The sequence below is a fragment of the Cnephaeus nilssonii genome, assembly GCF_951640355.1.
Source record: "Cnephaeus nilssonii genome assembly, chromosome: X".
Classification (NCBI taxonomy): Eukaryota; Metazoa; Chordata; class Mammalia; order Chiroptera; family Vespertilionidae; genus Cnephaeus; species Cnephaeus nilssonii.
In genome coordinates, this window is record NC_137071.1 from 33,487,243 (window position 1) to 33,559,331 (window position 72,089).

Genomic DNA, 72,089 nt, shown 5'->3' on the forward strand with positions numbered 1-72,089 from the left:
AGTTAGTCATCTTCATTGGGTTGCATTGGCCTACTTGGAAGAGATGCCTGCACTCCATGTTGTAGAATGTGAGAGGGCTCAAAGCTCTTCATACCTTATGTTCCTTTCCCACCTTCACACTATACAGTGCCTAAGGCATTCCCATAGTCCATGCCTATTAATAAATATTTAATACCAGCTGAAAAAAAATAAAAAAATAAACAATGAGTTGGTTAACAAGACCAAATAAAAAATAAAATATTTACCTGGAAACACATGAAAATGAACACATAACAACCCAAAATCTATGAAACATGGTAAAAACAGTCCCAAGAGGGAAGTTCAAAGCATTACAAATCTACCTAAAGAAGCATAAAAATTTTCAAGTAAATAATGGAATCCTACCCCAAAAAGAACTAGAAAAAGTACAAACAAAGCCTAAAGATAATAGAAGGAAGGAAAAATATAGGCCAGAATAGAAATAAATGACATAGAGACAAAACAAGACCAATAATCAAAAGATAAATGAAACTAAGATCAGGTTCTTTGAAAAGATAAGATTGACAAACATTTTTTTCTTTATTTAATCCTCACCCAAAGATATGTTTTTATTGAATTTAGAGAGAGTTGATGTGAGAGGGAGAGAGAAATATCAATGTGAGAGAGAGAGACATTGATCAGTTGCCTCCCATATGTACCCCTACTGGAGTTCGAATCTGCAACCTGGATATGTGCCCTGACTGGGAATTGAACTCACAACCTTTCCGTGTAGGGGATGACACTGCAACAAACTGAGCCAGATTGACGAACCTTTAACTAGACTCGTTATAAATTATGAATAAAAGAAATAGGGCACAAGTAAATAAAATCAGGAATGAAAGAGGTGAAGTAACAAACAGAAAGATAAAGAATTGTAAGAAAATACCATGAACAACTATATGCTTACAAATTGGACAACATGTGTGAAATAGATAAATTCCTAGAAACATACAATCTTCCAAAACTGAATCAGAAAGAATTAGAAAATCTGAATACAACCATTACAACTAATGAAGTTGAAGCAGTAATAAAATAAAATAAACAACTAACAGTAAATAAAGTCCTGGTCCAGATGGCTATACAGGTGAATTTTACCAAACATTCAAAAAGAACTAACACCTATTCTCCTCAACGTATTCCAAAAATCTCAAGAGGAGTGAAGACTTCCAAGTTCATTTTATGCGGCCAGCATTATCCTAATTCTAAAACCAGATAAAGTCACTAAAAAGAAAGAAAATTATAAGGTAATATCCCCTATGAACATAGATCCTAAGATTCTAAACAAATTATTAGTAAAACAGATCCAGCTATACATTGAAAAGGTCATACACCATGATTAAGTGGGCTTTATTCCATAGATGCAAGGTTGGTAAAATATTCTCAAATAAAAAAAATGTGATACATTACAGAAACAAAATGAAAGATAAAAATAACATATCAATAGATGCAGAATAAGAATTTGATAAAATACAGCACCCATTTATGATAAAATCTCTCATCAAAGTGGGAATAGAGTGATCATACTTTAAAATAAATAAGGCTATATATGACAAACCCACAGTCAACATCATACTCAATGACCAAACACTAAAAGTGTTTCAGGAATTATTCTAAGCAAAATAAGCCAGTCAGAGAAATATAAGTATCACATGATCTCACCCATATGTGGAATATAATGAACAAAATAAACTGATAAATAAAAATAGATCCACAGACATAGAAGTATGGAACAGACTGTTGAAACTCAGAGGAAAGGCAGGGGAGGATGAGTGGGAAAAGATCAACCAATGAACTTGTATGCATATATGCATAACCCATGGACACAGACAATAGGGCAGTAAAGGCCTGGGGTGGAGGGCGGGGGTGGGTTAGAAGAGGTCAATAGGGGGAAAATGGAACTTATATAATACTAGAAGCCCAGGGCATGAAATTCGTGCATGGCGGGGGGTTGTCCCTCAGCCCAGCCTGTACTCTCTCCAATCTGGGACTCCTGGAGGGATGTCCGACTGCCCTCTCACAATCCAGGACTGCTGGCTCCCAACTGCTTGCCTGCCTGCCTTCCTGATTGCCCCTAACCGCTTCTGCCTGCAAGCCTGATCATCCCCTAACCACTCCGCTGCCAGCCTGGTTGATGCTTAACTGCTCCCCTGCCAGCCTGTTTGCCCCCAACTTCCCTCCTCTGCCAACCTGGTCACCCCTAATTGCCCTCTCCTGCAGGGCTGATCACCTCCAACTGCCCTCCCTTGCAAGCCTGGTCCCTCTCAACTGCCCTCCCTTTCAGGCCAGGTGCCCCCCAACTGCCCTTTCCTGCTGGCCATCTTGTGGTGGCCATCTTGTGTCCACATGGGGGCAGGATCTTTGACCACATGGGGGCAGCTATATTGTGTCTTGCAATGATGACCAATCTGCATAGTACTTTTTTATTAGATAGGATAGAGGCCTGGTACACGGGTGGGGGCCAGCTGGTTTGCCCTGAAGGGTGTCCCGGATCAGGGTATGGTTCCCTTGGGGCGTGGAGCGGCCTGAGCGAGGGGCCTGTGGTGGTTTGCAGGCCAGCCACGCCCCCTGGCAACCCAAGGGGAGGCCCTGGTATCTGGAATTTATTTTCCTTCTACAATTGAAACTTTGTAGCCTGGGGCGGCAGCCATTTCTGGGGTGGCAGCCATTTCTGTGGCAGTTAATTCACCTTCTACAATTGAAACTTTGTAGCCTTAAGCGGGTGAGCCCGGCCAGGGTGTGCGGAAAGCTTTGCTTCCCCTGTTGCCGCCGGCAACCCTGGCCTGCTCTCTCAAGCTCCATTCTGCCACCATTTGTTTGAATTTGTTTACCTTCTATAATTGAAACTTTGTAGCTTGAGTGGAGGCTTAGGCCTGCAACGGCTATGGAAAGCTTAGCTTACTCTGTTACCTGGGAAACCTTGCTCACTGTGGCTGTAGCCATCTTGGATTGGGGTTAATTTGCATACTCGCCCTGATTGGCTGGTGGGCGTGGCTTGGCTGGTGGGCGTGGCTTATGTAGCGGAGTGATGGTTAATTTGCATATTACCATTTTATTAGAGAGGATTTTCAACAATAAAGATTAAAAAATTAAAAAATAAAGATCAGGAATGAGATAGGGATATCTGTTTTCATCACTCTTATTAAACACAGTACTGGAAGTCCTAACCACAACAATCAGAAAAGAAAAAGACATAAGGTAATCCAAATTGGAAAGGAGGTAGTAAAATAGTCATTATTCTAGGATGACATGATTTTGTACATAGAAAACACAAAGGCTCCATGACAATGCTACTAGATCTAATAAAGGAATTCTGAATGTTAATTTTGTATTCTACTACTTTGCTGAATTCCTTTATTAAATCAAGTAACATTTTGGTGGAGCCTTTGGAATTATGCACAAAGTAATGTTATCTGCAAATAATGACAGTTTTACTGTCTCTGTTCCAATTTGGATGGATGATCTTATCAATAGATGCAGAGAAAGCATTTGGTAAAATATAACATCCATTTATGATTAAAACACTCAATAAAATAGGAATAGAAGGAAAGTACCTCAACATAATAAAGGCCATCCTATCTAATAAAAGAGTAATATGCAAATTGACCATCACTCCAACACACAAGATGGCTGCTTCCATGTGGTCAAAGATGGCTGTCCCCATGTGGACACAAGATGGCCACGACAAGATGGCCAGTCAGGGGAGTGTTTAGGGGGTGATCAGGCTGGCAGGCAGAAACGGTTAGGGGCAATCAGGAAGGCAAGCAGTTGGGAGCCAGCAGTCCTGGATTGTGAGAGGGATGTCCGACTTCTCACTGGGATCGGGCCTAAACGGGCAGTCGGATATCCCTTGAGGGGTCCCAGATTGGAGAGGGTGCAGGCTGGGCTGAGGAACACACCCCCCGTGCATGAATTTCATGCACTGGGCTTCTAGTATGTAATAAACTCTCAGCTAATATCATATTTAATGTTGAAAAACTGAAAACTTTTCTTCTAAGATCAGGTACAAGATAAGGATGCTCACTCTCACCATTCTTATTCAACATAGAGTTGGAAGTCCTAGCCAGAGCAATAAGGCAAGAAAATGAAATATAAGGCATCCACATAGGGAAGGAAGAAGTAAAACTGTCACTTTTTTTGTGGGCATCATGATTCTTTATACAGAAAACCCTAAAAACTCCACCAAAAAATATTAGAAACAATAAACAAATAGAGTCAAGTTGCAGGATACAAAATAAATATGCAAAAATCCATTGCCTTTCTGTATGCTAACAACAAAACTTCAGAAAAATAAATGAAAAAATAATTCCTTTTGCAATTGAACCAAAAGAATAAAATACCTAGAAATAAACTTAACAAAGAACATCAAAGATCTATATAGTGAAAATTACAAAGTATTATTAAAAGAGAGTAAATTAGACACAAAAAATGAAAAAATATCCCGAGTTCATGGACTGGAAGAATCAACGTAGTTAAAATGGCCATATACCCAATGCAATATATAAATTTAGTATAATCCCCATAAAAATACCAGAATCATTTTTAAAGACATAGTGTGAGAATCATATTTGTATAGAACCACAAAAGATTGCAAATAGCGAAAGCAATCCTGAGAAAAAAGAACCAAGCTGGAGGTATCACACTACCTGACTTCACATTGTGCTACAGAGCTACGATAATCAACACAGTATGGTACTGGTGGAAAAATAGAAATACAGATCAATGGAATAGAATAGAGAGCCCTGCTATAAAACCACATGTATATGGACAGATAATTTTTGACAAAGAGCCAGAAACAAACAATGGAATAAAGATAGTCTCTTCAATAAATGCGGCTGGGAAAACTGGAAAGCCACATGCAAATGAATAAAACAGGATTACAGGTTGTCCCCATGTACAAAAACTAAAACTAATTCAAAATGGATCAAAGACCTAAATAAAAGGCCTGAAACAATAAGTTACATAGAAGAAAATATAAGTACCAAACTTATGGACTTTGGTCGTAGAGAAAATTTTATGAACTTGACCCCAAAGGAAAAAAAAGAAAGAAAGAAGAAAAAGAAAGAAAGAAAGAAAGAAAGAAAGAAAGAAAGAAAGAAAGAAAGGAAGGAAGGAAGGAAGGAAGGAAGGAAGGAAGGAAGGAAGGAAGGAAGGAAGGAAGGAAGGAAGGAAAGAAAGAAAGAAAGAAAGAAAGAAAGAAAGAAAGAAAGAAAGAAAGAAAGGATAGGACTGTATCAAATGAAAAAGCTTTTGCACAGCAAAAGAAACTTTCAACAAGAGAAAGAGACAGCCAACCAGATGGGAGATGATATTTGAAACAGTAGTTCGGACAAAGGTTTAATTTCCAAAATATATAAAGAACTCATAAACTCTCCACCATACAAAGAAACAACCCAATCAAAAAGTGAGCAGAGAACTTGAAATACACCTCTCCCAAGAAGACATATGAATAGCCAATAGATATATGAAAAGACATTCAACCTTACTAGCAATTAGGGAAATGTAAATCAAAACTACAATGAGATACCACCCCACCTGTTAGAGTGGCCATTATCAACAAGATAAGCAATAACAAGTATTGGAGAGGTTGTGGAAAAAAGAGATCCCTCCCTCATTCACTGCTGGTGGCAATGTAGACTGGTACAACCACTATTGAAAGCAGTCTGTCGATTCTTCAAAAAATTAAGAATAGTGCTACCATATATTCTAGCCATCCCTCTCCTGGGTATATATCCAGAAAACTCAAAAACATAAATTCACAAAGATATATGTGCCCCTATGTTCACTGAAGCATTATTGATGGTGGCCAAGACATGGAAATAACAAAATTGTCCTGAGATAGAAGACTGGATAAAGAATATGTTGTACACATACACAGTGGAATACTACTCAGCTTTAAGAAAAAATGAAATAGAGCCATTTGCAACAACATGGATAGACCTTGAGAATATTATGCTAAGTGAAATAAGTCAATCAGAAAAAACTACGAACTATATGATTTCACTGATATGTGGGGTATAAAACTGAAATTGGTGAACACAAACAGCAGTGTGGTGATTGCCAGAGAGAAGGGGGTGAGAGGAAAGGGGATGCTAATGTATTGTGACAGGAGATTTGACTTTGAGTGTGGGCACACAGTGCAATATACAGATCTTATAACATAAAAGCACACACCATGTTGACAATTGTCATGCTCATGTTGACCAATGTCATCCCAATGTCATGGTCATATTGACCAAAGTCATCCCAATAAATTTAATACATATTAAAAATGAATATTCAGGAATTGGTGGTATTTCCACTTATTTGTGTCTTCCCCAATGATGAACTATCAGAAAGACAAACTAAGAAAACTATTCCATTTACTATTGCAACAAAAAATGTCAAGGTACTTAGCAGTAAATTTAACCAAGGAGGTAAAAGACCTGTACTTGGAAAACCATAAGACATTGAAGAAAGAAATTGGGGAAGACACAAATAAGTGGAAGCATATACTGTGTTCACAGATTGGAAGAATTAACATCATTAAAATATCCATACTATCCAAAGCAATCTATAGATTCAACAAAATTCCTATTAAAATACCAATTTCATAGTTCACAGATCTAGAACAAATATTCCCAAAGTTTGCTAGTATATGGAACCAAAAAAAAAGAACCCTGAATAAAATCTTGAGAACAAAATTGGTTGCATCACAATGTCTAATATCAAACTATACTGCAAGGCAATTGAAATCAAAACAGCCTCGTACTGGCATAAGAATAGGCATGTAGATGAATGGAACAGAATAGAGATCCCAGAAATAAACTTATGCCTTTACGGTCAATTAGTATTTGACACAGGAGGTAAGGGCATATAATGGAATAAAGATAATCTACAACAAATGGTATGGGGAGAGTTGGACAGCTAAATTCAAAAAATGAAACTAGACCCCCAACTTACACCATACACAAGAATAAACTCAGAATGGATAAAAAAAACTTAAATGTAAGTCACAAAACCACAAAAGTTCTAGTAGAAAACAGGCAGTAAAATCTCAGACATCTCTTGTAGCACTATTTTTGCTTATATATCACTTAGGGAAAGGATAACACAGGAAAAGTAAACAAAGGGGATTACATCAAACTAAAAAGCTTATGCACAGCAAAAAATGAAAAGGGAAACCACTGTATGGGAGAACATATTTGCCAGTGACCCATCTGATAAAGGATTAATTTTAAAAACATATAAATAACTTATGCAACTCAATACCACAAGGACAACCAATTTAATTACAGAATGTGCAAAGGGCCTGAATAGACACTTCTCCAAAGAGGACATACAGTGGCCAATAGACATATGAAAAAATGCTCAGCGTCACTAAATATCAGAGAGATGGAAATTAAAACCACAATGACATAGCATCTCACACCTGTCAGAATAACTATCATCAATAAATCAGCAAAGCACACATTCTGGTAAGGATGTATATAAAAGGGAGCCCTTGTGTACTATTGGTGGGAATGTAGACTGGTGCAGCCACTGTGGAAAACAGTATGGAATTTCCTAAAAAATTTAAAAATGGAACTGTGTTTTGACCAAGCATTCCCACTTCTGGAAATTTATCTGAAGAAACTCAAAACACTAATTTGAAAGAATATATGCACCCCTATGATCATTGAAATATCCATGATCTTGGGACAGCCCAAGTGTCCATAAGTAGATAAGAGAATATAAAATGTGTGGCACACAATGGGATACTATATAGCTTTAAAAAGGAAATCATACCTTTGCTTCAGCATATATGGATCTTGAGACTATTATGCTAAGTGAAATAAGCCAGTCAGAGAAAAACAAATACCACATGATCTCACTTATCTATGGAATCTAATAAACAAAATAAACTAGAGAACAAAATTGAAACAGAGCATGCATATATGGAACATACTTGCAGTTCACAGAGAACAGTGTGGTGATAGCCAGAGGGAAATGGCATGAAGGTTAGATGGGGGTATGGCAAAGGGTATGAAATGAGGATGGAAAGAGACTTTGCTTGGGGTGATGGTTTCATGATACAGTGTGCATACTGAGTTGTACACTTGAAATCTATACCCCAATAAATAAAAAAAACTCACCTTAAAATGTTCAGAAAAAAATACTCAAAAGTATAGTGTGTCCAGGACTAACCAGCTACTTCACAGTAAGAAGTGCAGTGAGAGAAGTGGAGAGCACCTTGCACTTCTGGAGCAAAGTTGGGTGGTCTGGATGAATAGGGAACCTGTAATATGGAACGCTCACCTTACTCATTCAACAGGTCAGACCACGACCAAAGGCAAAGGTTACTTCTTACTGTGTGCAAATGGCAGACACCTCTGGTTCCTCTAGTATGATCCTATTCTGGCTTGTTGAATGACAGGTAGGGTTGAACAAGAATGGTGGTCCCTAGCCACCAAGTCTCACATACTCAGGGACCTGGGATGAAGACTGCGTCCTGATTACAGTACATGAGACACCAACTTGTCTTGACAACAATAGACAAAGGCCTTGATAGGTGGAAGGTGAGCAGAAACTTCTAAGAATGCAAGGGGAGCAGATAGCAGCCAAAAGCAATTTGGCCATTGGTCTTTGTATGAGACATTGATATTGCAAGAAAGAGAAATGGTAGAAAAATGTACCTCGCTTGACCAACAGGAAGCATACACTACATTCTGAAAAGATTTACTGGTTATTTATAGATTTATGTATACAACATTAACATGTGCTGGTATGATAAAGTTGAGTTAGAAAATCACATGTCTTGCCGAAACCGGTTTGGGTCAGTGGATAGAGCGTTGGCCTGCGGACTCAAGGGTCCCAGGTTCGATTCCAGTCAAGGGCATGTACCTTGGTTGCGGGCACGTCCCCAGTAGGGGGTGTGCAGAAGACAGCTGATCGATGTTTCTCTCTCACCGATGTTTCTAACTCTCTATCCCTCTCTCTTCCTCTCTGTAAAAAATCAATAAAATATATTAAAAAAAAGAAAATCACATGTCTTATAAAAGAACTTTGGTGAAAAATATCACAAATGTGTTCTGGAAATGATTTTTAGAAATTGATTTGTTAGATCACCTACAGAGTGACATACCATACATCCTTGTTTTTCAATCCAAGAGACAAAGAGGAAATCTCAAAGTAAAGAAAAAATAGAGAGAATTGAGTGAAAATAAATTTTCAGTACAGGGCAGGGCAAAAGTAGATTTATAGTTATATGTGAAACAGAGTTTATACTGACATTATTATTTGTTAATCAATGTATTATTTTCCATATGGACAACCTTTATTAAAATACTAGAGGCCCAGTACACGAAATTCATGCACTGAGTGGGGGTGTCCCTCAGCCCACCCTCTCCAATCTGGGACCCCTCAGGGTATGTCCAAACTGGCAGTTGGACATTCCTCTCACAATCTGGGACTGCTGGATCCTAACCACTAGACTGCCTGGCTGCCTGATTTCCTCTAACCACTCTGCCTGCCATCCTGATAGCCCCCTAACTGCTCCCTTGCCGGCCTGTTTGACACCTAACTGCTTCCCTGCCAGCCTAATCACCCCCAACTGCCCTCCCTTGCAGGCCTGGTCGCCCCCAACTGCCCACCCCTGCAGGCCTGGTCCCCCCAACTGCCCTCCCCTGCTGTCCATCTTGTAACAATGTGGGGGCAGCCATCTTGTGATGATGTGGGGGTGGCCATCTTGTGATGTGAGGGCATGAGGGTCAATTTGCATATTACCTCTTTATTATATAGGCTGTGGAATACAACTAAACCAGTGCAGAAAAGTAAATTTATAGCATTATTTACATTAGAAATCAGGTAAGTTCTCAAATTAGTAATGTAAATGCAACATTAAAAAACTAGAAAAGTCCCAGCCAGCATGGCTCAGTGGTTGAATGTCGACCTATGAACCCAGAGGTCATGGTTCAATTCCCAGTCAGAACACATACCTGGGGTTGCAGGCTCGATCCCCAGTGTGGGGTGTGCTGGAGGAAGTTAGTCAATGATTCTCTCTCATCATTGATGTTTCTATCTCTCTCTCCCCATCTCTTCCTCTCTGAAATAAAAAAAAATATACATATATTTTTTAAAAAACTAGAAAAGGAACAAAATAAACCCAAACTATACACAAGGAAGAAAAATAGAGATAAGAGTGAATATTATTAAATAGGGAGTTTTTAATATCAAAGAAAAACAACAAAAACAAATCTTATTGTTCTGTTTTTAAAAACAAAACAAAACAAAAAAGTATAATCTTCTAGAATGAGTGGCAAAAATAAAAACATAAAAGATACAAATCACCAATATTTGAAATAAAAAAGGAAATTTCACTATATATTCTACAACCATTAAAATGATAGCAATGGAATATTACAATCAATGTTATGCTCATAAGTGTAGCAATTTAAAATAAATGGACCAACACCTCAAACCCCCATGAAATATAAAAGCTAAACTAAGTTGAAATAGATAGCAGAAATAATTTTATACCTACCAGGAAATTGATTTTGTAATTTAAAAGTTACCAATGAGAATCACTTATGTAATGGCAGAGTAAGGACCTTCAGAAAACTACTACATAAAAGCAAAATATTGGTCAAAATTATTTTTTTCAGAACTTTTGAAGATAAACAAAATCTTGCAACAATTACAAAATATTATTTCAGAAACACCTCTAACCCTTGTTATGAACAGTGAGATTGCAAACAATAATTATCTTACCCTAGTCCCAACTTTCCCTCCCTCATGACACAGAGATATCCTTGAAAACCAACAGCAGCCTAGAAGATCACTGAGTGATCAGAAGACATTGGGAGTTCCTCAAAAGTGTAATTCCTAGATAATTGCTATTTTTTGAGATATAAAGCATCTCCCTAAAATGCTCTACTCTCAGAGCTGATTTTAATCTGTCCTGACTCAGAGCTCTTTCTGTAGCAAAAGCCTATTTCATAGAGCATTTGCTAAAAATATCTTTAAAAGGTTATATGTGGGCCACCTCAGGGACAAATTCCATTGATTGTTTTCTTACTTGTATATGGACCATAATTTCCTGTTTCTTTTCATGTGCCATATTTTAAATAACTGGACATTTTATATATTATAGTGTGGAAACTCTGATGATAACATTTTCTCCTTCTCCCCAGGGTTTCAGCAGCAATTCTTTAACCTTCCAAATATCTAAGATCACAATACCAGCCCTGACCAGTTTGGCTGAGTAAATGGAGCATTGGCCTGCGGACTCAAGGGTCCCAGGTTTGATTCCAGTCAAGGTCATGTGCCTTGGTTGCGGGCACATCACCAGTAGGGGGTGTGCAGGAGGCAGCTGATTGATGTTTCTCTCTCATCGATGTTTCTAACTCTCTCTCCTTCTCCCTTCCTCTCTGTAAAAAATCAATAAAATATGTTAAAAAAAAAAAAAAACCAATACCAGTGACATTAACAACACAGCAGAAATTTAAAAGGAAAGACTGAAGAATAAAATATCCATAACAGACTTTAAGCTTCAACATATTCCTGGGAATCTAAAACACCACACACATGTCCAGTGTTGTGTTCATGGTATTCATGTTCAGGAAATATCTGAGAAGGCTCTAACTTCCTATATTTGGCTAATGCTGAGCCTCTGTAAGCAGAAAGTGAAGTTGAAGGCAGAAATGTAAACTGCTTGCTTGAATACTGAAGGAATGACCCAAGAAACACAGAGATCCACTCTCAAAGGATGGGAGATTTAATAGTTCAAATATATATAAGGAAATCACCATCAATCATCAACTGACAACTAAATTAATTGGGTAGAAACATTACTGATAGTACACAACAAAGAATACAGACTTTACAAAATCAGTCCAGAAAATTCACTAAACAAACACACAGGAGCATCAATGAAAATTAACATGACCAACAACAAACCCTAGGGAGAAGGAGAAAATATGTTCATCAGAGTTACCACACTATATTATTTAAAATGTCCAGTTATTAAAAATATAACACATGATAAGAAACAGGAAATTATGGTTCATATACAAGTAAAAAACAATCAATGGAATTTGTCCCTTAGATGGCCCACATATAGGATTTACTAGGCAAAGAATTTAAGTCAGTTACTGTAATTACAAAAAAAGAATCCAGGAGGATCCAAGATGGCTGCTGACGGGATGGTAGGCTGCAAGATAGTGTGTGAGTGAGAGAACGAAAGGAGAGTGTGTTGACATGTGGGGAGTGTCTGTATTTGTGAGTGAGGGACAACTATATTTTAAGGGACTGTTGGGGACTGGCAGACCTGGCTCTCCTGTCTGAGCAGCCTCTACTGCTGCTGAAATCTCTCCTGGAGTGGCTGGCTCTGCCGCAGAGACCATGCCATCTTGAAGGGGAGACCGGTTGTGATAGGGAGACCGACAGTGATTGGAAGTCCAGCCTTACCTTCAACAGGGGACACCTCAGAAACCTCCTGGGACATTACAACCACAATGCCCAGGGACCAGCTAGCTCAGCTGTGAACCCACAAACACCAGGACTCCCCTCCCTGACCACAGGTACCTAAAAAGTCTGTCCAGGGAGAGACAAAGCAGTGCCGAATATGTGGATGGACACTGCACCTTCTTACAGAGCAGATAGAAGGAACAGCTGAATCGAACAACACCCACCCGGAACTGGCAAATTAAATTACAGCTGGTGAGGCAATCTGAAGATGGAAAGGTCAGATATCATGTAGAGAAAGTCAATGCAGGAGAGAGACAGCTACATAACCAGACATCCTGAGAGGAGAGATCATGGTGAGGCAAAGGAACAGCCCGCATATACAAAGAAAGAAGGAATCACCAGAAAAGGAAATAAACTAAATGGAGGCAAGCAATATGACATAGAAAGAATTCAGAGCAATGGTCATAAGATCTCTGAAAAGGATAGAAGAAAAACTCAACAATTATGTGGATAATCCATGACACAGACAATAGAGTGGTGAGAGCCTGCCAGGGGCAGGCAAGGGGTAGAGGCAGTCGATGAGAAAAAAACAAGCAAACAAAGGGACATCTGCAATACTTTCAACAATAAAAATAAAAATAAAAAGCATACTGTGAAAAGTAACAAAAAAATAGAAAATAGTTTGAGATAAATGAAAACTGAAACATAACTTGTCAAAATGTATGAAATTAAAGCAGTACTTAGAAGGAAACACACATCTGTAAATGTCCAAATTAAAAATGCACTTTTGATGGCAATACAGTCTGGTACAGCTACTATGGAAATCAGTATGAAGGCTCTTCAAAATTTTTAAATGGAACCACCTTATTATTCAGGAATCCCACTTCTGGGTATATATCTGAAGAAACCCAACATACTAATTCAAAATAAAAATTTCACCACAAGTTCATTGCAGCATTATTTATAATAGCCAAGTTATGAAAGCACCTAAGTGCCCATCAACAAATTAGTTGTTAAAAAACAACAACAGAAAACTGTGGTACCGGAGGGCTGGGCCAAGCAGGAAACTTTAGAGGAAAGGACCCTGACGCGTGGGGGGAGGGGAGAGAGGGGAGTCTAGAGGGCCAAGAGAGTCCCGAGGGCGATCTCAACCTGGATGAGGAACAAAGTGGCATGGCAGGAGCGCAAGCCTCCCCAGGCCCCCATGTGGCCTGGAGTTTGGGCAGCCCCCTCTCAAAAAGCCCTGGGTGTCCCCCTGCATGTCCCATCTCACAACGGGGTGCATGGCTGCTGGCCCTGAGAAGTTGGAAAGCCTGTTGTGGCCTGGGGATGAGTGGCTGTGTTTGCGCAGTGGTTGCAAGCAAGATGCTGTAGCATGTGACCCTGGAAAGCAAAACCTGATGCTGATTCCCAGCCACCCATGTGCTCTTTTCTCTGGTACTTTGCCCCAAGCAGATACATCACAGGATGAATGAAATGAACCCGAGACCAGTGAGGATAGAATGGTTGACGTCATCCTCTGTGAGCAGTGCCTTGCCAGTTTCAGGGAGTCACCTGGGTTTTGCTGCCTCACCCACTCACAATGCCATCCTTGCCCCAGGCCAGCAAGTGGCAGTTACAAACCTGGGTCCCTCCCTGAGCTCTCTGCCATCTGCTTTGTTTCTGATGCTCCCAATGTGTGTGGTGATAGAGGGGTGATGTGTGGGTTACCGAAAAGAAACTACACCTTAACTCCACCACCTATTCCCACCTGGAGAGCAGTTACTTCTGAACCATTCTACCTGGCATTTTATCTTATTTAGCTGACAGACCACCTCCTCAGTACATCTACCTCAACTCTAAATGTTGATGCTAATACAGCATTATCTATCACCAATAACACTTCAGCACTAGATCCCTATCAGTCCAATGTTGGATTAGAACAAGGCATTGTTTCAATATACTCTCGCTCTGTGAACATACACAGTGCCCAAACTCTTTATCCCAGTGATGGCCATGAGGTAGCCTTGGACACAAAAATCACTATGGAGAACATCTCTAGGGTTATCAGCTCCATCTCTATAGATGGAATGGCAGAGGAGCTTACAATGGATGGTGTTGCAGGTGGGCATTCTCAGATCCCAAATGGCTCCAGAAGTGAACCTCTGTCTGTGGATTATATGAGCAACAACCTTGCTACAGACAGTGTAGGGCATGGTGGTATGATACCCATTCATGGGAATGGCCTGGAACTTCTTGTGGTCATGGAGACAGAACACATTGCAAGTCGGGTCAAGTGGATGTCTGTGCGCTCAGTGACTCCATTCACACCATGGCCAGGAGTACCAACTCTGTAAGCATGGCTGTCTCTACCTCACACAACATTACCTTTTTAGAATCTGTTTCCCAACATGCAGTTGACCTATGCCTAGAACCTGTGGCTGTCTTCTCCATCACTCAGGAGGGTTGCTATGGTAACAGGTCATGTAGATGTGTTATAGGCACCTCTCACTGACACCAGAGAGGTGTTGTCCAGCAGCCCCCTGAGTCAGTGGGAGAGGACTATCCCCAACCTCAATTCTTGTCTTCTCAGATAAATGAAGTAAACGAGGGACCTTGACTGCATTGTAAAAATCCAATTTATTTTTATTATCTTTTTAATCCTCACCCGAGGATATTTTTCCATTGATTTTTAGAGAGTGGAAGAGAGAGTGAAAGACAGAGAGAAACATCGATGTGAAAGAAACACATTGATTGGTAGCCTCCTGCACGCGCCCTGACCAAACCCCAGGCAGGGGAGGAATCTTCACTTCTGGGTATATATCTGAGAAAAAAATCTTCAACTGAGGTATGTGCCCTTGAGCAGAATCGAACCTGGGGCCCTTTTGGTCCTCAGGCTGACGCTCTATCCACTGAGCCACACTGGCTAGGCAAAAAAAAAAGCCAATTTATTAAAGCATGCACTTTTTTTGAAAAAGAAAAGCAAGCAAACCTATACATCTGGCTTAGGAAGCACAGATGGGCTCTCAGCTAATCTGAAGAGCAGGTTGGGTGGGGGTTGGAGGCATTATATACACTCCTGCCTATAGATTTCAAAATTTATTTGCTGAATATTTTGGTATAGATTAACTTTCAAGGTACCTTTTTTCTTTGTTGTGGCCTTCCCAGAATTCATGAGAAGCACCTGGCAACTTTGTCTTGCCAAGTCTTGAGACTGCTGGCTTCTATGCTTAGGGAGTAAAACTGTCTTTTTTTTCCTTTCCCAATTCCCCTCCCTTCCTTCATTCTAGCATTAGGAAGGTTTTTAAACCATTTTCTCTGTGTTCTTGGCTGGGGAAGATAATGGCTTGGTAGTTACAAGCTGGCTGCAAATTGCCCACACTGTTTGGCCTTGTTTTAACTTTTCTGTGTCAGTTTCCCTATTCCTCCTGCCCTGGAATCCTGTAACAGATGTATCTTCAAACACTCTTTCTTTTGTACCACCTTCACTGCAAATGGAAGACTCCAATTCAGACAAGGAAAATATGGCAACCTTGTTTATAATTTGGTGTACACTCTGCAACTCAGTCTATCCCTCAGATTGCCCTGATCATGGACCAGTGACTTCTGTTCTTGACACTCCAGTAGAGAGCAGAGTGAGGCTTTCTCCCCCAAAGCACCTTGTTCTCAACCAGCCAATTGTGGAAGCAAAAGTTTTTTATGGACTGGAGAAACCATTCTTGTGTGTACTTGCTTTGGGCCTCTCATTGGCCATCAAAGTAACGCCATGAAAGTAGCAGAATGGACAGACAAGATAGTTAAACATATTTGGAAGATATACCACAATGGTGTCCTAGAAGTCTGAATCATTACAACTGACAAAAAATGAATGTAATTGGATAATGTTTATGTGCAAAGCCAGGAACTAGGAAGAGCAGAATTTGGTGGCTTATACCCATGATGAAATAATTTATTTCTGCACCTCACAAGATATTCCTCCTGAAAGGGAACTGCTTTTTTATTATAACCAAGATTATGTTCAGCAGAATGGTGTTCCTGAACACCAAGATGTAACTATAGCAAAGAGCGCAGTTCTTATACAGAATTCAAAGTCCACCTGACTAGCTATATCCATAACCATCTTCCTAACCAGGGCCCTAGGCCCACCCATAGCAAAGAAAGAAAGTGGAAATGCTCAATGTGCCCTGGAGTTTTTATCTCTCTTTCCAAACTTCATGTTCACTTCTAGGGTCACATAGGTATGAAGCCCCACAAGTGTGATCTCTGTAGCAAGGTTTTTAGTGATCCCAGAATCTTGCAGACCCAGCTCAAGACACAGATAAATGGATAAATAGATGTGGGATAATCATACATTAGAATATTATTGAGTTATAAAAAATAAAATACTGACATATTGTACCATGGATGAACATTGAAAATGTTAAGATAATTGAAAGGAGTCACAGTGTGGTGATGGTCAGAGGGAAGGGGGAGCTGGGAGCTGGGTGGAATGTGGCAAAAGGGAGTAAAATGGGGACATTTATAATAGCATCAAAAATAAAGTGAAAAAAAGATCACATAGTATATTATTTCATTTATGTGATATGTCCAGAATAGGCAAATCCATGGAAACAAAACTATTAGTGCTTCTGATGGATTGGGGGAGGAAGAAAGGGTTAGAGGGGTTGTTTGGTACATGATATGGCATTTCTACTTGGGATGAAAAAATGCATACTAAAATTATATAGTGGTGACACAACTATGCAAATATTTTAAAACTTTTAAATTATACAGTTACTAGAGGCCCAGTGCATGAAATTTGGTGCACTTGGGGGGGGGGGGTCCCCCTCAGCCAGGCCTGCACCCTCTCGCAGTCCAGGACCCCTCAGGGAATGTCCGCCTACCGGCTTAGGCTAATTCCCCACAGGGAACGGGCCTAAGCCAACAGTTGGAAATCCCTCTTGCAGTCTGGGACCCCACACTCCTTACCAGTCACCTGCTTACTGCTCCTTACCACTCAGCTTGCTGCTCCTTAGCGCTGCCATGGAGGCAGGAGAGGTTCCCACCACTGCCACTGCGCTCGCCAGCTGTGAGCCCTATCTTTCTGTGTAGTTGTCTGTCTGTGGGCCAACTGCTCTCTTCCTTCTCACTTAGGGCGAGCAGCATGTGAGGGCAGAGTGCACTGTCTTGGAACGCAGAGGGCTGCCCTGAGCTGAGGGGAGTGGCCAGGCCCACTGGGTGAGAGATGAACACAGAGGACGCTATCTCACCCAATTGTGGGGAGAGCTGGCTTGCCTTCATCTGCCTGACCCCACCCAGGGTGTGACCGAGCAGGGTGTCTGCCTCTCCATTCTCCATCCTTCCATCTGTGACACCTGTCACCCTTGCCAGGCCTCCCCCTGAATTCAGTGAGTTCAGCTCAATCCCTGAATGTAAAAGGGCACGGGGCGGGAGGGGGTGGGTAGGGCCTCCACTCCAGTGCCCCCTGATTCCCAGCAACAAGACCTGGTCGACAGGACCTGGTCTCAGGACAGTGGCCACAGCTGTAGAACATAGATCTGTTTCAAGAAAAGTTGGGAATGCATATACCCTTTGGAATAGTATGAGCCCCTATTCCAAAGGGTGGCAGCTTATTCACATTGTGGCAAAGACACCTTCAAGAGTAATGTAAGTGGGTAAAGTCAGGGCCAAGCCGGGCCATTTCCTCATCCAATCTCTCTGAGGCGTGTGGACAGAACCAAGTCTCAGCTCTTCTCAGGACACTTCTGGGGTTTTTTAAGCCTAAAAGACAGTAGTCTGTCTCCATTCTTGTTCTTCGGGATTTTTTCATCATCGGATAAAAGGATACGTACATTGGGCAATCCTCTCGAGATACAATATTCCAGTTGCACCCATGTGACAATGACAGCGCCCCTCAGAGGGAGGGAGCCAACAGATGGGGAGCAGGGAATTCTGAAAACCAAAGCGATGACAAAGATGCTAAGCCTTTCGTTCACGTGTCTGACACCCCTCTTCAGGCGGTCTGCAGGCTGTGCATCTGCTGGACCTTTACCACTTGATGTCTTGGCAGGCTTCCCTGGGCCATGCTAAGCGGTGTGCAGGGCCACTTGGGCCCGGGGGTAGTTGCCCCCCCCCCCACCAGCCACACCTGGTACAGCTCCTGCACATGGGCCCTGTCTGCACGCCCGTCCTCACCTGAGCCTGGCCCCTGCTGCTTAGACATCCCCGGCGCAGGCCAGGACCTTCACGAAGTAGCAGGGGAACTTGCTCCTCTACAGCTTCAGGACCACTTCTGATGTTCCGACAGCCATAAGCAGTCTCAAAGCGTAGCAGAACCTCTCCGTCCCTTTCAAGGGTGACCTCCTGGAAGTTTTTGTTCCTCAGGGTGCAGTAGGTGAGCACCCCCATGTTCTCATTGAACAGCTCCTTGGCTATGTGCCTGAAGATGTGTGCCAGGTACCCATCGGAGCTAGCACCCTCATGGAGCCTCACCTCCTTCTCCTTCATGTCTCCAAACAGAGTGTCCACGGCAGTGTTATTCGAGACAAGGTCACTTTGCTCCATTATCTGGACAATTTCACCTGAGGTTAACACGCAGTCAGCACCCTGGGAACTATGTAAAGCTGTGGGAACATCTCCTCAAAGGGCCTCCAGTTTCTTGTCATAACATGGGGCCACAATGATGTGGAAAATCTTGTCTGGGGACAGGTTCTGCTGCCTGGTGAAGTAATCCTTCACCAGGGAGCCTATGATCTGCTGGGGAGACTTGGCCATGCAGAGGTGGGGGTAATGGGGTGACCCAGCACACACTCTGCATATCGGACCCAGCCGGGGCAGACGGAGGTCAGCATGGGTAGCTGGGGCTCTTCCTCACAGTGCTGGCAGTACCGATGCACAAATTCCTTCTGACTCTCCAGGATGCTGAAGTCTGCAGCTATTTCATGTCAAAGACAGTGCGCTCAAGGCTTTTGAGAAAGCTGCAGAGCCTTCTGGATGCATCAGAGACTCTGAGGCTGAATTTAGCCGCAAAATAAGGCAGAGACTAAGGACACATGGACACTGCCAGCACCTTGTGCTGTGCGGTATCACATTTCTTATTAATGTTCAGAAAACGGAAGAAGTCCTTGGTGTTCTGTTGATAAACTTGGACTCCTTCCTCTGTGGTCACACAACTGTCACACGCCAGGCAGTCACTCAGAAATATCTTCGCATCGGCTAACTTATGGAATTCTCCCTTTTCTCCATTCTCCTGAGTTGGACTCTGGACATTGACTGCAGCATTCTCTTGGTCATTGGATTTTGGTTTTTTACTACATTCCTTCTGTGTGCAGTGATCACACTTCATCTGGAACAGGGTGGGCTGGGGCCTGCTCCAGTGACCTGGAGGAAGCACAGGGAGAGCAGTGAGTTACCGCTGGTTGCCCCTGGTGCTGCTGACGGTATCCTTTCTTCCTTGTGGAGCATCTAGGGAGGGGAAGCAGCCACAGTGCCCAAGGCCGAGTTCCAGGAGGCCGGCAGCACTGTCTGGATCATGCTGGAGGTGCTGGTCTGGTGGTGCCTGTCCTGTCCTCTGGAGATTGAACCTACAGGACTACTAAGGAAGCCAGTCCCCAGTTCTGCCCTGCCTCCGCCACCAATAGATTGGAGTCTGAGGGCCAGGAGGAGGGATCAAGAAGCGTGCCTCCCAGCTGCTCGCCAATCCCTGCGCCACTCACTCCAGTTCCCTATTAACCATCCCCTGATCAATGGTAGCCAGCGGGCTGGGGGACAGACCAAGTGGCCTGCCTTCCACCTACTCACCAGTCGCTGCTGCCATGGATTCATTGGAGCCTGAGGGATCCTGGTTCCCCCCTTAGCCATCCCCTGATCAATGGACCCTGAGGGCCAGGGAATGGACTGGTCATCTGTTCAGTCATTATGGACCCTGGCTCTTTATATATATAGTTAGGCTCAGTTCCTAGACGGCTGCATACTAGGGAAGCTCCATCATCAAGTTGCTCCCAGCACTGGACCAGATTTGCAGCCAAACTGCAGAACATTCAGCTTGAAAAGCCAATTGAAAAATAGCTGATTTAAACTATTGTGTTTGGGGACTGCAGAGAGGGGACAGGAAAAGAGACAGAGAGGGACCCAGACATCCTGCAATGCCCAGTGACATGGGGGAAGGCAGAGTAACTCAGAACAAGGACATTCAAAGTGAGAGACCTGAGAAAGACCCAGCCTCTGGGTTAGAGGCCTTGCTCACCAGAATACTTGAGGCTCGACCCTACCTTGCTTCAGAGGCCACATGGGGACAGCAACACACATTGCCTTGTACAGGAAAACCTCCTAGGAGGTCCAGGACTGACACACCAAGGGGAAAGATTCAACAACATAGGAGCAAAATCTAGCAAGCTCTGTAAAGAGCAGATCAAAGGTTTTTTTCTTTCTTCTTTTTTTTATTTTATTTCATACTAGAGGCCCGGTGCACGAAATTTGTGCACTTGGGGGGCGTTCCTCAGCCCACCCTGCCCCCTCTCACAGTCCGGGAGCCCTTAGGGGATATCCTACTGATGGCTTAGGCCTTCAGGTAGCGGCCTCCCTCTGCAGGAGGCAATCTGGCTGAACTGGGGAAGGCACCACACCTATCACCCCACTGCTGCTGCCACTGCTGGCCACCGCAGCTGCCAAGGTGTTTTCATCAACATGAACTCCAGGCTCTTCAGCACGAAAAACATGACAACTTTCTTTAGGCATTTTCAAGATGTTTCCTTCATAGAATATGACATGTCTTTATTTCTTTTTTTTAAATTCTCAGCTGAGGATATTTTTCCATTGATTTTTGGAGAGCGTGGAAGAGAGAGGGAAAGACAGAGAGAAACATCAATGTGAGAGGGACACTTCAATTGGTTGCCTCCTGCATGAGCCCTGACGTGGGCCCCAGCCAGGGAGGAGCCTGAAACCTAGGTACATGCCTTTGACCAGAATCGAACCTGGACCCTGCAGTTGGCAGGCCGAGGCTCTATCCACTGAGCCAAACTGGCTAGAGTAGGATATGACATTTCTTAGCCCCTCCAGCAGTGGACCTTCATTTTTTCCTCCAGGAGTGAGGTGGAAAAACCCTAAATCAACTTCTTGGATTCTTATTAGGCAAGATACCAAGAACACTGCGAGTAGCATACAGGGAGCTTAGCCAATGAGCGGTCAGAAAAGGTGTTTCCTCTGTAGCTCACATGTGGAGGCGGGACTGCTGGCAAGGGCGGACCATCTCCCTCTCCCTCTCCCTCTCCCTCTCCCTCTCCCTCTCCCTCTCCCTCTCCCTCTCCCTCTCCCTCTCCCTCTCCCTCTCCCTCTCCCTCTCCCTCTCCCTCTCCCTCTCCCTCTGGTCCACTCTCTCTAAAAAGCAGTGAAAAAATATCCTCTAGTGAGTATTAAAAAACAAAACACAGAATAACAGCCTCCTCTTTGGAGATACTGAATATGTAGGAATGAAAGAGAGAATTCTTGGCTCTGTGAAGATCCCTACATAAATTTTATTAACAATATTTGGAAAATTAGCCTAAGCCACACCAATGATTCAAGTTTGTGCTTTTCTGTGTTCCAGGGAAGAATCAAATGATTTTTTGTTTTATTGTGTCAAAACAAAATTTTGCATGTGTTAAATACATAATTCTTATTCAAGTACATAATAGCAGAAGCAAAAGTTCTGTTTAACTCAGTGAAGGGACTGGCAGGATGATAATGCTGTTCCAAATGTGATTTCCAAAGATGAAAGCCTGAGGTAAAACTGCTAAATTAGATAAAATCTGGCTAATGTCCTATAGAACAATAAAACCATCACTTTTTGAATTGGTGTCTTCTAGACAGAAATTAATTACATCTTTAAAAGCCTAAAAATTATTTTCATCTTCTCATTTTACTGATCATTATATTTAACTTTCGAGGGCTGAAAAATGTCAAAATATATGGAATTTATTTATTTATTTATTTATTTTTAAATTTTATTTTATTGTTTAAAGTATTACAGATAGTAGTACATATATCTCCTTCCCCCCCCCATTGACCTTCTCCCAGCCTCCCCTAACCCCTGTCACATGCCCGCATCCCCCCCCCCAGTGATTGTGTCCATTGGTTGTGCTTATATGCATGCATACAAGTACTTCAGTTGATCTATTTTCCCCTCCCCAACATTCCCCAACTTTCCCACTGTAATTTGACAGTCTGTTCAGTGCTTTACTGCCTCTGTATCAATCTTTTTGTTCATCAGGTTATAATGTTCTTTATTTTCCATAAATGAGTGAGATCATGTGGTATTTCTCTTTCATTGCCTGGATTATTTCACTTAGCATAACACTCTCCAGTTCCATCCATACTGCTGCAAATGGTAAGAAATCCTTCTTTTTATAGCAGCGTAGTATTCCATTGTGTATATGTACCATAGTTTTCTAATCCACTCATCTGCTGAAGGACATTTAGGCTGTTTCCAAATCTTAGCTATGGATAATTGTGCTGCTATGAAAATAGGGGTGCATATATCCTTTCTGATTGGTGTTTCTAGTTTCTTGGGATATATTCCTAGAAGTGGGATCACTGGGTCAAATGAGAGTTCCATTTTTAGTTTTTTGAGAAACTCCATATTGTTCTCCACAGTGGCTGCACCAGTCTGCATTCCCACCAGCAGTGCACAAGGGTTCCTTTTTCTCTGCATCCTTGCCAGCACTGGTCCTTTGTTGATTTGTTGATGATTGCCATTCTGACAGGTGTGAGATGGTACTGCATTGTTGTTTTGATTTGCATCTCTAGGATAATTAATGACTTTGAGAATGTATTCATATGTCTCTTGTCCTTCCTTCTGTCTTCTTTCGAAAAGTTTCTATTTAGGTCAGTTGCCCATTTTTTTATTGGATCGTTTATCTTCCTTTTATTAAGTTGTATGAGTTACCTGTAAATGTTGTCAATTAAACATTTATCACTGATAACATTTGCAAATATGTTCTCCCATACAGTGGGCTTTCTTGGTGTTTTGTTGATAGTTTCTTTTGCTGTGCAAAAGCTTTTTATTTGGATGTAGTCCCATTTGTTTATTTTCTCTTTAGTTTCCATTTCCCTAGGAGGGTATCGGTGAGGAAATTGCTTTGGCATATGTCTGAGATTTCACTGCCTGTGGATTCCTCTAGTATTTTTATGGTTTCCTGTCTTATGTTTAAATCCTTTATCCATTTTGAGTTTATCTTTGTGTATGGTGTAAGTTGGTGGTCTAGTTTCATTTTTTTTGCATGTATCTGTCCAATTTTCCCAACACCATTTATTGAAGAGACGGTCTTGACTCAATTGTATGTTCATGCTTTCTTTGTCAAATATTAATTGAGCATAGTGATTTGGGTCAATATCTGGGTTCTCTATTCTATTCCATTGGTCTATATGTCTGTTCTTGTGCCAGTACCAGGCTCTTTTGAGAACAGTGGTAATACAGCTCGAAATCTGGTATTGAGATCCCACCTACTTTGTTCTTCTTTCTTAGGATTGCTGGGGATATTCTGGGTCTTATTTTTTATTCCAGATGAATTTTTGGAGAGTTCCTTCTAGGTCTGTGAAATATGCCATTGGTATTTTAATGGGGAGTGCATTGAATCTATAGATTGCTTTGGGTAGTATGGACATTTTAATGATGTTGATTCTACCAATCCATGAACATGGTATATTCTTCCATCAGTTTATGTCTTCCTCTATCTCTTTTTTCAGTGTCTTGTAGTTTTCAACGTATAGGTCTTTTACCTCCTCAGTTAAGTTTATTCCTAGATATCTTAATTTTCTTGGTGTGTTGGTAAATGGGATTGCTTTTTTAGTCTCTCTTTCTATAAGTTCACTATTGGTGTATAGAAATGCCATAGATTTCTTGGAGTTCATTTTGTATCCTGCTACATTGCTGAATTCATTTATTAAGTCTAATAGTTTTTTTTATGGAATCTTTAGGGTTTTTTATGTACGATATCATGTCATCTGCGAATAAGGACAGTTTTACTTCTTTTTTCCCCCCAATTTGGATGCCTTTCTTTCTTCTTCTTATCTAATCACAATGGCTAATATATCCAGTACTATGTAGAACAGGAGTGGTGAGAGTGGGCATCCCTGTCTTGTTCCTGTTCTTAGCGGAAATGGTTTTAGTTTTTGCCCGTTGAGTATCATGTTGGCTGTGGGTTTGTCATATATGGCTTTTATTATACTGAGATATGATTCTTCTATTCCCACTATGCTGAGAATTTTTATCAAAAATGGGTGTTGGATTTTGTCAAATGCTCTTTCTGCATCAATTGATATGACTATATGGTTTTTATCTCTCAATTTGTTTATGTGATGTATCACATTTATTGATTTGCACATATTGTACCATTCTTGCATCCCTGGGATAAATCCTACTTGGTCATGGTGTATGATCTTTTTGATGTATTTCTGGATCCGATTTGCTAGAACAGTGATGGGTATCCTTTTGAGCTTGGTGTGTCAAACTTTGCCAAAAAACTGAGCATAACTCGGGTAGTGTGTCACTTTGAGGAAAAAACATTATTTCGCAAATGTTTCATCCTCAGGAGCAACAAATGTTTCATCCTCGGCATGCAGCCGCCTCAGCGGCTGCGTGTCATCAGAAATGGCTATGCGTGTCAGTGCTGACATGCGTGTCATAGGTTCGCCATAACTGTGTTAGAATTTTGTTGAGGATTTTGGCATCTATGTTCACGAGGGATATTGGCCTGCAATTCTCCTTCATTGTGTTGTCTTTATCTGGTTTTAGTATTAGGATGATGCTGGATTCATAGAATGAGCTTGGAAGTGTTCCTTCCTCTTGAATCTTTTGGAATAGTCTGAGGAGGATAGGTTTTAGTTCTTCTTTGAATGTTTGGTAAAACTCCCCTGTGAAGCCATGTGGCCCCGGACTTTTGTTTGTTAGGAGCTTTTTGATTACTGCTTCAATTTCTGCCATAGTTATCAGCCTATTGAGATTTTTAGTATCTTCCTGAGTAAGTTTTGGAAAGTTGTATTTTTCTAGGAATATGTCCCTTTCCTCAGGTTGTCCAGTTTGTTGGAATAGAGTTGTTCATAGTATTTTTTAACAATCCTTTGTATTTTGGTGGGGTTGTTGTTATTTCTCCTCTTTCAGTTTTGATTTTGTTTATTTGGGTCCACTCTCTTTGCTTCTTGGTGAGCCTGGCTAGAGGTTCATCAATCTTGTTTATCCTTTAAAAGAACCAGCTCTTGTTTTTGTTGATCTTTTGTACTGTTTTTTTTTTTTTTTTTTTGGTCTCTATGTTGTTTATCTCTGCTCTGATCTTTATTATTTCCTTCCTTCTGCTTACACTGGGCTTTTCTTGTTGCTTTATTTCTAACTCTTTCAGTTGTAGGGTTAGATAATTTCTTACCATTCTTTCTTGTTTTTTTTTTTTTTTTTTGGAGTAGGCTTTTAGACCTATGAACTTCCCTCTCAAGACTGCATTCGCTGAGTCCTATAGATTTTAGATTGTTGTGTTTTCAGTGTCGTTTGTTGCTATGATGTTTTTTATTTCTTCTTTGATCTCTATGGTAAACCAGTCATTGTTTAATATGCTATTTTGTCTCCAGGTGCTTGATTTTTTTTGATTGTTTTTATTGTAGTTGATTTCCAGTTTTAAGCCATTGTGATCTGAGAAGATGCTTGATATGATTTCTATCTTCGTGAATTTGAAGAGACTTTGCCTGTGACCCAATATATGGTCTATCTTTGAAAATGACCCATGTGCACTTGAGAAGAATGTATATTCTGCGGCTTTGGGGTGAAATGTTCTGAAGATGTCAATTATTTCCATCTGATCTAGTGAGTCATTAAGGATTGATGTTTCTTTGCTGATTTTTTGTTTAGAGGATTTGTGCAATGGTGACAATGGGGTATTAAAATCCCCTACTATGATTGTATTGCTGTCAATCTCTCCCTTGATATCCTTCAGAAGTTTTTTTTTTAATGTATTTGGGTGCTCCTGTATTGGGTGCATATATGTTTACCAGAGTTATTTCTTCTTGGTGGGTTGCTTCCTTTTGTATTATGAAGTGGCCTTCCTTATCTCTTTTTATGTTCTTCACTTTGAGATCTAATTTGTCAAATACAAGTATTGCTACCCCAGCATTTTTTTTTCATTTAAATTGGCCTGAAAAACCTTTTTCTACCCCTTCACCCTCAGTGTGTGCATCTTTTTTTCTGAGGTGGGTTTCCTGTAGAAAGCATATATATGGGTCATGTTTTCTTATCCACTCAGTTACCCTTTGTCTTTTGATTGGGGCATTTAATCCATTTACATTTAAAGTTATTATTGATAGGTACTTGTTTGTTGCCATTTTTATTCTTTACCCCTGTGTTCCTTCTTCACTTCCTATTTCTTCTTTTTACAGAAAACACTTTAGCGTTTCTTGCATTGCTGGTTTGGTGGTGATAAACTCCCTTAGTCCTTTTTTGTTTGTGAAGCTCCTGATTTCACCTTCAATTTTGATTGATAGCCTTACTGGGTACAGTATTCTTGGATTCAGACCCTTCTTTTGCATTACTTTATATATTTCATTCAATTCCCTTCTGGCCTGATGTGTTTCTGTTGAGAAATCAGTCTTTAGTCTGATGGGGGATCCTTTGTAGGTAACTTTCTGTCTCTCTTTGGCCGCTTTTAAGATTCTTACTTTGTCATTGGTGTTTGCCAATTTAATTATAATGTGCCTTGGCATTGGTTTTTGGGGTTCATTTTGCTGGGGACTCTGTGAGCTTCTTGGATTTGTGTGAGATTTTTCTTCCCTATATCAGGGAAGTTTTCTGTCATTATTTCTTCAAACAGGTTTTCTATTCTTACTCAGTTTCCTCTCCTTCTGGCACCCCTATTATGTGCATGTTGTTTCGTATCATGTTGTCCCAAAGTTCCCTTAGGCTCTCCTCCTGCTTTTTAATTTTTTTTTAGAAGCTGCTCTGCTTGGGTATTTTTTTCTACCTTGTTTTCTAGGTCACTGATGCAGTATTCTGCTTCTTCTTGTCTACTGTTGATGCTTTCTCTTGAGATCTTTATAGCAGCAATATCATTTTACATTTCTTCTTGGTTCTTCTTCATTTTCTTTTGGTTCTGGATTGACCTCCCGGTCTATAGGTCCTCTCTAGCTAGTGTTTAGATTTTGTTTTCCCTGTGGCACTTAATATCGGTTTGGGGGAAAGGGCCGCCCCAGAGCTGCTTCTCTGATAGCCACTCCCTGCTCTGATCCCCAGGCTCCACAAAAACAACTTTGCCCTGCAGTCTCTTAGAGTTTCCCCAATTGGGTGATCCTATTTATTGGGCTTAGTAATCAAAAGCAAGGATTTAAAGAGGAGAGAGAGAGAGAGAGAGAGAGAGAGAGAGAGAGAGAGAGGGAAGATCCAGAGTGCGTGTACTCCAGTGCTGTGGCACAAGTCTGTGCAGTCTTTTTCCCCTTAGGTCTAAGCAGCCAGCGCACTCTTAAAATTTTTATGCTGCCCTTTTGCGCCCAGTTCAGTTGTGGGTTGCTATTTAGAGTTCCATTCTGTTAGCAGCCCTGTGGATCCCCTTCCACATTTGTGGATCACACAAGCCCCAATGGCCGGGGACTTTTCTGGGTGCAGACTTCCCTGAATCCTCCAGCTCCTGCAGTGCGTATTTCTCTCTCCTGCCCAGACCACAGACCTCACCTTATCCCAGGTGAAATCTGACCTTTCTGTGAGAGGGTGCAGAGCTCCTCTGAATCCGTGTGCTCGCGCAGCTTGGGGACCTGTGTTCCAGGGTTCACAGCTGTTCATTGGGTGCCATTGTTGTAAATTCCCAAGATTTTCAGGCTTCCAACAACATCCACTCTCCCCTTCAAGATGGCGTGGTCTCCATGTCAGAGCCTGTCACTCCGGGAGAGATCCCAGTAGCAGTGGAGGCTGCCCGGTCAGGGGGACCCTGTCCAGCAATCCCCCACAGTCCTCTGGAGTATAGCTGTCCCTCAACTAACAAACAAACACTCCCTGTGTGACCACACAGTCTCCCTTCATTCTCTCGCTTAAGCACTATCTTGCAGTCTGCCTTCTTGTTGGCAGCCATCTTCCTAAATGTGTATTTTTAATGCCTGGAACAAGGTAGGCCTCAGTAAATGCCAGCTTGCAGGAACTGTTCCAGGCAGTGGTCTATATGGAACTTATTTAATTGTAAATAGTGTGTCAGAGTTACGTGTTTTATAGAAAAGGAAATGATCATTCTGTGGGCCTCTAATGCCCCAATTATACTGAAAGGACTTGCTGTCAATGTTTTACTCCGGGCCTGTGCTGGACCATGGCCTGTGCACACCTACCAGGACCGGCGATGGTCCCTGGAGGCTGTGTGCTTGGATTGTGGGGCTGGCGATGGTCCCGGGAGGCTTTGGACGTGGCTTGAGGCAGCCACCCTCACATCCCAGGGCCAGCAATAGTCCTAGGAGGCTGCGGGTGGCTATGGGTGGTGCGCCCTTGTCTCCTGGGATGGCAATGGTCCTGGGAGGCTTCTTGGTGCCCACCCCAGGGACACAGTCAGCTTGGCACCACCCTGACCCTGGCCACTCAGTGTCTGGATATACAAATTAACCTGCCATCTTTGTTGGGTTAATTTGCATTCTCACTTCTGATTGACTGGTGGCTGTCATGGCGGTACAGTCAATTTGAATAGTTCTCTTTTATTAGTGTAGATACTCTTTTTTTAAATTTTCTTCTTACTTTATTTATTTATTTATTTATTTATTTTTACCATATTTTCAATCATTGTTTTTTTTTTTCTTTTTTCATTTTTTTATTAAGGTATTATATGTGAACATATCTTACCATTGCCCCCCCAAACCCACTCCCATACATGCCCTCACCCCCCAGAGTTTTGCGTCTATTGGTTATGCTTATATGCATGCATACAAGTCCCTCGGTTGATCTCTTATCTCCCCCACCTCTCCATAACCTTCCCACTGTAATTTGACATTCTGTTTGATGCTTTACTGTCTCTGTATCTATCTGTTTGTTCAATAGTTGATAATGTTCTTTATTATCCATAAATGAGTGAGATCATGTGGTATTTTTCTTTCATTGACTAGCTTATTTCACTTAGCATAATGTTCTCGAATTCCATCCAGGTTGCTGAAAATGGTAAGAATTCATTCTTTTTTATGCAGCATAGTATTCCATTGTGTAGATGTACCATAGTTTTTTTGTGGTTTTTTTTTTTTTTGGTCATGGCGTATGATCTTTCTAATGTAATGCTGGATCTGATTTACTAGAATAGTGTCAAGGATTTCAGCATTTATGTTCATCAGGGATATTGGCCTTTAATTCTCTTTCTTTGTTGTGTCTTTATCTGTTTTGTTTTCTTTTGTTTTGTTGTTGTTTTTTTATTAGGGTAATCCTTGATATTGTTTGTTCCTCTTGAGTTTTTAGGCAACTTATTACAATTTTTTTAGGTAGGCCTGTAGAGCTATGAACTTCTCTCTCAGGACTGATTTCACTGTGTCCTCTAACTATTAGATTGTTGTGTTTTCATTGTTATTTGTTTCCAGGATGCTTTTTTTATTTCTTCTTTGATCTCTTTGATAACCCAATCATTGTTTAATAGCATGCTATTTAGCCTCCAAGTGTTTGATTGTTTTATTGTAGCTGATTTCTAATTTAATGCCATTGTGATCTGAGAAGATGCTTGATAGGATTTCTATCTTCTTGAATTTGAAGAGACTTTGCCTGTGTACCAATATGTGGTCTATCTTTTAAAACGTCCTGTGCACACTGGAGAAGAATGTATATTCTGTAGCTTTGGGGTGAAATGTTCTGAAGATTTTATTAATTCCTTTGTGATCTAGTGAGTCATTTAGGCTTTCTGTTTCTTTGCTGAATTTTTTGTTTAGAGGATTTATACAGTGATGTCAATGGGGTATTAAAGTCCCCTACAATGATTGTGTTGCTGTCTATCACTCACTTGATATCTTCCAGAAGATTTTTAATGTATCTGGTTGCTCTTGTATTAAGTGCATATATATATATATACACCAGAGTTATATCCTCTTGTTGAATTTCTCCTTTTAGTATTATAATGTGGCTGTCCTTATCTGTTGTTATGGCCTTCACTTTGAGGTCTATCTTATATAATAAAAGGCTAATATGCAAATAAACCGAACAGCAGAATGACCAGTCACTATGATGTGCACTGACCACCAGAGGGCAGTCATACAATGCAGGAGCTTCCTCCTGGTCAGTGCACTCCCACAAGGGGAGCACTGCTAATGCAGAAGCCCTGAGCCAGTCTCACACTGACAAGCACAGCAGCAGCACTAAGGATGTATGACTGATGGCTTAGACCTGCTTCCCCTGAGCCAGCAGTCTGACATCCCCAGAGGGCTCCTGGAGTATGAGAGGGCAAAGGCTGGGCTGAGGCACGCCCCCTGAGTGTACGCATTTTGTGCACTGGGCCTCTAGTTTTGTCATATATACGTATTGCTTCCTCAGCTTTTTTCTTTTTTTTTTTCATTTCCTTTTGCCTGAACAATTTTTTTTTAATCCCTTTCAGTCTGTGTGAGTCCTATTTTTCTGATGTGGATCTTAGTAGACAGCAAATATAAGGGTCATGTTTTCTTATCCATTTAGCTGCCCTATGTCTTTTTATTCGATCATTTAATCCATTTACATTTGAGGTTATTATTGATAGGTACTTGGTTGTTGCCATTTTTATTTTTTATGCCTGTGTTCCTTCTTCCCTTTCTATTTCTTCTTTTTACAGCAGTCCCTTAGCATGTCTTGAATTGCTGGCTTGTTGGTAATAAGCTCCCTTAGCCTTTATTTGTCTGCAAAGCTTCTGACTTCACTTTCAATTTTGAATGGTAGACTTGCTGGATAGAGTATTCTTAGATTCAGTCCCTCAATTTGCATCACTTTGTATATTTCACTCCATTCCCTTCTGGCCTGATGTGTTTCTGATGAAAAACCCATTGACAGCCTAATGGGAGATCCCTTGTAGGTAACTTTCTGTCTCTCTCTGGCAGACTTTAACATTCTTATTTTTTTGTTGATTTTTGCCAATTTAATTACCATGTGTCTTGGTGTCAGTCTCTTTGGCTTCATCTTGTTTGGGACTCTGTGTGTTTCTTGGACTTATGTGACTTTTCTTTCCAACATCAAGGACGTTTTCTGTCATTATTTCTTCAAACAGGTTTTTTATTCTTTACTCCATTTCCTCTCCTTCTGGCACCCCTATTATGTGGATATTGTTTCATTTTGTGTTGTCCCATAGCTCCCTTAAGTTCTTCTCCTGCTTTTTACATTCTTTTTCTAGTTGCTGCTCTGCTTGTGTATGTTTTATACCTTGTCTTCTAACTCACTGATTTGGTCCTCAGCATCTTCTAGTCTACTGTTGAAACTTTCCATTGTGTTCTTTATTGTAGCTATGCTATTCTTCACTTCCTCTTGCTTCTTCTTCATTTCCTCTTGATTCTACTACATTTCTTCTTGATTCTTACACATGTTGTTGAATTTTTATTCAGTCTTTTTCAGCATCCTTATAACTATTGCTCTGAATTATTTATCTGACAAATATCTTGCCTCCATTTTGTTTATTTCCTTTTCTAGTGATTCCTCTTTTTCTTTCATATGAGGGTTGTTTCTTTGTCTCCCCATTTTTGCTGTTCCTTTGTGATTGTTTCTATGTATTAGATAAAACTTCTAAGCCACCCAGATTTTTTGTTTGTATTATTATTATTTTTTTAAAATATATTTTATTGATTTTTTTACAGAGAGGAAGGGACAGAGATAGAGAGTTACAAACATCGATGAGAGAGGAACATCGATCAGCTGCCTCCTGCACCCCCCCCACTGGGGATGTGCCCACAACCAAGGTACATGCCCTTGACCAGAATTGAACCCGGGACCTTGCAGTCCGTAGGCCGATGCTCTATCCACTGAGCCAAACTGGTTTCGGCTTGTTTGTATTATATAGTACATGTTTTGTGGGGACCAGTAGTGCAATCTCTCAGGTCATCTGGACTGGGTATTATAGGGATGCCCCCTACATGAGATATGTGGGTTCTCTTGGTATAGTTGGGTTGTGAGTGTTATTGTTTTTTTCGAGGATGGAGTCTTCTCTCAGGGTGTTTGGTTATGTGGCTCACTCTCTACCATGGTGACCAAACAGCACAAAATACAACTTGACAAGACATAACACATAGGGAAGAATACATGAATATACTAACGACACCAATAACCCCAATAAAAGTGACCACCAGAGAAAAGAGAATTAAGAGAGAGAAAAGAGAGCAAAAATAATATCATGGATAGGAAATATTTTGAATATAGTTATCCATGATTTTATTCCTTTCATGATCTTATAATTTTGAATTATTTATACCCTTTTCTACAGCTAAAATATTGCATTATACTTTAATTATCATGTGTATAATATATGATTTTTTAATTTGTTTGTTTGTTTTATTTTTAAACTCTTTATTGTTGAAATTTTTACATATGTCTTCTCTCCTCCCCCCCTTAACTTCTCCCCATCTTCTCCCACCCCCCCAGCATATGCCCCCACCCCCTATTGTATGTGTCCATTGGTCATGCTCATATGCATGCATACAAGTCATTTGGTTTATCTCTCACCCCTCCTCCCACCTTCCCCTGCCTTCCCTCTGAGGTTTGACGGTCTGATTGATGCTTCTATGTCTCTAGATCTAATTTTGTTCATCAGTCTATGTTGTTAATTATATTCCACAAATAAGTGAGATCATGTGATATTTATCTTTCTCTCACTGGCTTATTTCACTTAGCATAATGCTCTCCAGGTCCATCCATGCTGTTGCAAATGGTAAGAGTTCTTTCTTTTGTACAACAGCATAGTATTCCATTGCATAGATGTACCACTGTTTTTAAATCCGCTCATCTGCTGATGGGCACTTAGGCTGTTTCCAAAACTTAGCTATTGTAAATTGTGCTTCTATAAACATAGGGATGCATATATGCTTTCTGATTGGTGTTTCTTATTTCTTGGGATATATTCCTAGAAGTGGGATTAATGGGTCTAATAGGAGTTCCATTTTTAATTTTTTGAGGAAACTGAATACTGTTTTCCACAGTGGCTGCACCAGCGTGCATTCCCACCAGCAGTGCATGAGGGATCCTTTTTCTCCACATCCTCGCTAACACTTTTCCTTTGCTGACTTGTTGATGATAGCCTTTCTGACAGGTGTGAGATGGTACATCATTGTCATTTGGATTTGCATCTCTTGGATAAATTAGAGACTTTGAGCATGTTTTCATTATGTCTCTTGGCCTTCTGTATGTCTTCTTTCAAAAAGTGTCTATTTAGGTCCTTTGCTCATTTTTTGATTGGATTGTTTATCTTCCTTTAATTAAGTTCCTTTAATTTTGAGTTTCATATAAATTTTGGAGATTAAATCCTTATCTTTATACATAAAACCTTAATATGCAAATGGACCAAATGTCTGAATAACTGAACAACCTGTCGCTATGATGTGTACTGAACACTAGAGGGTGCGCATGGAACATAGAGGGTGTCAGCCGTGGTGGGATTGTGGAGCAGGTGAGAGGGGACACCAGACCAAGGAGGGGCGCTGGTTGCTGTCATTGGGATGAGCCTCTGGTAGTTACTGAAAATTCTTTGCTCTCACATGCAGCGGTCCCAGCCAGTGCTTGCACCTGCTTCTGGTGCCAGCCCCTCTTACACCTGCTGTTGGTTCCCTGCACCAGCCCCAATATCTTGGCACCATCAGTGGGTGTGAGCGGCAACTGCTTTCCCTGATCACCCCTCAGGGCTTCTCCATCTCCCCCTGCTCCTGGGGCTGATGAGGGCCAGCAGCTGCCACTCACACCTGCTGTCAGCAACAGACCCTCTCACACCCACTGTTGGTGCCAGAGTCACCGCTTGCACCTGCTGCGGGCACCTGGCACCAGTCCTGATCGCTTGGCACTGTCAGCAGGTGCAAGAGGCAGCTGCAGGCGCCAATTGCCCCTGAGGGCTTCTCCACCTCCCCTTGCTCCTAAGGGGCGATCAGGGCAGCAGAAGCCACTTGCACCCACTGATGGTACTGGCCCCACTTGCACCTGGTGCTTGTGCCGGCCCCAATCACTCCACGCCATCAGCAGGTGGGAGCCGGGCCAGCACCGTCAGTGCATAGGAGTGGCAGTGGCGGGAGCGGGGCTGCCAGCACACAGGGGACCAGGGGCTGTGGCGGAAGGGGCCTGGCGAGGGCATGGAGGATAGTCTGAGATCTGCCCCTGTGCCAACTGCAGCCCACAGTTCCTTTCAAGGTGCACAAATTCATGCACTGGGCCCCTAGTTAGATATAAAATTGGCAAATATGTTCTCCCATGCAGTGGGCTCTCTTGTTTTCTTGATAGTTTCTTTTACTGTGCAGAAGCTTTTTATTTTAATGTGGTCCTATTTCTTTATTTTCTCCTTAGTTTCCATTGCCCTAGGAGCTGTATTGGTAAAGATATTGCTATGACATATATTGGATTTTTGCTGCCTATGGATTCTTCTAAGATTTTTATGGTTTCCCATCTTACATTTAAGTCCTTAATCCATTTTGAGTTTATTTTTATGTATGCTGTAAGTTGGTGGTCTAGTTTCACTTTTTTGCATGTATCTGTCCAAATTTCCAAGCACCATTTATTGAAGAGACTGTTTTAACTCCATTGTATGCTATTGCCTCCTTTGTCAAATATTAATTGCGCATAATGGCTTGGGTCAATTTATGGGTTTTCTCTTCTGTTCCATTGGTCTATATGTCCGTTCTTGTGCCAGTACCAGGCAGTTTTGAGAATACTGGCTTTGTAATATAGCTTGATATCTGGTATTGTGATCCCTCCAACTTTGTTATTCTTTCTTAGGATTGCTGCAGCTATTCTGGGTCTTATTTTTTATTCCATATAAATTTTTGGAGAGTTTGTTCTAGGTGTGTGAAATATGCTGTTGATGTTTTCATGGGGATTGCATTGAATCTATAGATTGCTTTGGGTAGTATGGGCATTTTAATGATGTTGATTCTACCAATCCTTGAATATGGTGTATTCTTCCTCTTATTTATATCTTCCTCTATCTCTTTTTTCAATATCCTATAGTTTTCTGAGTACAGGTCTTTTACTTCCTTAGTTAAGTTTATTCCTAAGTATCTTAATTTTTTTGTTGCAATTGTAAATGGAGATTTTTTTGTTTTACTTTCTCTTCCTGTGAGTTCAATATTGGTGTATAAAAATGCCATAGATTTCTGGGTGTTAATTAATATGTGATTTTAAATCCCAAATCAAAACTTTGTCATCTTTAGCTATAACAAATATATGACAAATTGATAAAAGTGTTTCATGATATCACTTATTGTACTACAATTTCAAGGTTTTGTCTGATATTTAACTTTAAATTTCATAACTCTTTCAGGTACTTAAATAAATCCAGTATACATGTGTATATTTGATCTAAGTAGAAATATCCTATAATTATTCTCAGTACATCTAGTCACTATAATGTATGCTTACTTATTAGTGTTCAGTATAAATTTGTAAACATGAACATTTGATACATTAAAAGGAAATGATATTAGTCTTTTCCCTCTCATTGAAAAATGACATGTCCAAATTTGGGCAGCACCATACATGTAGATAGTTTTAATACTGGATATGTTTTAAATGTTCTATATATCTATTTGTTCTATTTAAGTCATGTTTATTCACACAGCTTTACTACAAACTATCATTTAATTGCAGACCAAACCTAAGAAGATTAAATATGTATGAAGGCACTTATATCAAAACAACTGCCACCATTGACTAAGATATGCATTTCATTTGTTTTATTTTTTAAATTTATTTTTTAAGTTTCTTTATTTTGTAATTTTAAATTTATCTTTATGTTAGAAGCATTGCAGATGCCCCCTTTTATCCCCACATTGATCCCCCTCCACTCCACTCCCACCCCTCCCCAGGCCTTCACCACACTATTATCTGTGTCCATGGGTTATACATATATGCATAAATGTTCTTTGGTTAATCTCTTCCCAGCCCACCCCTTTCCTCTGAAAATCCTCAGTCTGTTGTGTGTGCTTCCATGTCTCTGGATCTATTTGGTTTGTCAGTTTATTTTGTTCTTTAGATTCCACATATAAGTGAGATTATGTGATATTTGTATTTCTCTGACTGGCTTATTTCACTTAGCATAATACTCTCCAGGTCCCTCCATGTTGTCTCAAAGGGTAAGAGATCCTTCTCTTTTCAGCATCAGAGTATTCCATTATGTAAATTTACCACAGCTTTTTTATCGACTAATCTACTGACGGGCATTTTAGCCATTTCCAGATCTTAGCTATTGTAAATAATGCTACTATGAATATAAGGGTGCATATATTCTTTGTTTTAAACTGATCCAATAAACCTGTTAAATCCCAGTGAAATTAACTAGTAAACTGTTGCTAGCTATTATTATTATTTTAGCTAATTGAAGGTGTGTTTTTTTCCAACAAAGACAACATCTCTAAATCAGAATAAAAAACATTGTACTCCCACCCTGTCAAGTGAATTCACAAAATAAAGTACATTCAATTAGATATTTCTATGTATATTTAAATCTGTCTTTCATGAGTATATATAATTAATAGTATAAATATTTAATGGATAGGTGTTCTTTATAGCATTTTTTTTAGTAGTGGCAGGAGAAAAAAACAAAGTAATATAAATTATTTAAAAACAAAACTAAACTAAAACCCCACAGGTTATATAAATTACACTGTAACATCTAGAATTTATCAAATTGCATATTCAGATAAGGAAAAGTTGTTATTGAGATTCAGTAAGGTGATAAAGATATATTACCCTATTGTATGCATGGACATCTAGCACTATTTTCTCAAAGCATCTAAATTTGTCAATATATTTGTAGATTTTTCCCCAACACATCATCTGTACACTGTATTGTGTGTTCACCACCCAGTCAAGTCTCCTTCCACCTGCATAATTTTGTTAGTGTCACCTCAATAAATTCAATAAAAGGTGTCCCAAAAACATGTATACAGACTTGAACAGCTAATAGCTCAATTGATGTTTCTTTCTTTTCAGTCAGACTAAGCTTTGAACAAAGGAAATTCATCTTAAAAATGCTATTTCAAGCTTGAAAATGCAGTTAAAGTACAAACACTGCCTTTACAATTATTCAAAGTATGTATATATTTTTTAGGTTGTCCCAGAAAATATAATACACACTGTATCAGCTGATGACTCAATTTTTACTCCTCTTCAGGTCTAGCTAATTTGAAATAATGAGTGAAGCCAGACTAAGCTTTGAACAAAGAAAATTTATCCACTAGACTTTTTATAGGGATACATAAAAGACAAAGTTTATGGTACAAAACTGGCAATAGTTGATGGTTGAGGGCGCACAATTGCCAAAATGAATATATTTAAAAAATATATATATATATATATATATATATCTCAGAGAGAAAGGGAATGGGAGAAAGAGATAGAAACATCAATGATGAGAGAGAATCATTAAATGGCTGCTTCCTGCATGCCCCACACTGGGGATCAAGCCCACAACCCAGGCATGCGCCCTGACTGGGAATCAAACCATGACCTCCTGATTTATAGGTTGATGCTCAACCACTTAGCAATGTTGGCCAGGCAAAAAATTATTCTTTTTAAAAAATATATATTTATTGCCACAACCTGCTGGGCAGCTCTGGTAGCTCCAGCCGCCCGAGTGGCCTTCCCCACCAACATCTCCTGAGGGGTCCAGTTGAGGAGGAAGCGGAGGTGTCATTGTCCCTGGCTTTTGCCTAGGCCCATTGTGGATGCTCACGGAAGACTACAGTACTCCCTCAGGTGTTGCTAAAAGAGTTGTCCACCACACGAAAATGAGAATACATGGTGCCAGTGGGGGACATGAGAGATCAAGAGATAGATGACGGTCAAGTGACAGATCATGAGATTCATCTCATGAAAGAATAGAGTTTCAGCACACTCCTTGTATTAGAAATGTTACTTCTCCAACACGACAGCACCATATTGAACGAGAAAACATCACAGTTCCTCTCGTCCAGGCAGTCCTTGTCTTCAAAAAACATCTCCAAATGGTTCCAGTAGGAGTGCTGGGAACAGCAGCAGAAATAGTAGTCAGTCAACTTCAGATGGTAGCTGTAAGACATATGTGGAGATGATGTTTGTATATGAAAATGCAGAAGAAGGAGCTCTGAATATAAGAACATCAGAACGAGTGACACCAATTGTGGATAACACTAGGTTTGTTGTAGACCCATCCATTTTTACTGCACAGCTAAATACAATGTTGGGCAGAATGTTTGGATCTGACAGAGAAAATAATTTTATACATCCCAATGAGAAGGGAGAATATGAGGTGGCAGAAGGAATTGGCTCCACTGTATTTCAAGCTATTCTGAATTACTATAAAAATTAGTAATCCATTGTCCTGATGGCACATCTATTCCTGAACTGAGAGAAGCATGTGACTATCTCTTTGTATCTCTTTTGAATATAGTACTATTGAATGTAGAGATCTCAGTGCCCTAATGCATGAGTTATCAAATGATGGTACTCGTAGACAGTTTGAATTTTATCTAGAAGAAATGATCCTGCCTCTCAGTGCCCAGAGTGGGGAATGAGAATACCACATAGTGGTGCTTACGGATGATGATATGGTTGATTGGGATGAAGAACATCCACCCCAGTTGGGAGAAGAATATTCACAAATTATTTATAGCACAAAATTATATAGACTTTTCAAATACATTGAAAACAGAGATGTGGCCAAATAAGTTTTGAAGGTGAGGGGTCTTAAGAAGATTAGATTAGGAATAGAAGGTTGTCCTACCTATAAAGAAAAAATAAAGAAAAGGCCTGCGAGCCACCCAGAAGTGATTAACAACTATGTCCGAAGACCCTTTATTTGAATGTCCTGGGAGAAGGAAGAAGGAAAGAGTCGACATGTAGACTTTCAGTGTGTAAAGAGTAAATCTATCACCAGCCTTGCAGCAGCTGCTGCAGACATTCCCCAGGACAAGCTGGTAGTCATGCACCCAACTCTGCAAGTGAATGAGCTGGATATTCTCCCCATCCATCCCCCTTCCGGCAACAATGACCTTGATCCTGATGTACAGAATCCAATGCTGTGATGCCAATGTTCCTTTAAACCACAGCATGCTACTCTTCATGGTGATGTTGCACTCTCCTCATTCTGCACTGCAAGGCCATTCTCTTCACCATAAGATGCACATAATGTTTAGGATATTACAGTGTAGGCTTTTTTTAAAGACCAAAGGTAACTAAATGTTTTTTTAAATGAATACAACTCTAGCATCCTGAGGTTCCAGTTATATAAATGTATTTGTTTACCAGTAGGTTTGTGAAATTGGTCTTTTGTATGGAGAACAGTCCTTTTCCACACATCTGTATATTTTCAGAAGTGGTGGAAATTGGCAGCTAGGGTACTTTCAGTCTAGAATCTAGACTCTAGATTGATATGTCAGAACCCAGATAAAATGCAGAATATTATATAGTTGCACTTTATAAATGGTGGTTAAATGGAACTTTTCAAGCCATTTTTATAGTTGTGATGCACAAACTTAAATAAGTGCTTCTATCAAAGTATGCCTTCAGTAAAATGTGTATACTTTACTGGCCATGATGAGAAAAAGTAAGTATTTATCATTGGTCTTATTTGAATGATTAGAATGAGATTCAATGCCCATATATTAAGAGTTCAGTTATCTCCAGTGCCGTTTTCACCCTTTTAGAGTGAGTCACACGCAGGGAGTGTGTACATCAGGGGTGGTTTAATCAGGGGTGGTTTATTATCCAGTCTGCCTTACCCTTAATCTGTTCACAGATATTTATTTACTAATGATTTTTATAAGAGTTATAGGAAAGAATAATGAAGTGTTTGCTCTTCATTTATTAAATAATTGTAAACTCGTGTTTTTCATAAAAATAAAATTCCATTGTTTTAAAAAAAATCTTTATTGTTGAAACATATGTCCCATTTTATTCTCCAATGGCCTCTTCTAGCCCACCCTTCAGGCTTTCACCACCCTATTGTCTGTGTCTATGGGTTATGCATATATGTATACAAGTTCTTCGGTTGATCTCTTCCCATCCTGTTTGCAACTCCATTGCTTTGAGTATCAGCAGTACCTGAACCAGAATGGTCATCAGTTTGAAAACAGGCATGACAAAAAAATGATTAATTTCTGTATATTCTTTTATATTTTGAAAATGAACTGTATGTTAATAAACACTGACTTTATAATTATTCAAAGTGTATACGTTCTGGGAAATATATATATATATATTTGTAGAGTTTTGTAAAATATATTTTAAATATTTATACAAAACATTTATTTCAATCATGTTCAGTTTAGCATTATATCAGTAACACCTGAAAGACACATTACCTGCTTTATGTGCACCATGATTTTCCCCAAGGTGCATAATATAAATGATTAGAAGAATAAAATGTAAATTTTCCATAATGTCCAATACAGACACTTGTCTTTATTTGTTTTTGGCACATTGTCAAATTGTTATCACAGAGATCTGATTATTCAAAGACTGATTCACTTACTCATCACTTCCTGATTCTAATTGTTCATTTATTTTCCTGACATGGACATATTCTAAACTTACAAAAGAATGAAGTCATGTCCATTCTCAGTCCATAGGTAGAACCCATACCTAATATCGGTGAAATATCATGAATGCTTACCGTTATAGTAGGGGAAAAATATAAATCTTCATTTTTTTAGTATAGTAAATAGAAACAACAATATTAATGTTTGAATATTCTACAATCCTATATAATAAAGAGGTGATATGCAAATTGAACATCACACCCTTGCACAAGATGGCCACCACAAGATGACTGGCAGGGGAGGGCAGTTAGGGGTGACCGGGCCTATAGGGGAGGGCAGTTAGGGGTGACCGGGCTGGCAGGGGAGGGCAGTTGTGGGCGACCAGGCCTGCAGGGGAGGGCAGTTAGGGGAGAACAGGCTGGCAGGGGAGGGCATTTGGGGGGAACAGGCCTGCAGGGGAGGGCAGTTGGGGGTGACAAGGCCTGCAGGGGAGGGCAGGCGAGTGGTTGGGAGCCAGCAGTCCGAATTGTGAGAGGGTACAGGCTGGGCTGAGGGACATCCCCCCCCACAGTGCACGAATTTTGTGCACTGGGCCTCTAGTTATATAATATAAAGTTATATATTAGACTATCAAATGTAATGTCCAGAGGGCATAACCCCTTTGCTTAGTAAAAAGAAATAATCATTTTGATGTTCTAAGTTATGTTACCTAAAGGTATATTTTGGTCATTTAAATTAATGAATATTTTCTTCTTAGACATGCGCTTTTCAATGAGGCTTACACTTGAAATCAAATCTTTGATTTCAGTTTGATTGTTCCACAAAATAGGACCTTTCTGACAAGGGAATACAACTACAGGTCTGAGCTTGACTCAATGTACAAATTTTACACAGTCAATGAACGTTTGTTTTCTCTTAATTTATTTGAGGAAAGTTATATAATAAGGTGAGGTTAAGGATCACATTTTATGACCCTATTCATCCAAATTAAGATATTTTATTTTAAAAGGAGCATAGGGTAAATGTATATTCAAACCAAATAGATATAGCAGTTTTAATTATTAGACTTGGGGGTCTAGTGAGTATTATTTGACAAATTTCATTTATATTTCACACCTTGTCTAACTAGACTGATTTTCATTGTTGTAGGTTTTTAAAGTAAGCCTACTATTTAGTTGATGCAGTTGAAATTAATAGAATTCCATAGTATTTTGTTTTTTTATTCTGAATTTTTCACTATCCTATTAGGATGCAAGGATTTATGCATTATAAAATAATAAGGGCATTAAATAGTAATTGTACATGAATTAGAACTGTTAGTAACTTTCTGCAGATGAATAACTTGCTCAGAAAGTAGGGGACTGCTTACTGGACTTCTGGAGGTCTCTTCCATGTCTCATTTTTCTATTCAGGCTTCCTCTTAGTTAAAAGTATGAAATTATAATTTATATACATTATGTAAAAAAAAAAAACTTTAAAAAGATGTCTAGATTCTAGCATTTTAACTTTTACTCCTTTTTATTAATTACCTTTACCAATATAGTTCTCTATTATCAGTTTTATATGGTAACATACCATAATTATCCTATATAATAAAAGGGTAATATGCAAATAGACCGAATGGCAGAACAACCGAACCAATCAAAATGTAATATGCTAATGATATGCTAAGGCTGCTCAACCACTAGCTATGATGTGCACAGACAACCAGGGGGCAGATGCTCCAACCAGTAGGTAGCTTGCTGCTAGGGTCTGGTCGATGGGGACTGAGCTAGATGGGCCAGACATGCCCTGGAGCCCTCCCGCAGTCCCTTACCGGCCCTATCATTCACCAGTGGGGTCCCTCAGCCTGGCCTGCACCCTCTCACAATCTGAGACCCCTTGAGGGATGTCTGAGAGACAGTTTCAGTCTGATCCCACAGGTCACTCCCCTTGGGAGGGTGCCAGACACAGGGCTCATGGCTGGCGAGCACTGCTATGGGAACTGATTGGGCACTGCTGTGGGGACTGATTGGGCACTGCTGTGGGGACTGATTGGGCGTGGGCTGTGGCAGGCACAGTGGGGCCAGAATGAGCAGAGTGGCAGGTAGGAGCTGCAGGCAGTGTTGGATTGTGAATTTTGGCCCGATCTCTGCAGGCCACCCAGAGGGCCACCTCCCGTGTATGAATTTGTGCTCTGGGCCTGTAGTTTGGAATATAAAGCATGGGGTGCATGTACTAGAGCAACTATAAAATTAATGCCTTCTCCTAAATATTATCATTTGGAAAGTAACTTAGAGATTTTCTGAAATTTTCAGTTTAATACTGTATGTCATTAATTATTGAATATCTGTCATGTAAGCTATCAGAATAAGTTTCATTATAATATGGCACAGGCTTTTCTGCTTTAAAAATCAAAGTTTATTTTAGCAGTAAATGTTAGCTTACAACTTTCCGGCTTTACAGTAGACAGTAATAAAGTGTACTTACTGCTTTAATCCCTGATTTGATAAACCAGGGTAGTACATGTGTTCTGCTTCAGACTTTTATAAAGATGCCTAGTTATTTTGGGGCAACGTAATATTTCATCTTTACTAACATACTCAGTTTGAGTGTAACCATAGGCTGTTCTAAGCCTACTCCCAGAAATGAAGGGACATATAAATTAACTGCATATACTGAACAGCATATATATAGAGATGGCACATTTAAGAGGAAATAACCATTTTGAACAAAATAAATAATGATATGTTCTTCTTAATATGTTTTAGAAAAGTTAGAAAAAGCAGTTTAAAAGTTTGTTTAGTTTGTCAAAAGTTAGGTCATGCCATTGTGATATGAAGAGCCATGGGTTAATAATGGTAGAGTTAGTAGCATAAAAATTAAAATCTGATTCATTTTAAAGATATACAGTTTATATATATACTAGAGGCCTGGTGCATGAATTTGTGCATGGGTGGAAGGGGCCGCGAGCGGTTGGCCAGCTGTCCCCGCCCCCTGATCAAACTCCAGGCCAAACTCCCAGTCAAGGCGACAATTTGGATATTAGCCTTTTATTACCAGTATATAGGATATATATATATATATATATATATATATATATATATATATATATATGATTTTTAAAACATTTAGGACCAGGTGAAAGGAAACTTTTCAACTTCATAAACATTTTAGTTTAAATAAAGTCTTGTTTATGCTACCTTTGTCTAGTCTAATTTACTGTGATCATTCTACAGGAGTGGAATTAAATCGTAACAATGTAATGGTATTTTTATATTTATGGACTCAAATATATTCTTTCCCTTCAAATCCCAATTTTATAATCTTTTTGGATAACTACAATAATTTGCTTTTGTAAACTGTATAAAATACCAGGTTTGTTAAAGGAATAAATAAAAATGTTTCGCTTTTGAATGATTCGAAAATAAAAGGAAATAAAAGACTGAATTTATTTATAATAGTTTGAATTTCACTTAATCTTCATTTTCCTTCAGGATTAAATGATCTTTAGTCTTCAAAAATTAATATTTAAAAGTTTGCATTCTTACTTGTACCTTAATATTGATATTAGTAGCCCCTTCATCAGCTACTAGTGTATATAATACAGATATAATATAATATAAAAGTATAAGGCAAATGAACAATGAAATTTTCTCCTGAAATTACTAAAAAGACAATTACAATGAAGCCAATATTCATAGATAGATCTGGAATTGTTTCACTGCTTTCACAGAAATAAAATCCATCTTCTTTTGGTCATTGTCAATGTGTAAGAGCAATTGATATGGTACACTGGCTTCAGTATAATTAGAGACTTCATCACCTGGGGTAAATTTTCATTGGTAGTCCATCTCAAAACATAACATTTATTGAGTATCTTATTTTGAGGCCCAAAGCCACTGTAATCAGAGATTATTATGGATCATATTTGGCATAGGTGAAAAATGAATGTAACTTCTCATGAACATTTTATAAGGCACTTTAAATGCATAACAGAGAAATGCTCTCTGATAATGAAGTCTTTTAAGCCAAATAACTCTTGACTGTTATTTGGATACAAAGGAAAAACGGTGGGCTTACTTTTAATTGTTATAGTAATGTGACTATTTCATTAAAGGCAATGATTAATGGTTGGATACCAATGAGCATGATTGCATTTGCCTTCTCCAAAAGAAACTTGAGTGTTGTCATTCATTTTGAGATGGTTGGAAGCATTTGCCAGTCTAGATGGCATAGTGAAATTGTACCTATAAAAGCAAAAGGAAGGATGGAAAGAGCAATGAACTGTTTCCCTGGCAATGAGGTTTGGTGATAAAATGTTTCCAGGTGCCTGTAATCCATACAGTATTTGATTGGAAGAATTAGGTTCTGATAGACACTGCCCATTGACATCTGTATATGAATTGTTTTTTGAATTGGCAACTTCCATCATGAGTGGGCTTAACGACTGAGAACTGCTGCTGCTTGCTAGATTTTCAACAGCAGTCAAGACAAGAGGCTGCTGTCGCCAAAAATCAGTTGGACAAATCTTGTAGCAAAGGGGCAAGTTGATACTGTGCAGGTACACCTCCGGACAGGCCATTCCAAGGGAACTTGTAGGTAAGTGAAATGTAGGCGGGGAACAAGATGGAGAAAGCAAGGAGTTCAAAGGAGAGGGAGCCCCTCCACTAGAAGTCACTGGAGATGAGCCACTGCTTCCACCTGTGAATGACAATTCAGTCAATGAACTTGATGTCCCTACTGAATCACTAATCATGTCCATAGCTATCCCTGCTTCATTCTTAGGTTAGGTTTTCTTGAATGATTTTTTTTAACTTCTTTGAGAAAGAATATGCTTATTCCTCTGACCAAAGTTGAATTTGTATTTCTACTACTACCACTATTACTCTTAGCACTACTATTATGTATCATGTATCAGGCATTCACTATGCTCAAGAGCTGTGCTAGGCAATATTTATCCAATGAATTACAAAGAAACCCAATTAAGTATGACCAAGAGCCAATTATTCTATATAATAAAAGCTTAATATGCTAAGTGTCCGGCCGTCGGGTTGTCCATTCAACCAATCAAAGCATAACATGCTAATGATATGCTAAGGCTGCTCAACTGCTTGCTATGACATGCACTGACCACCAGGGGGCAGATGCTCTGACTGGTAGGTTAACTTGCTGCTGGGGTCTGGCCGATCAGGACTGAGCAAGATGGGCCAGACACGCCCTGGAGCACTCCTGCAGTCCCTCCCCAACTGGCCAACCTCCAGCATCCCTCCTCAGCCCTGATGGTGCACTGGTGGGGTCCCTCAGCCTGGCCTGTGCCCTCTCACAATCAGGGACCCCTCGGGGGATGTCGGAGAGCCAGTTTTGGCCCAATCCCACAGGCCAGGCCAAGGGACCCCACTGGTGCACGAATTCCGTGCACTGGGCCTCTAGTATCTTATAAATATAAACTAGATTTTTTAAACTAAAAAAATTACTAAAGTTCCTTTTCCATTTTTTTTTATTTTTATTGAATAAACATAACAAAGGACGTGAAAGACGTATATACTGAAAATTACAAAACATTATTATTTTGGGGGGGGGAGTTATAAAATCCTTTATTAGGAACTTAGAAAGATGAAATGCATTTACTAAACAGTACCTTTCAGTCAGACAAATGGACTTCTACAGAACACTGAAAAGCTTAAGGGCATTGTCATCTCAGCAAAAGCCAAAAATAGAGGAAGACTTATCCTTAAGAGGTGAGTGGCTATGGCTATTTTCTAATTGTGTAGATCCCCCCCAATAAAATTCACAGTGAATCCATAAAGTTTCTAAAAGAATTACATCAGCAGAAATGCTACCAATTTGAAAATTACAAAACATTATTAAAAGAGACTGAAAAGACACAACAAAATGGAAAAATATCCCGTGTTCATGGATTGGAAGAATCAACATAGTTAAAATGGCCATCTTACCCAAAGCAATATACAGATTTAATGTAATTCTCATCAAAATTCAAATGTAATTTTAATTGAATTTATTGGGGTGACATTAATACATACAGGTTTCAAGAGTACAACTCAATAAAACATCATTTGCACACTGCATCATGTGCTCTTTGCCCCAAGCAAAATCTCTTTTTGTTTCCCTTACCCCATTTTTGTCCACATCCATCTATCCCCCACCCCCTTTCCCTCTGGCCATCACCACACTATTGCCTGTATCTATGTGTTATATGTATGTATTTGTTTGTTTTTTGCTTGATCCCTTTACCTTCTTCCCTCCAGTCCCCCAAAAACCTCCTTCTTGACTAAATTAAACAAATTAGTTGTTTGGGATTCTATAGAAAGCAACAGTCTGATAAAAAAAAATCAGTGCACATGAAAGTAATCTTTACAAATTAAAACAGTACAATATATAGATGATGTATTATAGTTTTATGCACCTGAATCCTATAAAATTTTATTAACCAACTAGAGGCCTGTTGCACGAGATTTGTGCACTTGTCGGGGGAGGGGCTCCCTTAGCCTGGCCTGTGCCATCTTGCAGTCTGGGACCCCTTGGGGGATGTTTGCCTGCTGGCTTAGGCCCGATCCCCCCAGGCACAGTCCTGGGCTCTCGCAGTCCGGGACCCCTCTCTCCTTACCCCCCTCGCCCCATGTAGCGGAGGCGGGAGAGACTCCTGCCACCGCCGCTGTGCTCGCCAGCCATGAGCCCAACTTCTGGCTGAGTGATGCTCCCCCTGTGGGAGCGCACTGACCACCAGGGTGCAACTCTTGTGTCAACTGTCTGCCCCCTGGTGGTCAGTGCCTGTCATAGTGACTGATCATTCTGCTGTTCAGTCAATTTGCATATTAGGCTTTTATTGTACTAGTATAGGATGTCACCCAATAAATTCAATAAAATAAATAAGTATATGTTTAAATGCATCAGAATTTTTCATACATGAAAAAAAAAGACTTTCATGGTACACTATATCAAGAGTTAAAGACAGTTTTGCAGTTTAAAACATATCAAGATGAAAATGAAAATGTTTAAATCAATGTTGTCAGGTGATCTTTTATGGTTGCCTAGCATCTACTAAAATTAGGGATAATTATAAGGTCCACAAACATCTAAACTCTTCACTTATTTTAGTATTTGAATTGAAAAGATTTGTTATTGACTGAACATAATCAAAATTTTTTTTTGTGTGTGTTACTATTGTTTTTCTATTTTATGTACATGGACTAATCCTTTATCAACAGGGTGGAAAATGTATTTTATACCTAAACTTTCAAAATTATTTTAAAAAATTGGTACCCATTTTCTTTGCAATTTGAGAGTATTCTGGACATCTTAAATAATTAAGAAAAGGTGCTTTTTAAATTATCAATTAACTATAATCACCTTTATTTTATTTGTACACTTTGTATTGACTTGGATCTTTTAAAAACATGCTGCCTTGATGCTATTAAAGTGATAATACAAAAAAATATTTGTATGCAATCTTCCAGACCAAATTAATATCGTCAATCCAGTGAAATATTTTGCCAAATGATTAGACTTCATCTCTTCACATTTCAATTGGTTGTTATGGTACTGTGTAAAACTCAACCTAACTGTAATCTTGATGATTTCTAAAGGTAATTGTAACCTAGAATTTATGTTCTAAAACAAAGAACTTTAAAGAAAACCCCAAGAACTTTAATGAAGTAAAGACAAAAGGGATAAAATAATTCCTTGTCACTTGTAAGTAAGCTCTTTTATATATTGTTAAATATCAGAATAAATGAAGGTATACATTCTTTCATGAGAAAGCCTGCATTGTCTAATTATGACTATTATTTAGTCATGTATTGTCCTACCTGAGAACAAATACATTACAAATATTTTAAATGCTTGTGGTAATTAAGCTAATTGAAATGGCTTAGTATTGTTTTTAACATTTATTTTTCCAACTACAACAATAGAAAAAGTAGAGCTAAGTATAGTAAAACTTTTAATTAATTTAATTTAATTTAATTTAATTTAATGAAGTCATTTTAACATGTGATAAATGTTTCTCATAAAACACAAAGTATTTATTTCCATATCTAACATATTTGCAAATAAGTCCACAAATGCACCACAGGCAGATTCTAAAGAATATGAATAGTAAGATGCTAAAGAATTTAGGTGAGATCTGGAGATCTCAAGAAGACAGAAGTCAATAAATTCACCATTACCATGTCTCTGCTCTTTTCCTTCATGCCAGCTCCTCTCCCTTTTTGCCTCTTACCTCTTCATCAAGATAAATATATACCCACTTTCTTATAAACACACATTTTCTAACATGTACTTATCCTCTTGTGTAGTATTTGGTATAAAAGCTTTGTCTATAGTTATTTCATTAACATTTAAAAATAAATATTAATAAAATGTTTCTTACTTTGTGTGTCTGAACCAAAAGTTTTAAAATCCAGAGTGAGAGAAGGCACCCATGGGTAGGTCTCTAAAAGCCCTTCCAATACACCCCTGGAAAAAGAGATTCAAACTTCAGCAAGTCCAGAATGTTTTTCCTGAAAATAATTATTTATATAAACTTTTGAGTTATTTTGTTATGATTGTGAGGTGTGAATTTCTGAAATATCATTCTTTTTATAGCTAGACTTGTAAATAAAATCCCAAGTAATTATTTCTTGAATAAAAAACTCACGAAGCTAGAATAAGCAGTATCTTAAAAGTGGATTGGGGAGGGAGTGGGAGGAAGCAAGATTTTGGAGACAAAAAATCTAGGTCCATTTCCTACCATCTACTAGCTACAAAATTTAGGGCCTCTGAGTCTCTGATCCACATTTTTATTATCTGTAATATTTGTGAAAAGGGCTATGTAAGTATTAGATGTGATTGTTATATTGCTTACTTGTTTCTTCCAGGATCTCTAAATCCCTTAGCAAAAGGATTCCTGTCTATTTTCAGTTTGGTAATCTATGAATTCAAAAGAGAGAGAAAGATAAAGTCAGTGCACTAGTAATAACACTGTCTCCATTGTTTTTAATGGTTACAAAACCATAAAACACTTTTCAGCATGTACTTCAGCATGTTAAATAAATGCAAATGTATTTCTAAGTCAACTTTAGAATGGTTATTTTCTTTTCCTCCAGGCACATTGTTTTGCTCTTTTCTTAATCACAAGATCCACACAATACACAATCAAACATGCCTTGGTAAAAATGCAATAAGACTATGTTGTGGTTGTTGTTTTCTTAAACCAAGGAAAATTCAATCCATATAGTGCAACTTTCCTCTATTCTGCAAGTCCCTCTGGGATAACCACTGCTTGTCAGGGATCTAGTTAGCTTTACCTGCTGGTTTTGATAAGCTGTTACTGTGGTGAACTCCGTTTCTTCAAAGGAGAATGTTTTAACTCCTTCGGTGGGCAGGGACTGAATACAGGACAGGCTGACTCTGCTGTCCTGCTCCATCACGTGCACACGGGGCTTGTACTTGTGCATGGACTGCAGAATGATCTGGAAGAGAAATTATCAAATGCTGCCTAGAAATTGGCTTCCCCTCCCCAATACTATCCTCCTCTCATCAGCACCCCAAATCTGCCTACACACAAAAGTAAAGCTAAACCAGAAAGGCTAGTCACACACAAGGATTTTTCTCTGCCATTTTGCTCCAGGTAGAGACCCTCAGGGCTAAGGGATTTCTGCACCAGGGCATCAGAGCCATCAGTGATTCCATTTCTAGGGGCTTTTCCCTACTTCCAAATGTGGGTAACCATGTGATGTACCCAAGTGTCCCTTGGATCTGACTGCCTGCCATAAATTCCTTGGGCTAATGGTAACCGATTGGCAACCACCTGACATTCTCTACCTCTTAATTTCTGGAGATTGCCTATTTCCTTGTGTGGCTGGTATAGGGCCAGACTGGGAAGGGGAAAGGAAGGGGTGTATCTGAGAAGCACAAGATGGAGGTGACTTGAAAAGACCATCTATGCAGGTGGCTGGAAAGGGGACTTCCAACACATCATGCCACACCAAAGATGCCCATCTACTAGAAGGCAATCAGGGCTCATAGCAATTGCTTGGTAGGCTGAGGTGTCAGGGAGATCTTTGAAACATTCCTTTCCACTCTCCCAGTACAGGTATCTAGGCTTAAACAAGTGTCATTTGATCCTCACAGTCCTTTAATTCACCATTCCCAACCTGCAGCACTCAGTTTCAGCCACCAAAGGCCATAGGAACTACTTTCATTATAGGCCCAGAACTTGATCAGTTCCTAAGGACCACAATTAACTCATCTGGAAGAAGCCTCCTTGACATATCCAGGACGACCTTGTCGCTGATGCCTTAGCATCTCTCTCCCTTTCTCAGGGCAAAGGATTGCACACTTACCTGCTCTTTGTCATCCATTTCATTGTTGGTGAGTTTCACGCGATCAAAGCTGATGATCTGTCTCATCCAGGTCTCTCCCGAGCAGGGCGAATCTGGGTGAACATAGAGCCTGGGAGTGATGCAGGAGTGGTCAGTATTCCCAGCTACCATCCACTGAGAGCTGTGGTACACATACCTAAAAAAGGTGAGGGAAATGCAAATTTAGGCACAGCCAGCCAAATCTAGGGGCATGAGAAGAAGGCGGCCAAGAACTGGTCCAAATAGCCTCAGCCAAGGTTTGCCAGCTAATCCCAAAGGAAACTAGTAGAAGTTCAAACTTGATTTCCAAAGATCATTTAGGGACAGAAAGCAAACTGTAAATAAGCATATGTCATTAAAACGCAATGCAGTGCCAGAACAAGTATAATGTCATGGGATTTCAGAGTCTGGTTTGTATTTCCTCTCAGAAATCACAACAGAAATTGATCTAACCCATTTTATCTCACAGAGTTGCCAGAAAAATCCTCATGCCTTGGGCCACAGTGTCAGGGAAGAAGCAGAGGAGGTGAGGAAGGTGTCTAACCAGTTCACCGCCAGGAGTCATTGTGGAAGCACTTTTGCCAGCAAGGCTTCATATCAGTATATCCCCATGAACTCTGCCCCATTTGGCCTCCAGGATGATTTTCACAGTATTTCCAATTTCATCCCCTGGGTTGTGCATAGCATTTTCAAGACAGCTCAAATACTAGAGGCTAACAGCTTGTTCTGTTATTCCCAGAAATTTGCTCCTGCAGGCTCTTGAGCTGCGCTTTTTCCTTGACCTCCAAACCTAGTTGTCTCCTAGAAAGGCTAGACACCCACTTCAGTAGAAAGCTCACAGCTCTCAGCTCATGGCCAGAGTGCAGTGGCTCCCGCACAAACCCCATAGCTCCTGAGCCAAAGTGCTAGCAGGCCCACACTTCTGGCCTCTTGGTTTTTTATTAATTCAGACACTTTTAGATAGCACTAAGTAGAGTGCTTATAGCAAGAGACAAGTTTTCTTGTACTCTCTGTGACCTGACCTCTGCTTCCGGAAAGAGGCTAAGAAAGAAAAGATGGACCTAGTACAGTAACTGCTAGTCTAGCATTGGATGGCAAACCAGGGCATTACTCCAGGACCTTCTGCCAAAGTAGCACAACCCAGAGCCCAGTATGGATGCAGAATCGCAGGAATTTCTTCCCAAACTTCCATCAAACAGCCATCTGAGTCCACACCTTCTGCAGTTTGCACAGACAAGGCCAGAGCAGTGGATAGACTAGAGGTTTGGGAGACACTGAAGAAGCAAATGGCACCTCTTTACAAGAAGGAGAGGAAAAAGGAGGAATGACCTTTTCTCAGTCTGAACCCCAGTTTGAACAAGACAATTTGGTTTGATCAAGAAAATTTGACTCTCAAATCCCACAGGAAAGCAATCCCACTTCCCTTACCTGTGGTAGAGTTTTAGAGTTTTTCAAAATAGCACTCTCAGGTTCCAAAGACCAGAATCTCTATTCCCAGACTGAGCCTGTAGTACTCTCCTTAGGGCCTGGTTACCTATAGCGTTTGGAATCCACAGGCACTACATCCATGACCACATAGTACTGCTTCCCTGGGTCCAGCCCTTTCACCTTGATCCGAACAGAGGGGAACATCCGCCTGTGGAAGAGAAATAGCAACTGACCTGGGTGCTTTTAGAGACATTTCAAGTGTGGCAGGGTTGGGGGTCAAATGAGAAGTGAAGGAATTCACAATACCCTTCCCATTCTAGGACAGGTTTAGGGAATGACATTTTCTACAGCAACAAAGGCTGTTAGTTGTATACTTGATTGAATAAGTTCAGGATGTCTGATTGGAGTAGAATATCCTTACCACAAGACTTTGTCCACCCCACTCCCCACTACCACCATAAAAAAAAAAAGCTATAGCAGAGAAAGTAAGAGAGAAATGCTATTCCCCTTTCTCAAGTTTTCAGTGGAACTTTTTGAAGGCAGATTTGAAAAAGACTGAAATTAGGAGGATTGACACACACACAAAGTTGCCCAGCTGCCCCTAAAATATAGCCCCATGGCACCAGGTCAAATTGGGAATGCTCTACCCTCTTAACTGGCCTGGGCTAGGGATGATGATTTGGGAAGATGCTAGATGGGATATTGTCTTCTGAAAACTATGAGGCTTTAACAGAGTACCATGGTCATAAGCTTAAGATGTGGGGTTGGAATCTGGCACCTAGCTTGGCAGGTCTAATTTTTGTCATATATCACGCAAGAAGAATGAGTTTTTGGAGTCACAATGTACAGAAAAGAAATACGGAGCCATTAACATGAGCCAGGCACATCCTAATCTGGTCAATTGAGAGGCAGTGGCTTTCTAATGCCTGTCGGGGTGGGGACATGGGGGGGGGGGATGAGTGCTAGAGCATAAAGCTGGAGGCATCACATCTTAGGAGAGCGGAACAATAAGGAACTACTGTGTGTGACCCTTAAACAGCTTGAGCAGAGCCGAACCTGCCGGCTTTGGTAATAATCATCTCAGTCCCAATGGCGTGGAATCTCTTCCACAGCTCAGATCCTTGAAGCTCCACTTGGATAGCATCTTTCTCTTCCAGAGTTTCACCCTTGTTGAGAACCTCATCGCCACCTCCGCCGCCGCCGCCGCCGCCGCCGCCGCCGCCGCCGCCGCTGCCCTGGCAGCCGCAGTTGCCGCTGTGGCCTCCTCCAGGACCTCCGCAACCTGAGAAAGTTGCTGAGGACTCTGTCTTGGGTCGCTTTTCTGTTGGATACAGAGACGCCTAGAGTTTTCAAGAAAGCTTCCTGGTTCACACCCACCTTCTCGCTAATGCGTGTCTCGGAGCCGACCCGCCTCCTCTCTTTCCCGGGGACCTTGGAGGCTGATCCCCAAGTTCCCCACAACACCCACTGTTGTCTCCTGATGGAGATAAATGGGTTCACGATGCGCTCTGTTAAAGGCATGGTCCTTCTTCAAATTTGCCCATTCTTACTTTCTCGGAGATTTTCGGTCCCTGAGGCTTAAATTTCTTGGAATTGGGGTGTATGCCCTGCTTCCTACCCCGAGAAACAGCCACCTTGAGGCTCTCAGGGTATCAGGGAGGTTGGACAGTCTCACTTCTCCACAAACATATGGGTACCCTCCCCTTCACCGTAAACGAACGACAAAATTACAGGCTGAACTCGGAGGCTCTGAAACTTCCCCTACAGCCAGCGTCCCCGATATTGGCCATTCATCTGGGCCAGAACATTTATCTTTCTGCAGCGTCTTAAGCTAGGCTGGGACTTGCAGATCCAGCAAGCTCCAATAGCAGGGTTTTGGGGCGAGGTAGGGGTACTTACCCGGCTGCTCGCTCTTCCCTGTGACGCTGCTCCTCTCTTCCTCCTTTCCGCTCTCTTTCTCCTGTAGCTCAGGCTGCACCTCCTTTCTTGGATCTTGCAGTTTTCTTTTGCTGCCTCTCCCCACCAAGGCTTCTACTGAGAAGGCTTGCGCCCGAGAGCTCAGAGCCATCCCTGGAGGGGTAGAAGAGAATGTGCACTGCAAAGTTTCAACCTGAACTGGTTTAAGGAGGGAGAGGGAGGGAGAGCGCAGTGGACTGAAGAGAGAAAATAATCCCCAAATCAGAAAAAAAAAATTCTGGATCAATATTCAAAGAAAAAAAAAGTGTGTGTGTGTGTGTGTGTGTGTGTGTGTGTGTGTGTGTGTGTTTAATTTATATATATATTTCTTTGAATAGGATGAAAGGAAAAGAAGATCAAACTGAAGGCAAAGTCCTTTGGAGTCTAGTCCCCCTTTCCTCTGCGGTCTCCTCCCTCCCAATGGACATGTGCGGACCATCAGTCCTTAACTCCCTGATTCCAGGACATGGCAGAGTGCAGAGATTGGCAAGCCAGGGCTTCTTAGAGAGCTGACCTGCCGCCAATGGTGGCTCAGGCAGCTCAGATTGGGAGGTGCTGTTGCATCCAATTGAGTGAATACCCAGCTGGTCACAGCCTCCACTGTTTGTTTTGGAAACTATTGGAAACACAAAAGAACACCTTGAGTTACTCTTCAGAGTCTGACAGGGAGCAGGGTTTGGCTGGAAAGGGGCTCAGGATAGATAGTGAGGAGGTGGGATACACAAAGTTACTGTTTTACATTAAATTGTAAAATCCAAGAACATAGGAAATAATTGCCCACGAGGGGCCAGTTTTCTAACAAAAGTGCAATGTTATTTAACTAAATCCAGAGAAGTGTATTAGTGTCTTCTATTCTCCAGTGAGTGCGCTGAAGAAACATAGAGGCACACAAGCTTTCTGGGGACATTCTTCTGAAGTTTGGGTCTCAAACTGGTGGGCAGCATGTTAGTCTATTATTTCTATCCAGGTGGGGAGGTAAGGGGCAGGTAGGAAGCTCCCAGATGTATATTGTCAATAATCATGCAATTTGAGTTCCTCAAATAATGCCTGTACAGGAGCCCAGTATTCTCACCCACAGCCTCTTATTTTTCACATGACATAATCAACAAACAAGTATTTCAGGGCCACCAGCAAAGCACCAATGGGAATTTTGCTCTCAAGGATGAGACACCTCAAAATGTTCAGTTCAAATAATTGATTCCAGCATTTCTTGGTATATCTTCCTGGGCTGGATTTTACTTTTCTTTAAATTAGATAAAGCCACCTTCTTTTTGTCAGGAAGAGAATTGTCTACCACTTCCAAGGAGCATGTTTAGGCATGCAGATCTAAGATTTTACCTGTATGTGTGGGATTTTGTCATCCACTTTTCATCAGAAATAAGAAACCAGCTACCTCTGGACTCTTGCAGACTGAATCTTAGGTAATGACATTTGCACCTTTTCAGAAAGGTTCTCCTGTTCTACTCTGATACATTTGATCAAAGGACATTTAAAGTGAATCCGACTCTAAAAATATAATAGAACATGAATGAACGGATAGTATGTCAGTACTGGAGTTTCACAGTAAAAAACTTTTTGTGACATTTTTTGTTTCAGCTTCTTAGGTACAAGCGTGGTGACAAATGTGGTGGTGGGGGCGCGGGGGGCGGGGGGAGGCGCATGCAGCTAGTCCATGTGAAGGAGATTTTCAAACAACCAGGTAAGTATCTGATAATCCCTGGTAATATGGCAAAGGGTTAATTACAGCTAAAGGGTATGGTTCAATAGTCAGTTATCCACTGCTCACCATGCAGGTCTGGGCAAGACACTATCTATATCAATGGTTCCCAACCTGGTGCACATGCTTTCCGGGGGGGTGGGGGGAGAAGGGCAATTTAAGAATGAGTTATTAACAGTGATTTTTTTGTATTTCTTATGGTTCTAGGGGCCTCATATACAGTGTATAAATATATATTTTGACATATTTATGCATTTCAGTTCTCTATTTTATGTTTTGAAACTTTTTTTGCTATTTTTCATATCACTTCATATTATTATTTTTTAACAATTTCTTAGTGATTTATTCCTCAGTACTTCAACTGTCCTTTCATTCTTTTATTTTTCTCTTTCATGGATGCAATGTTCTTTGGAAGCTTGTTTAGACCAAGTTAGTGGCCTTTGAGGCTTCTTCCACATGAATAGGAGTTTATTTTTTGAATAACAAGAATTATATGTCACAGTTTGGGCATCAGGATTTTAGAGATGCTTAGGTGGGGCATGGCCAAATAAAGGTTGGGAACCACTGATGTATACCCTAGAGGTGCAGAGTGGAGCTCACTGTGTAAGACCAGTGTACAAGTCACTTAGGCTGAGAAAACCTACCTAGAATGAACCCCCAGGAAAGCATAGTCATAAAATGCAGAGTCAGATCCCTTACATTGGCTTACAACATGCTTTTTAGTACCTGAATTCAACTTTACTGAACTGGCTAAGTTGCTTGAACAAATAATTATCTTTGTTTAAGTGAGGTTCAGCTGGGTTTCCATCACTTGCAATCTAAATAATCCTGACAAATACACTCATCTTGATAAAAATTTGGAATATCACCTTCCTTTTCTTCTAGTCTTTCTTCTTCCTCTCCTCCTTCCAATCCTTCTTCAACAGTACTGGTTATATGAATAGGAAAATTACGTGCTGTAGACTATCCCAGAATCATAAAACTTGAAAGTAAACTACTTTCAACACAAATTCCTAGGACTATTATAAATAACAAAAAGTAATAAGATTCAAGCAGGACAGACTTTGAATTCAGACTGATCTCATTCAAATTCTAAATTGCTACTTTCTAAGGGGAGTTACACATCTTTTAAAAATTTATTTTTTACATTCAGTTTTTCTACACTTTTATCCTTTTACATCTACTATCTTCATCATAGGGTATGTTTCTTTCTTTTTAAAAAATATTTTATTGATTTTTTACAGAGAGGAAGGGAGAGGGAGAGAGAGTTAGAAACATCGATGAGAGAGAAACATCAATCAGCTGCCTCCTGCACACCCCCCACTGGGGATGTACCCGCAACCAAAGTACATGCCCTTAACCAGAATGGAACCTGGGACCCTTGAGTCTGCAGGCCAACACTCTATCCACTTAGCCAAACCGGTTGGGCATAGGGTATGTTTCTTAAGTTTGTGTATGTATCTGGGAATTTAGGAAAAATATATATAAATGCCACTTAGCATAATGCCTAGAACAAAGTAAGCACTCACAGCTCTTTTTATCATTGAAGAGAAAGTGTAATTTCAAGAATGTGTTAATCTTTAACATTTTAAACATGACAGAATTTATTTTTTTTTATTAAAGTATAGTTGAAATACAATAATATATGAGTTTTACACATACAACATAGTTATTCAACATTTATGTACCATATGAAAAAAATATGCTGATCTTTATTTATATTAACTATACAGCTATAAATCCTTTGTGGCCAGATACTAGAAGGGGAAGAAATTTCCCCAACTTTTGGTTAAATTCTAAAACAAATTCAATAATTCAGAAGGCTTTATAGTAATCATGTTTCTTAAATTTGAGATCTATTTTAACAGATAGAAGTAGTGAATTAAATAAAAATATTGTATTTGTGTTTCAAAAGCCCATGAGAAATAGATCTGATAGAATATATATTCTGTTTTTATCATCTTGATATTTGGAAATATATTTTTGGTATTTACCAATGTAATATTTGTTATTGTTCTTATAGTGAGTAGATAAAATTTATTAGTTACAGACCTCTAACATACAGCTTTGTTCTCACTCCAGGAAATTAAGAGAACTGGCCTGATTAATATTAAAAGTAATTCTATGATACATGATCTGTATATTGCATTGTGTACCCACCACCCAAAGTCAAATCATCTTCTGTCACCATATATTTGACCAATGTCTAGCTGTTTTTTACTTTATTTTTTATTGTTGACACTATTACAGAAACCTATTTAATCTTATTAACCACTATCACCCCAATAAATTCAATAAGAAATACAAATAAATAAAAACCTTGAAAATATTAAAGGTAATTTTCACACTGAATCCCTCAACTTCTGGTTAGCTTAATTCAATATAATCACTCAAGAATTCTGTGCTTCAATTGAGTTATGCATGTCAAATTTTGTAATCCTTGTTCCTAGATAGAGTTGGGGAAGAAAGAATAGGGAGACAAATTATTGTCTATGCTCATTGTGTGTTTTTCATGGGGCAATTGGTAGTTAAATGCTATGCTTGCCAAACCATTAGCTGAAGGAAAATTTATTCCTTTGAATTTAATCATGTGTTTATACTTCTCTCAAATGATGAAAGCCTTCCTATGCTAATAATTACATTACTCTTGGGCTCATTATATTTCTCATTCTTATTATAGTATATCAAAGGCATACAACTATTTTTCCCATTTTTTTCTATTCAATTCATAGCTTATGGCTGACAGATTTTTAAAAATGTTTGGATTTAGGACCTTTGCCCCCAGAATTGTGAGGACTATTTTGTCCTTGACTAATTTTGGGCAGAGTTAACAAATTAAAAAATGGTAATAAATAATAAAAAGAACTAGTCCAGATATGAACTGGGTAATTCCCAAAATAAGCATTGCATGTTCACTTTTCAGTTGTCTTTGACTGCCTGGCACAGTGACAGTAATAAATAATTGTAAATGTATCCTGCATCTTTTCAGCCTCAAACACTCCCCGTTGAAATAATGAGCTTGAGTAAAATCTAGTATTTGTTTATGTAATCTCTCTGGTGCTCCACTGGAATTTGTACAGTCATATATGAACTGAAGGCCCAATTAGGATTACTAAAAAGTAAAATGTAGGAAGCGGTTATAGGGTTAAGCCTCGGACTGACCTGCGGGCAAAGTCGCAAACAAGTCCCAGCTTGGAGGGCACAGTCCTCTAAGCATAATTAAGCTTGATCTTGTGACTGCTCCCTAGATCTTTCCTGGGTAGCTAGTGGGCTGTGGGAGGGGCAGCAAGTGTTGCCAAAACAAGTGAAACTTACAACACCATTGTAGATTACCTTGTTTGTCCCTGATTATAAATAAAGCACCAGCTTTGCAGTCTGGATCTGTTCTGTGGCCTCAGCAAGGCACAGAAAGATCCACCCAGCTCCCAGCTTTATGAATCTATTTCTGCGTCTTGTTTTCTTTATTTCTAATATTTCTCAATCCCTGGCCACCTCCATTTAGAACCGGTTCGTTCATCTCTCTTTCCGCGCGGGATGCGGAAAAGGGAGATCCCCGCCATGTTTGGCCCCTGCCGCATCAGGCCCCCGCAGTAAAAAATTTGTAATGGGTTGCATTTGTGGTGTGTGGATTTTAATGTTGGTCCATTCTAACTTGGATTTTATACTTTATATATTTCCTATACTTTCCCCACATTCAATCTTCCCTTTCTTTTTATTTTCTTTCATACAACTTTTAAAAAGTATGAGGATAAGAGCCAGAATTACTGTCAAATATGCATTGTGGATCAACTCCAAAGAAAGTGGCTAGTATTTGAGAAATGGCTACAAGTACAAACTTGATAGTTTTAAATAAATAATCCTGACAATTAGCAAAACATCACCAGCACAGGTCACTTAAAACAAGGATATACCAAGTTTATTCCCTCAATGAATTTTTCGAAAATATAGTATTTAAGAATAATTATTGTATCTCTCTGAAACCAGGTAAAGGCCTATTTTACACCCTTCCTTGACACTCTCTCATCAAATTACTCTGCATGGAATCAACACAAGTAAAAAAACCTGACTTTAGATCAGTGGGCCACCTTCCTCTGGCTCTATCTAATCTGGGCAACAATGAGCCCTATAGAAACAGATCCTGCCACTAAGAAGGAACTCTTTCTGAACTCATAGACTGGGCCCACCAAAACTCACACCCATTTAATTTATTTGTATTTCCTCCTTGTTATATATTTCCCTCCTTACTTTGGCACCACACTCATGTTCAGGGCAAATGAATAAAGTTTTAAAAACTTCCTTCCCTGTTTTCATAATGATCTCTTTTTGATCAGGGCTTTTCAATACCTAACATCCACAGAAGTACCAAATAGTGGGGAAAATTTGTTATTAGGCTGAGAGTTCTTTCCTGTCTACATAAACCTTAAAGGTAGGCAAACACTGATTCTGCCTAACTTAAAGCCAAGCTATGCCTAAATTCACCCACTATCTTCCTTCTCAGGGTTTATATCTTAACAATAGGGGCCCAGTGCATGAATTCGTGCACCTTGAAAGGACCTGTGGGCCGCAAGGCTGCAGTGGGCACAGGGCAGGTCTCAGCCCATCTTCCATGCCCCTGCCCAGCCCCTCCCACCGTGGCCCCTGTCCCCTGTCTGCCGGCAACCCCACTTCCACCACTCCCACGTGCTGACAGCACCTGCCCTGCTCACACCCGCTGATGGCCCGGAGCGAGTAGGGCCGGCAGGTGTGAGCAGTGGCTGCTACTTTGGTTGCTGCTCAGGAGCAGGGGGAGGTGGAGAAGCCCTCAGGGGCAATCGGACCTGGCAGCCACCGCTTGCACCCATTGATGGGCGCCAGCAGCAGGTGTGAGCGGTGGCTCCAGCACCGGCTGCAGGTGCAAATGCCGGGTGGGACTGCAGTTTGCAGAAGCAAAGAATTTTCAGTAACCACCAGAGGCTCGTCCCAATGACAGTGACCAGCGCCCTGCCTTGGTCTGGCGCCCCCGCTCACCTGCTCCACAATCCCACTGTGGCCTATGCCTGCCATGTTCTGCAATCTGCCTCCTCCTGCCAACGCCTGCCATGTTCCGTGTGTGCCCCCTGGTGGTCAAAGCACGTCATAGCTGGTTGTTCGGTTGTTCAGCCATTCAGTCTATTTGCATATTAAGGATGGATAGATAGATAGATAGATAGATAGATATAGATAGATAGATACATGATAGATATTACTAGACAAAAAGCTGCTCCTGCATGAATGTTTCTATATTTAGGACACCCTGATCACTGCTTCCAAGGGGAAAAGGGGCAGGCTTTAATAATGAAGCAATAAAGGTACACAAGGAAAGACACAAAAGAGAAGCAAATGAAAACAACAAGGAATTCACTGTCTAAATTCACCATGTTTTAATTACTGGAGGAGAAGGAAAGCATGAAAGAAAATCAAAGTCAATTGTTATATGAGTTGGCAAATGAATGCCAGACTTTACTAGCAATAAACTGGGTCCATAAGATCATGATATACACCCTGGAGGCAACACATTATAAGACCATGATATACACCCTGGAGGCAACACATTCTGATCACTTCTCAGTTAGGGAACTGACTAAACAACCTCATTGAAGCCAATTAAATAATTTCCAATTCTCAAACTTTGGACTTTGTACCCCAGGCTAAAAATTTACTCACCTGGAAGCACCAAAAATGATTGATAGAAAGGTGGACTACACATCCATTTTATGATTGTGAATCCAGAGTCATTTAAATTGTGTGTATACATATTTCCCATGGAAAGTGATATTGAATTTTTTCAAGGCAATGTTACCAGTGACTCTTTGAAAAATAATTGGATTAGGATGTTCATTGTGCTAGCATTTTAATAAATAGTGAAGCACTTGGTATCATTCTTCACAATTAATTTAGCCTTTGTAAATTTTGTTAAATTTAAAATTTCCATTTTGATTTTGGTCCTGGTCTGATTTATTTTATTACAAGGAGATGAATTTAGAAAACTCTATGTTAAACTGAAACATAGTCCTTACTTTCCATTTTGGGAAGCTTAAAAAGTTATAATAATTTTATCTGACACATATATAGCCTCTCTTCTTTCTCCTTTTTCTAAGGACTAGCTAGAATAACTCTTAATTTTGTAGTTGGAAGAAAATTTTCACAATAGGTATTTGATTTTGTGTGTGCTGTGAAAATTATCACAGGTTTATATTTTCAGTAATAATGTCTGAGAACATGCAAAGAGAGAGTGATATGAAGCATCTTCTCAGGAGTAATTTTTTTTCTTTTTTTTTAAACCAGAACTTCCACTCTACATTTCCCATCATTTTGTTTTGAAATTGAAAAGATTTGAAAGTTTTAAATTGTTGTGTTGTGTTGTGTTGTTTGTTTGTTTGCTTGTTTTTTGGTGACACTGAGTTTATCCGGAGTAGATTCACCATTCACTTTTCCTTTAGATGACTTATTGATAAACTAGAGCTACCATACACTAGCTGGGCTGCCCAGTGCACCAGAGTTGGTTTGGGTTGAAGATTTTGGTTTGGAAAAAAAAAATCATTGGATTTCAAGTTCTGCAGAAACAACAAGCCAGACTAGATCATTCTGTCACAGAGGCATCTACTGATATAAGACAATGGGGCTCTGTTCCCACTCTGTGCTCAGTTTCAGTGTGTCTGTTTCTTTATGTCTCTCTCCTTGAATCCCTTTGTTTTACTACTGAATCTTTTCCTCCCTCCCTGCCCCCCCCTTCTCAGCCTCTGTTTCAATTTGTCTTTATCACTCTTTCTTCACTCCCTCTTTTTTCTGTTTACTCCTTTTTCCCCTCTTCATATCTCTCTTATCTCTTATACCCCCCTTCCAATAACCTTAGATAGAGAGGAGTTGTATAAAAGCAACCATACTGCCACCTTACAGCAAACTCCTTGACATCTATTTCAGTGTTCCTTGTATAGTTTTCTTCTCTAACTTGAAGGCAGGTGTGTGTACTGAGTGTGTGTGTGTGGGGGGGGGACAGGTTTACAATGAAGTGTCTTAACTAAAACACTGGTGAGAAAAAGTAAGAATATGTAAAAGAAGAAAGTGTCTTTTGATGCACCCTGTTGCTCCCTGCCCCCTCCTCTGGGAGTGGTCAATGACCCAAGTTTTCAGGCCTCAGGTCCCCTCCTGAGGGTGAGGGGCTAAAGTCAAGTAAGTGCAAAAAGAGCTCAGGAAAAGCCTTCTGGCTGAGCGATCTGGAGCTTCTTGGGGAAGAGCCTGGGGAGAAAGAATCACTGCTCAGAGCCTTCTGGTCACCACTCAGTGCTAGAGACTTGCCACTTAGCTTAGTATGCTTCTCTCAGATCTGGCCTGACCGCAGGCCACAGTTCTCACCTTCCTTTAGCCCCCATTGTTCTCTAAACCTACCCAATGCACAGATTCCTGGGCCTGGTGGTCTTCCAATAGATTTCCTGGATCAGGAGAGGAACTATTATTGGATACTTCAGGCCAAATTTAGCCTTTGTTAATTTTAAGGAACATTAACATTTTACTTTGGGTCCCCTCAGAAGTAGAAATTTCAAAAAACAAAACAAAATAATCCTGTAACAAAACCTTCATTTGAAGAAGTTGACTTTAGCTAGATGTCTCTATCTTTATGCACTTGCTTAGTGATAGCTAATGGGAGAAGCAGATACTGAGTAAAAGTCTTTTGCCTAAAGCCCCGCCCCCACCCCCCTGCCCGCCCGCCCAAGAAAACTCATGTTTAACTAGTAAGACAGGGGCTTTTACTTGGGAAGCAAGAAGCAGTAGGTCATTGTGTCAAGAAGCTAGGCCAACTGTGGTCAGAAAGCTGAGTCTCAGCCTGGGTTCATTCACTCTGTAGATGCCAGCACCAACTAATCTCCAAAGTCCACAGGAGAGTGGCCTGGAGCCAAGGATGTAAGAGAACTTGATGTTCTGGTCTCCAAGGGCCATAGTGGCACTTGCTATTTTCTGGGTTGGACCCAGTATTCACCTTCTCCAACTTGGAAGACCTGTCTTCACTCAAGGACAGCTGTGAAGACACAATGACAGTCTGTGATTTCAGCTTTCAGGGATGCAAAGCTAAGGGATTCTGGCCTCCTCCCTCAGCTTCCTAGGCTGCTTGCCAGGCTATACTCTGATCTGAACTGCCAGCAAATGTTTCTTGGGAAAAATGCCTCTGAACCAGAAAACAAACTGACCTTACAAGTTGAAGTCATGCATCTTCATCCCCAGTAGTTACAGTTTAAAAACAAAAACAAACAAACAAACAAACAAACCTCTTCTTTTTTTAATTGGATTACTTGTCTTCCTTTTGCTAAGTTTTATGAGTTCCTTATATATTTTGGAAATTAACCCCTTATCAGATGCATCATTGCAAAATATGTTCTCCCATATGGTGTACTCTCTTTTCATATTATTGATGGTTTCTTTTTCTTTTGCTGTGCAGAAGCTTTTTATTTTTATGTAGTCCCATTTGTTTATTTTCTCCTTTGTTTCCTTTGCCCTAGGAGATATATCAGTAAACATATTGCTAAGAGAGATGTCTGAGATTTTGTTGCTTATGGTCACTTCTAAGATTTTTATGATTTCATGACTTACATTTAAGTTTTTTATACATTTTTAGTTTATTCTTGTGTATGGTGTAAGCTTGTGGTCTACTTTCTTCCTTACTTTTTTTTCATGTATCTGTCCAATTTTCCCAATACCATTTATTGAAGGGACTGTCTTTACTCCATTGTATGCTATTGCCTCCTTTATAAGGAACTAACACTTTATAAGGAACCTAACAAAAGGAAAACAAACAATCCAAATAAAAAATGGTCAAAAGATCTAAATAGACACTTCTTCAAAGGGGACATAAAGAAGGCCAAGAGACATGAAAAAATGCTCAAAGTCACTAATCATCTGAGAGATGCAAATTAAAAAGACAATGAGGTATCACTTCACTCCTGTCAGAGTGGCTATCATCAACAAATCAACCAAAGACAAGTGTTGGTGAAGATGTGGAGAAATGGGAACCCTAATACACTACTGGTGGGAATGAAGACTGGTATAGCCACTATGGAAAATAGTATGGAGTTTCCTAAAAAAATAAAAAAAAACAAAAACAAACAAAAGTGGAACTCCCATTTGACCCTGTGATTCTACTTGTAGGAATATATCTTAAGAAACTTGAAATTCCAATAAGAAAGAGTATATGCACCTCTATGTTCATAGCAGTGCAATTTACAATAGCTAAGATCTGGAAACAACCCAAGTGCCCATCAGCAGATGAGTGGATAAAAAAGTTGTGGTACATTTACAACATGGAATACTATGCAGCTGTAAAAAAAGAACTCTTTACCATTTGCAACAGCATGGATGGACTTGGAGAGTGTAATGCTAAGCAAAATAAACCAGTCAGAGAAAGATATCACATGATCTCAGTCATATGTGGAATCTAATGAGCAAAATAAACTGATGAACAAAATAGAACCAGCCTGGCCTCAGTGATTGAGCATTGACCTATGAACCAGGAGGTCACGGTTCAATTCCAGGTCAGGGCACATGCCTGGGTAGCGGGCTCAATCCCCAGTGGGGGGTGTGCATGAGGCAGCCAATCAATGATTCTCTGTCATCAATGATGTTTCTATCTCTCACTCCCTCTCCCATCCCCTCTGAAATTAAAAAAAAAATCCAGAGACATAGAAGCATGGAACAGACTGAGGGAAAGTGGGAGTTAGGGTGTGGGGATGGAGAGATTAAGTGGGGAACATATATAAACATACGCATAACCCATGGACACAGACAATAGTGTGATGAAGGCCTGGGAGGGGCAGGTGTGGGGTGGAGTGGGTAAATGGGAAAAAAAAACACCACAAAGGGGCATATCTGTAATACTTTCAACAATAAAGAAAAACTTTTTTAAAAAGAACATTTTAAAACCAAAGTGAATGGTTAGGCATTCTGCGAGTGAAAATGTTCCTGTTTAGCAAGAAGAGTGTAAAGTGGGGGAGAAGCTGCCATCTCCTGGCCTCTTTTCCCACGTTAACATGGAGGATAAAGCATGATGCAGATAATAAATAATAAATGCATTTTTTACTGAAAAACAAACACCCTTAACACCCTTTCAACCTCAATCAACAGTGGTTCAGCAGCTCCACTGCTGGTGGGGGTCCCAGCTTGCTCTTACTCTGTTCTGCTTCCAGTTCCCCTACTAAGCCTTACTAAGTGACCCATTGAGTCTCAGGGATTCCATGCAGGCTACAGGTCTGCTAAGTGCCCTGGGAAGCACAGAGACTCTAAGGAGCCCTGGTCCCTCCTGAGTCCACAGGTGCTACTTATTCAAACTATACACCTCCAAAAGGAAAGAGTCAAAGGGAATATTACTTTTAAACCACGGGGAATACAAAAACAAACACAAACACACACACACACACACACACACACACATACACACACACACACACACATTAGTTGATTGATTTCCTCCATACAGAATAGAACATGTTTGATTTTTATTTGATTTATTTCTCCAGGGTAATCCAGAGAGAACTGAAAAGGGCTTTAACTTTAAACCAGAAGACTTTACTAGCACCAAGTGAGCCATAGGGACTTGAAAATCAATGCTTGTTTTATCCTGGAGTGAGTTGCCTACCTCCATACCCAACCCCTTCTGAAGACAGATTTCAGATCTGTGCTGTTTAATTGAATGAATATCCAGGAATTTTCCCCACTCATCCCTGCCCTGCACAGTCCAAATCTTCCAAGAATGAGGGAACTCTCTCCTCTCCCAGCCCAGCATTTCGCTGTCCTGCCTAGATGTACTATTTATCTGAAGAACTAAAGGCCTCTGAATGAAACGGCTCAATCAGGTAAAGTGTGTATGTATCTTGCATGGGAAAGCAGAAGCTAAGAGGTGCCACAAGTTCTTTATCAAAATTAGACACTAAATTATGAAGGTATAATGTGTGAAGGGTCTATAAAAATATTCCTGAGGTTTCCAATTCACAGTGAACCAGGCATAAATTTAAGTGTGTATTTTTTTCGTTATTTCCTGTGCAAGTTAAAATTGTGCAAAAGGACTACTCTCTGAAGTAATTTATCTGGAGACTATTTTTCCTTCTCTCAAGGAAAGTAAAAATAGGGATTTTATTTTTCGTTTACAACTTTCCCTATAATTTTATTTTTATTTTTAAGCCCTCAAAATATCCAAGTTTCCAGCCATTTTTAAAGAGAACTCAAACAGGATTTTCTAAAAGTCCACTTCACATTTCCTAAAAAAAGAAATTTGAAACACAAGACAAATCTGTTTCTGGTCCTAGTTTCATGTCTGTAAATGTGTTTCCTGTTGTAATTGGGGTTATTCACTTCTGGTGATATTTAAAACGAGCCCTACTGGGTCCAGTTGATGTTTGGTTAACCATGAAGAGAATGGCTCTTGATCAGGCAGGCAATTACCAAACAAATCTGATCACTTCCCAAGCAAAACAAAGAACTTTATAACTACTTTTCTTCTGCAGTAATGAGCACGCAGATAATTATTTATGAAGTAGAGATTTTTTCCTGTTGGTGAGAGGCAGTGGGACTGGGAGTCACATGGCATAACATCTTCCCTTAACTCAGGCCACTCCCCTCCCCCCATTTTATTCCTCTGTGCTTGTGTGTGCAGAAAGGAGGCTGAGTGTAAATGCAGGCAAGATCCCAAGGTGGCAGAGTCCAGGCAGCTAGCTGGAAGAGTAGAGATATGTGGCTATCCGGTCCACAATCCCACCCAGGCAACTCAGGAGACCTCCATCCTCCTCTCTACTTCTCCTGTTCACCTTGAGCTCTGTAGAGCATCTGAGTTTCAGGCCCCTAACATCCAGCTGGTACTTTAATTTTAGCTTTTGGAATAAGGGCTTCTGAGAGACCAGACTCTGACACTCTACATACTCAGTTAGCAAGTGTTTGCCAAACACCTGACTCAGCATGCCTACAGACAGAGGAAATGCTAGGTGTATACTACTACCAGAGTAAACAGCAGAGTGATGGCTAGGGACAAATTTTGATATTACAAAAAATTCCCATCTTTTCTCATGACTTCAGCTGGTACACTCCTGGTGGCTCCCAACAAACTAGACTTGCTAAATAGAAGAGAAAAAGGGCTTGGCCACAGTTCGGGCGATCATGGCAGTAACCTAGGGAGACACTGGGCATGGGTGCGAGGCCTCTAACCAATGCCATTTTTTTTGGAATCTTTCTATGTATTAAATGTTTATATACATTACCATAATCCTCACAGCAACAATGAGAAATGAGGTAGGTAATTTCTTTCCCCCATTATCCAAATGAAGTAAGTAAGAACTGGAATTAATGGTAAAGCCATCTGCTAATCTCAAGCGCTACAGTGAGTTTACAAGACCACCACTCAGGAACCAGAAAGTAAGGTATTTCTAAACCTTCTGCTATTATTACATAGCCCTTTCCCACCCCAGGTTCCTGAAATGATAAATGGTTAAAGAGGCTGTGTAGGGCCTGGGGCAAAACCCAACTGCTACCCCCCCACCCCCGGGTAAATCTGCAGGTTCCACCAATTCAAAGAACCAGTACCTTCCAAGCTCTGCAGATAAATTTATGGTTGCCCTGGGTGCACCCAAAGTTCAAGGAAAGGCTGCTGACACTCATCAGGGCCTTCAAAAGATCTTTCCTATAATAAAAAAGCTCTCTCTGGAGCAAACAGGCCTCCTCACAAGCAATGCTTTAGGAAGTCAAAACATAAAAGTCACTTTCTACTGTGCACTTCTGAGTCTCAATGATATCACCACACCTATGGTTCACCTTTCCACCATTTTCCTCAATCAGCATGACCTTTGAAAAATCACAATTTGTTAAGAATTTGACTTTGTGAGAAACCAAGAACATTTCAGACTTAGATGTTCAGGCTAGAATGTATTGAAATGCCACTTATATTTTTAAATTGGGAACTTAGAGCAATTTATTTTGATCATTCTCAGAAAAAGATTACATTGAACATAATGGAAGTTTACATGCTAGATTTTCTGACAATGTTCTCTTTCTTAGTACCATTACTTAACTATTTCTAGAGTAGCCACTACATCCATTTTCAAAAATATAAGTGGTTAATTTCAGGTGCAATTAGCACATCAGCACTTCGGAGAGCCAATGAAATGATTTAAAAATTAGGTGGCAAAAGAAGTTTTTACTGCATTTGCATATACATGTTAGCCTTTTAATCACTGTTTTAAAGGGATCTTTGGATATTTATTCAAACTTCTTTGAAATTGGAAGCAATTATAAGACTTTTTTCACTGTAGCAAATCTTAATCAACCACAATTTTGTGGAACTCCAATAAACTTTCCCATTCAGCACTCTTAATGATACCAACTATTGAGACAATGTGATGTTGAAAATACGGCATTCTAATATATAAGATTTTGTGTTTCATGAATTACTAGTATATGACACTATTGAAATGAATTTCTTTTATTGTTGACAGTATTACAGATGTCCCCCAATTTTCTCCCTTTGCCCCCTTCCACCCAGGCTCTGCCCCACCCCAGGCCTTCACCACACTATTGTCTGTGTCCATGGGCTATGTCCATCTATATAATAAAAACCTAAGTGACCATTATGGTAGAACAACCAGAACGACCGGTTGCCGTAATGTGCACTGACCACCAGGGGGCAGATGCTCAACACAGGAGCTGTCTCCTGGTGGTCAGTGCACTCCCACAGGAAGTTGGACTCCCACGGCTGGTGAGCCTCTCCCCCCTCCGTGTCAGCACTAAGGAGCAGCGAGCAGGTGGGCGGTAAGGAGCAAGGGGTCCCAGACTGCAAGAGGGATGACCGACTGCTGGCTTAGAGCCACTCCCATGGGTCTAAGCCAGCAGTCAGACATCCCCCAAGGGGTCCCAGACTGTGAGAGGGCACAGGCCAGGCTGAGGAACCCCCCCTCCCAGTGCACAAATTTCATGCACCGGGCCTCTAGTCTGCATATAAATACTTTGGGTAATCTTTTCCATCCCCCTACACTCCTCCCCTCTGAGATCTTCATTATATTCCATGCATCCATGCCTCTGAACATATTTTGTTCTTCAGTTTATTGTGTTCATTATATTGCACATATAAGTGAGCATATGTGATATTTGTCTTTCTCTGACTCACTTATTTATCTTAGCATAATAATTTCCAGGTCTATGTATGTCATCACAAAGGTTAAGAGATCCATCTTTTATTACAGCTGCATAGAATTCCATTGTGTAAAAGTACCACAGCTTTTAAAAATGTATGTATTTTTTATTGATTTCAGAGAGGAAGGGAGAGGGAGAGAGAGTGAGAAACATCAATGATGAGAGAGAATAATTGATCAGCTGCCTCCTGGATGCCCCCTACTGGGGATTGAACCCCAAAACTCAGACATGTGTCCTGACTGGGAATTGAACCTTGACCTCCTGATTCATAAGTTGATGCTCAACCACTGAGCCACACCAGCTGGGCAAGTTTTTAAAATTATTTTTTAAATGTATCTCTATTGTTGAAAGTATTACAGATGTCCCCATTTTCCCCATTGACCCCCTCCACCCTGCTCTGCCCTCTCACCAGGCTTTCACTGCACTATTTTATCTGTCCATGGGCAATCCATATATGCATGTAAGTTCTTTGGTTAATCTCTTTCCCTGCCCCTCCTTCCCTCTGAGATTCCTCAGTCTGTTGCATGCTTCCATGTTTCTAGAGCTATTTTGTTTGAGTTTATTTTGTTCATTAGATTCTATGTATAACTGAGATCATTTGATACTTGTTTTTCTCTGACTGTCTTATTTCGCTTAGCACAATACTCTTGGGGTCCTTCCATGCTGTTTCCATAGATAAAAGATCTTTCATTTTTAGAGCTGCATAGTATTCCATTGTGTAAATGTACCAAAGCTTTTTATCCATTCATCTACTGATGGGCACTTGAGCTGTTTTCAGATCTTGGCTATTGTAAATAAAGCTGCAATGAACTAGGGGTACAAATATTCTCTTGAATAAGGGTCTCAGGTTTCTTCAGATTATACTCAGTGGAATTGCTGGGTCAAAGGCAGTTCTATTTCTAATTTTTTTTATGAAACTCCATACTGCTTTCCATATTGGCTGCACCAGTCTTCATTTCCACCAGCAGTGTACTAGGGTTGCTTTTTCTCCATATCCCCACCAGCACTCGTTGTTTGTTAATTATTGATGGTAGCCATTCTGACAAGTGTGAGGTGATATCTCATTGTAGTTTTTACTTGCACTTCTCTGATGATTAGTGACATTGTGCATTTTGTCATATGTCCATTGGCCATCTTTATGTGCTCTATGGATGTGTCTTTTCTGGTCCTTTGTCCATTTTTTTAATTGGGTTGTTTGTCTTCTTGGTGTTGAATGTCTGAGTTATTTATATATTATAGAAATTAACCCCTTATCAGATATATCATTGGCAAATATGTTCTCCCATACAGTGGGTTCCCTTTTCATTTTGATTATAGTTTCTTTTTCTGTGTAGAAGCTTTGTAGTTTGGTGTAGTCACATTTGTCTATGTCTTTCCATTGTTTCTCTTGCCCTAGGAGATGTATCAGCAAAAATTCTGCTATGTGAGATGTCTAAGATTTTGCTGCCTATGTCTTC

General features: G+C 40.2%; 1 protein-coding gene and 3 pseudogenes across 4 annotated transcripts; 2 read left to right on the forward strand and 2 right to left on the reverse strand.

Annotated features, from left to right (window-relative positions):
* Nucleotides 1–13,905: 13,905 nt before the first annotated feature.
* Nucleotides 13,906–16,750, forward strand: LOC307095278 (PR domain zinc finger protein 4-like; annotated as a pseudogene). The gene is made up of 2 exons: nt 13,906–14,912; nt 15,873–16,750. The product of its transcript is annotated as a PR domain zinc finger protein 4-like (transcript).
* A 1,662-nt stretch (nt 16,751–18,412) lies between these two features.
* Nucleotides 18,413–19,744, reverse strand: LOC307095279 (nuclear prelamin A recognition factor-like; annotated as a pseudogene). The gene has a single exon. The product of its transcript is annotated as a nuclear prelamin A recognition factor-like (transcript).
* Nucleotides 19,745–38,283: 18,539 nt separating this feature from the next.
* Nucleotides 38,284–39,558, forward strand: LOC307095143 (BTB/POZ domain-containing protein 10-like; annotated as a pseudogene). The gene has a single exon. The product of its transcript is annotated as a BTB/POZ domain-containing protein 10-like (transcript).
* Nucleotides 39,559–45,106: 5,548 nt separating this feature from the next.
* TBX22 (T-box transcription factor 22) lies at nt 45,107–53,986 on the reverse strand (the record flags this gene model as incomplete). Its single annotated transcript, XM_079765464.1, has 7 exons — nt 53,841–53,986; nt 52,891–52,992; nt 51,339–51,513; nt 50,301–50,465; nt 49,859–49,923; nt 49,385–49,470; nt 45,107–45,696 (listed from the first exon to the last, which is right to left on the reverse strand). Exons 1-7 carry the CDS (start codon nt 53,861–53,863, stop codon nt 45,107–45,109), a joined length of 1,206 nt encoding a protein of 401 aa, XP_079621590.1. The 5' UTR covers nt 53,864–53,986.
* Nucleotides 53,987–72,089: the final 18,103 nt, after the last annotated feature.